This window comes from Drosophila guanche, unplaced genomic scaffold, assembly GCF_900245975.1.
Source record: "Drosophila guanche unplaced genomic scaffold, DGUA_6, whole genome shotgun sequence".
Lineage (NCBI taxonomy): Eukaryota > Metazoa > Arthropoda > Insecta > Diptera > Drosophilidae > Drosophila > Drosophila guanche.
The window spans coordinates 72,222-141,149 of NW_022995784.1; the positions used below are offsets into that span (position 1 = coordinate 72,222).

Genomic DNA, 68,928 nt, shown 5'->3' on the forward strand with positions numbered 1-68,928 from the left:
TTACCCTCACCCCCCCCCCCCCCCCCCCCCCCCCCCCCCTTCCCAAAGTCCTTCCTGTCTTGCAATTCTTCATTCTGATTTTAATTTCTTAAAGTAAACGACGTGCATATCAATTAGCATTCAACCACGCAATCAAAATTTTTAAATCCAATACTGATAATGACAATCGTACTCCCAATCTCTTTTCTTTGCTGACCCTGTCTTTCCGTGTCTGTTCCCGTCATACCTGACCATAATTTCTTTCGCTATCTCACTCTTCATCCAAGAGTTCTATCCAATTAAAGCATTGTTTCAACGAGGTAAAATTTGAGTGCATAAATGCAGGACTTCAATTCTATATGCATTCTATTTCAATTAAAAAACCACAGTACATCAAAATTAAAAAATATAAACGGTTAAAAAAGAGTTTTGATCTTTTTCAACAAAAATGTATTATCAACTTAAGGCATATGTATGTACATATGTAGATCGGGCCATGTCCATGTACATAAACCGGAAATGTGCATAATTCATACATACACATGTTCGCACCTTTTACGCACTTATTTAGGTACATACAAACACATCTACATGCATATGTACGAAAAAACACCCAGCAACACACAATTAATTGGCAATTCAACCCTTACAAGATTTAGCGTGTTGCATTTGTTTTTCTCTGTAAGAGTTTCTCGTTAGGAACACTTTCATATTTTTCTCTGCTCTTTTTTCCAAAAATTTCCGTTGATTCTAGGTGCGCTCCAACGGCTCCTCGCTGACTGAGAAAGCAGGTCCTATTTGTGTTATTACTTTTAAATGTTTTTTCCTTTGCCGTTAATTAATTTACATTTCTTCAGTTTGCTTTCATTCGAATATTCATTATGCAGCGTAATGCGAGGTGCGAGGAGATAATCACCCTTTAGTTCGGTTCAGTCTGGTTCATTTTGCATGTTACTCTTATTTATATATACTTATACATATGTACATATCTATACACGCATTTTTGTATTCATATATAATCTTCAAATGATATGTAAGAGCGAATTGCATGCAGATGTGTCAAAATGCTCCAAACGAATGGGAATTGCAGCCGTAGTTGACGCTGGGAAATTATTAAGGAGCGGCTGATTTATGTGTTTACTTTATGTTTACGACGTTTAATTATTAGTTTATGGGAGGACCCTTGTAGGGGCAAACGCACTAATCTAACTTTTGTCTGTATTCTCTATTTCCCCATCGCTCTATCGTTTTTTCGCAGGATATGATACTCTACCAATAGATTCGATGCAGGGTCTGGAGATCAGCAGCCCGGTGGGCGGTGGGGGCGCTGCTGGTAACAGCGGAGGTGTTAACAGTGCTAGCGCAAGCAGCGGTGCTGTCGTCCCACCCAGCGGGGCACCAACATCGCCCTATTCCATGGACATGGACGTCGGCGAGATCGATGCCGGTACATTGAGCTTCGACTTGGATGCCATGCCGACTCCACCCAACGACAACAATAACTTGGCTGCCTGGTACGATACCGACTGTTAGAAACACACATTTATTGCTCTCTTCCCCTGGCCGGAAGCATGGGCAGGCGTACGATCCCGAACGGCTCCGTGATGCGATGGCACCAGTGGAAGAGGCTATTACCACACACCCACACACATGCATAAACATAAACATATATATTAATTATAATACAACTACAACGGCATAAAGCATATTATATGATGCATTACATATTACCCACATAAATGAAATGAAAAATTAAACAAATGTTTGCAATAGAACTCGTACATTTCCCCAAATTCTTCCATATTCTTTCACTTCTTTCAAGTTAGTGGGGGATCGCAGCAGATCCAAGAGGGGCAAACGCTTACATATGGGCATTTCTCTGACGAAATTACGAATGAACGAGAAGGGACGTGTGAGACGCTTCTTACGCGTCATAACTTTTATACCCGGCACTCAGGACTACATCTAGATTTAGAAGATATCGCCAACCACTAGATATCGTTCATATTACAGAACACGTGGTAAAAAGACTACTAAATAAAATGCATCAAAAAAATTGGATCAGTTAATCGTATTTTCCAATTTATGAGATATTTAAAACAGAAATAAAATTGGTACTTTTTCCCTGCACGTTCTGTGCAATAATGACCGCTAGGTTTCACATCAGATTTTTCGAAAGTGGCGCCATCTATGAAAATTTCTTATACGCAACTTTGATGGTCACTCTTTTTCTAATAAAGAGCGTTAAAAACCGAGTCTTGGGTTTAACTTTTAAAAATTTGCTTTTGGCCACTGTTTCCGCAACTCCTCGCAACCAGTTCGGAATCAAAATCTCGAAATAAAAAGCCAAGTGCTGCTGTTCGACCGAGTCGGAATTCAAATCAATTTAATCTCTTCTTCTTTTCAATTTCGATATTCACCTATTAAATGCATGTTCTTCCCCTTTCTCTATCGTATTCACACATTACATGTATGTTCTATAACAACAAGCTTTTGTCAGTATGTCGTAAATGCAACAATTCAATAGCTTAATGCTACAAATTAATTTTACTTATACAAAATACTAATTGCTCGGGGCCATAATTTGGGTAACTGGCGTAAACAGCCACCAAAACTGGTCATTGGGACAATAGTGCATCTGCACATCAGCGGTGTTTTGTCACATTTAAAATTGTTTCTACATCTGTCATCTACATCTACAACACTTCTCACACCAACACGCTCGCCGCCCTTCCCAAGACCCACATACTGCAGACTCGCGGCAGAGGCAGAGGCAGCGATCGCACACAAAAAAAACGAAAAGGGACGTGTGAGACGCTTCTTACGTGTCACAACTTTTATACTACATCTAGATGTAGAAGACATCGCCAACCACTAGATATCGTTCACATTGTAGAACACGTGGTAAGAGCCTACTAAATAAAATTGGTACATTCTTGGACCGATAGGTTTCACAGCAAATTTTTCGAAAATGGCGGCATCTATGAAAATTTCTTGTACGCAACTTTGATGGTCCAATTGTCAGCACATTCTGTGCAATAATGACCGATAGGTTTCACAGCAAATTTTTCGAAAGTGGCGCCATCTATTACGCCATCTTGTACGCAACTTTGATGGTCACTCTTTTTCTAATACAGAGCGTTAAAACCGAGTCTTGGTTAAAAGTCGGAAGAGTCATCATCATTTTTGAAATACACTGAGCATACAGCAGTCCATAGCCAAAATTTGGTGGCTCTAGCTCTTATAGTCTCTGAGAACTAGCCGACAAACAAGACGGACAGACGGACAGACAGACATGGCTCTATCGACTCGGCTATTGATGCTGATCAAGAATATATATACTTTATGGGGTCGGAAACGCTTCCTTCTGTGCGTTACATACAACCGTTATTCGCACAAATACAATATACCCTATTTACTCTTTGAGTACCGGGTATAATTAGCCCTCTGCAGTGTGTGTCTCTAGGGGAGGGGGGCGAGCGAAAATAACGCCTTTTTTCGTGAGAAGTTATGTATGTAGATGTAGATGACAGATGTAGAAAAAATGTAAAATGTCAAATGTAAAATGGAAAAAAAACAATATGGGACAGGTACTTTGACTCAGTACCGGGTGTAAAAGTTGAGACGCGTAAGATGCGTCTCACACGTCCCTTCTCGTTTATAATAAATTCGACGTAAATGGGTTCCAGTTCGTATGAGGTTAGGAGGTAGGCGGGGTCCAAATGACTAAATTTTTTTTTCAGAAACTCTACTTTAGTCTAACGAACATTCATGCCAATTTGTAGAGCTCTAGCTCTATTTTTTTGATTAATGCCAAACACGGTCATTTTGCCCATAGTGCAAGGTACAGATATTCTACGGAGTACCGGGTATTATTCTCTGGACGTTGATATGCAATGACTGCACCATCAAGTGGCCCATGCGACACCAGGCCAAAGACTGTTAAGCGCGGAACACAGCAGAACGCAGCCCTAATCCCGCCCAACCGACCGAGGGGCCCTGCCGCATGACGCGTGGCGCGATTAACCGAACCGGTCGCAAGCATGCAGGAATGATAGATGTTAGGCTAATATTCGAGGAAAATTAGAGCTAAACACAACTAAACTAGAGCAACTATAGCTAACCACGCAAAAATTACCAAAATCAGAAACAAGACAAAACTAAAATGAAACTAACTACGGGAGAGGTAGGCTAGTATACGAGATTTAAGAAGAGGAAGGGAGTTAGTTGAGGATATAATGTGGTAGAGGGAATTATAATCCGAGCATAAAACCCTAAACGGTTCGTGTGAGGCATAATTCGATCTACATAGTGGAAGGAACAAAGGAATAAAGTTTCTAGTGGGTCTAATGGGAATCGTAAAGTTTATGCGACTCAGCAAGTCAGGGCTGTCTACACCAAGCTTTTTCTACGATTAACTAAGGATGGAAGGTTTATTAGAAAGATTATACTACGGTAGGATGGCAGTCTCACAGTTGCATCCCAGTTGAGGCCACGCAGGGTAAAACGTTTTTCTGAATTGATTCAATACGGTCCTGATGTATGTATGTTGTACTGAGGGCACCATACACATGAACCGTATTCTAAAATCGGACGAACAGTCGAGATATAGAGAGTCTTCGTTATATAGGGGTCATCAAATTCCTTTGACCACCTCTTTATAAACCAAAGCACACCCATGGCCTTATTTACCATGGTAGAAATGTGTTCAGAAAACTTTAACTTGGGGTCTAGTTTATCTATAAAAGTTGTGATGCGAAACAAGCGTCTTACACGTCCCTCCTAATTTGTTTTAAATTAATACTATTTTAATTTTTACATTATCTCCTACAAGAAAGGGGATTCTTGATAAAAGTTATTTAACAAAGAGTAGCTAACAAACTCAAATATCTAAAGAATTACGAAATAAATGGTTCAATCTACACAAACATGTATTTTTCTATTAACAAGTAATTTTGGTCCCAGTGTGATATGTCCCGTGTGTGTCCCGTCAGATTCGCTTAATTTGCATCTTATTGCCTACACTCTCGCTGAAATCAGAGTTTGAATCGGTCGCCTCGAAAACCACTTCCGTATTTTTCCCGTGCTTGTTTTTATGCAAAAATCTTCAAAACCAATAGTCCAGCGGTGTATAATAATGTTAAAATATTTTTGAAAACCCGTTTTCTTTTGAACGTTCTACCGCTTGCAATGAGTGCAAACGTGCTGTTCGACGTCAGAGAATTGCCCATATGTATGTACACATGCACATGTGTACAATGTGTTGAATGAAATAGTAGTGCCGCACCCCCATCACTTTCAAAACTATTTTTGAGACCCTTCCAGTCTTTCGAATTAATCAATTGATACCTTTTTGATAGATAAACGCAAGCATTATAAAACCGATGAAATCTTATTACATTTGCATTTCACCTTCTTTTTTTTCATGATTTTAGTCGAGTACCCACGAAATCTCCTCTTCAATAAAATAGTAGTGCTGGGGGCAAGTATTTAAAAAATATAATAAAAAAATCAAATCAATTCAAAAAGGACACCATCAGTAAGCTTTATTTATATAGTGAATAATTTGATGCAAGAAATTTTTGAACACGGCGGTACTTTTGTTTTTGGAGCGTAGAAGAAATCATTTCTCGGCCCAGTAGAGAAACCCTAAGAATTTGATTAAAAACTGAAGTCAGAAGGTATAATGGAATAGAAAACTAAGTTGAATGTTTTCTTACAATTGTAATTAACTATTTTAACTAGCAGAAGAACCCTAAAAATTTACCTTTTATGCGAAAAACGTATCTTTTATCGAATGAAAGGTAAAGGTCTTCAATATCCTCAAAAGTTATGAAAACAATTTAATATCGCTCTGTAAATGTTACGACAGTTCGACTTAGTACACATTATTTAAAGCTACGCGTTTGGTTCTGAAGGTATAGGGGTGTACGGCTAAAGTTCGCTACATGCGGCTGAGCTGTGCCACAGTGAAAAAAAAAAGTTTGACTGATGAGTGTAAAGTTGTAAAATATGTAAACTGAATGTCATCAAAATCTTATGGGGGAATGCCAAATGTATTATAATAAATGAAATTCCGGCAACCAGAGCAGAGAGCCAGTGTTTAAAAATGATTTGCTAGAGGCGTATTGAAGCTTGGACAAGACCTTATTGATTTATTCCAGGCGGGAGCAAGGAAGTAATTAAATCAAAATTGATAAAAAACTAAATATTAAACATCAAGAAACATGTAGAGCACAAAATATGGGTATTAACTTGAGTTTTGGTTTTTATTTTCGATTTTCAAAAACATTTTATTCATTGAACAGCACTTTTAATGGGTATTTTTGCAAAGTCATGTAAAACAAGAAGACGGGATGCAAATGTTCCAGGATTCTTTCTGGTTTCTAATGTGTACATTTTAGGCTTTCTTAAAAGGTTTAATTTGGATGCTTGGAAATGACTAAAAAATAGTTTTGAAAGTGGTGAGCCACAGCACTACTATTTCATTGAACACAGGTGTATATATATATATTTCGTCACAGGTCGGCCCGGCATGGCCATGCATTGGAAAAGCATATGCATTGGCATACATTGTACATTCATAGTATGAATTTCAACACATGGGTATGAGAACTTTACCATTCGTCTGTTTATTGCGGGTATGTAACGGGATAAGTGGTAATAAGGATTAAATCGATCTACAAGTGCTTGCCGAACCACTTGTGATCCACGGGAGAAAGCCACCGATGGCAGCCATTTAGATTGTTTTGTATGACGTACTTCATGGTATATTGGTTTTGGTTTCCTCGTGCGTGCTCCTCCTTTCCGTCTAGTACCTCGTAGAGCATTTCCTGGGAGACGACTGTCGCCTGGAAGGGCAGCTGGTTGGCGACTTGCTGCAGGAAAGCCTTTACCTCGACAAATTCGCATTTTCCAGCTATTTCGACGATGACACGACCTGCCCTAATGGGCGTTACGTAATGATCGATGGCACCCTTGCCGCCTCCCATGCGCTGACCCTGCCCTTTTTTTGTGATGGGTTGCCAGGGGGCGGGCACGCGCCATGTAGCAAACATTGTTTGGACGTTCATCTTACGACCGATGGTGAGACGCATCATCTCATAGTGGCCCCATCGCAGGCGACCGCCACCAGTGGCTATGATCGCGTACTGCTTGTGGAGGAGCGAGTTGTGGAAAAGTTCTGGGCCACGCATGTATCGCAACCGCTTCTGCATTTTGGGCGGACGTAGGTTAGGTGGCAGCTGCGGCATGCGCTCCATTATCCGCAGTTTCGGACGATCTGGCTGATCAACGTCTGTTAAAGAAAATGTTAAAGGTAAAAAAGCAGGCTTCTGTATCTACGAGTTTTGGTGCACTTACTGTCATATTTTATTGGAGGAGCAAAATACTTGAGGCCGGCTGTGAGGACGGCTGCGAACGTGCCTGCTGAAATTTCGAGAGATTGTATTCATAGGAGATTTCGGCTCTAAAGGAAGTCAACCTACTTGATAGACAGCTTTTGAATAGCTGTGTGGCTGGTTTCACGCTCCACATTGCTAATATAAAATTTGGGTAATCAATTTATCTAACAATTTATATTATAGGCAGTGTGACCTCGCATTTATGGATGAAAATATACGGTCTGATCCTTAGAAATATACCGAAGTAGACCTCATTTTCCAAATATACGGTAAGAAATCCGGTAAAGACACAGAGCTTAACCTAAATAGCCCCATAATATCTTTCTTCTGAATGGGACTAAAATTCTTAAGGTCTCTTTTCATGAAATATTTGGTCGACAATCGGCTAATTTTATTTTCTGTTGATCGGAAATCATAGGACACGATTCATATTTGTAGCCAGCTTAGACTTCATCACTTGTCATATCTTTTTATACGATCAATAAATTAATTCACTACAAGATTGGGTAAATTGAAAAACTCTTTTTTATTGGATTGTTCATAAAACAAGGTTTACACAAATAAGGTATATGCAAACGAAAGTGTATTCGGAATGTAATGTAATTTGATTACTTTTTTCTTCTCAACAGGTAATATGGAAATTTGCATCCCCTATTTACTTAAACAAATATTAATTCTAGGTTTCAAGCTGCGTTTAAACCAATTAATAATGACCTTTTTTCAGGCTGACTTTTTTTTTATCTATGTATTCATGCATCTGATTTTTTTTTCTGTATTTACATGTATCTCGATCAAGATACCAATTCATGCTCTTATAAGAAGATCATAAATTGCAAAAGCCATTAATTATTTAATGTTAATTGCTCATGTTACACATTCCCACTTGTTGTTGGAATATTTGCTACAAAAAGCAAATATTTCTAAGGGGAATAGAATGTTTAATAAACTTAACATTTTTAAGGAGTAAAAAAACCAAACAATGTATTTGCTAATGTCTGTGGCTAATACACATTCTGATGAATACCAGGAGGTTGGTAAATCTTTCTCGATTCTTTAAAAAAGCATCTACACATCTATACTTTGTACTCACTAGAAAAAAAAATGTTCTCTTCGAAGACTTACATATACATATGTACATATGTACCTCTTAATCTAATTATTCGATATTCTAAATCATTTTTTAAAATTTAATCTAAAGTAATTTAAAAAAATTCTTAATTACCACTTGAGAAATCCACTAACACATGATATAGAAGAGCAGCGTTTAGGTTCGATTTTTTATTATATACATATTCCGATGGGCGAGGATTCTCGCATGCTTTTAAAATACCATTTTTAAAGAGAACATAGTTTATGAAGTCGGAATTGATTTGTTTACACTGTCCGACAAACTTTTTTTCCTCAAGGAACAAAACCGAATTTTTCTGATAGACTTTGGCATATATTACTTTAAAAACTATTGAAAGTACAACAATTAGATTTTGAACGGCAATACCTATAACGACGTTAAAATACAAACATACACACAAAAAAATAAAGGTTAGAGAATATAATATTAGTAAGTTTTTAAAGTCAAAATTTCGTTAAAAATACCGCCAAAAAATCCAAATTTTTGCATTTGATAGCTTAAAATTTCTCAGATTATACGCCAAAACCACTAAGTGCTTGAGTGCCCAAAATATATATATTTATCGGGTTTTTAGAATGACAAATATTATTAAAACCAGATGTAAGATACTTAAATTATGTAAAAAAAGAAGAGCTTCTGCTAAAAAAAAATTACAAAAACAATACAAGTTTTGAAAAACTCCCTGGAAAAAAAGTCTTCTATAGAAAAAAAATATCTTCAGACCATTTCTAGGCCCCATACCTCAGAAAAAGTGATTAAATTGGGTTGTGTAGATTACGGTCCTTGACCAGAATATATCCTCCAAATTTATTTTACTAATTGTATTTTCCTTTTCATTATATGTAGGTCATATTCCTTTGCATGAACTTTCGTTCAGTAAATGGTAACAAAATTCTGTAGCATTTCCCAAACATAAATTTGCGAAATTACAGTAGGTGCAGTTGATCCAATTGAAAATATTGCAGATATTGCGATGGGACCCATTGATATTGGACAATTTCCAATAGTTGATCCACAATCCACAGTTGATCCAATTTTTGCAATTGGATCAACAGCTATTATTAATATTGAAACAGATCCATTGTTAAATATTAATAGAGATTTTGAAAATAAATCTCAGAATATTGACTGTAATATTTGTTATTCTCAAGAACAAATACAAAATTTGCTAGAACAAGTTCAATTGCTTACGATCCGCGATCAAGAGAGAGACAGAAATTCGGTCGGAAAAAAAGATCGCTGATGATGGAGGAGTGGTATACTTTACAAATTTTGCAGAATATAGAGACCGCATTCAATTGAGGAAAGATGTATCATAAGTATGATTTGAGTAAAATTACATTTTTAAAGCTGAGAGTCATAACCAGCTGTTAATATTAAATTGAACATCAAAATCGAGGAAAATGATTTTAGATTCACGGTATATTTTACGGTATATTTTGAAACTGAAAAGTATATTTTGGTATATTTTCGAGGCCCTCAAGGTATATTTTATCGATAAATCCGCGGTCACACTGGATACATTGCTACTGCATACACGAAAATAATTTGTCCAAATAGTGCATGTTTTGAAACATTTTCTGTATGTGTTTAGCACGAAATTCCAGTTGATCCAGCATTTATTGCTAGCGACTGACTCTGTCCAGTGTCCACTTGTTTGTTATGAATATATCGAAAGTGACAACATCGCTTGCTGCTGCGGCTGCTGCCGCCGAAAAGGCAAAACCCGAACGTGTAATATCCGCAACCGCAGCGCTAAATTTTAATGCAATCAATATACAGAAGCGCACCAGCATCGACGATACCGAAGATCCTAATCGCAAGAAACTGAAAACCGAATTTCTGCTTTGCCCGCCATCCACTAGTTTGCCCGCCAAACAACAACAGCTAATACAGCAACAGAAACACCACCAGCACCACCGAGAACAGCAGCGTGCTGTCGTCGCAGGAGGGTCCGTGAAAGCAACGTCACTGGCATTCCAAGTAACAGCTGCGGCTGCAGCCTCAAAACAAACATCCACTGTCTCCGAGAAGTCTACAGTTGACCAATACCAGCAGCAACACCAGCAAGTGGAGCAAGGTGACACCGAGGATGTCTGGGATCCGCGCGAGGATCAGATTATAGTATGTAACTTTGCTGCTAACGCTGAAATGAGTGCCTTAATCAAGCCTGAAGAAGTGCTCGAGGGTGGCCAAAAGCAAAGTGAGTATGAGCTTGTCTAGCCTACTATATTTAATTCCATCACGTACCTGTGACAGTATCTGTTGGCGTCGATGATTAACCAATTGTTCAAACATTTTCAGGTTTCACAAGCTTTACCAAAAAGGAGGCCGTCTGTCCGTCGTCTGCATCTTCTTCTTCATCGATGGCCTCCACTATTTCGATCGAGCCGAGTGGAGGAGCCGAGCATGTCGAGCAAGCCAACAAGACAGTGTTGTCATCTGCTGCTGTTGAGGAGCTGGACTACGCCCTGTTGCCATCCTCGGCACCTGAGCAAAAGGTGGTGCCCGAAAACTCAACCATCGTGTCGGTCTCAGCCGTTAGCGCGGTGACCACATCTTCAGTCTCCCCTGTCACTGTCACCTCATCCACAACATCTACAATAATACTGAATGCGAGCACTACGAACAATGGAGGCGGATCGGGACCAGGCGTGGCTGGTAGCACTATAATGAACCAGAAGTCCTCACCGGCTAACTACAATATATTCAGTGCGACGACTGCAAGTGGCCAGCAGCAAGTAAGCCACCAGCCCACGTTGCTAAACCGCGTCAATATCCAATCCAAGATGAAGGGCACCCAGCTGGTGGTTAACACGAAAAAACTGTCCGAGGTCACCCAGACAACGGCCAAGGTCTCCATAGGTAACAAGACGATCTCCGTGCCGCTGCTAATGAGTGCTAGTGGGGCGGCTACAGCTGGTGGCGCCACCATCGTCGAGAGCAAGCAAATTATGCAACCCGGCGGTCAGGTGACCGCCGTGGCTAGCGTTGCCCCCTCCGGGCAACAGAGTTCGGCGCATCAGCACCATCCCCAGCACCAGCACCTCAATTACACAAAGCTGATCAAGCGCGTGCCTAAAAACCCCACCACGATCGTTTCGTTCTCGGGCCTTCAGATCAAGCCGGCCAACACCAAAATAGTCACCGCCAAGGTGGTCAGCAAGAAAATGTCCCTGCAGATCCAGCAGCAACACCAGCTACAGCAGGTCCAGCATCAGCAGGCGCAACAGCTGGTGAACAGCGCGAGTATGGCCCCCGCCACGGCTAGCATTGTGTCGATAACCACCACGAATCCCAACCAAACATTCGCCATGGTTAAGGAAAAGCTGCACGAAGCCACCGAGATTATCGACACGACGCACGAGTCGGGAGTCGGGGTCAACGTCAACTCTAGTCGCAATCCAACCACCAGACTGGCTGGCCACAAGATAGCCTACAGTGACAACATCTTCAACAAGTCGAAATCGCAGGACTCTGGAGTCGGCGACGAGTTTGGAAACAGCGTCGTGATAAAGCCCCTGGACAAAGTCAGTCACAACTGCTCGCCCAGCCTTAATACCTTCAAGCAGCAGCCTGTGCCAGGGGGAGCGGGGGTGGCAGCCGTCGCCCTAAATCAGACAACTGGTACGGTTCCTGTCACGGTGACTATGACATCATCCGCCTCCGGCAGCGCCCCTGACCAGATGACCAACAGCACCTCCTCCGTCTCAGTGTCGTCCATACTCAATGAGGCTGTAGCCAAGTCGACGGCGGGGACAATCTGCATCAACACTCCGGGGATGGGGGCCCGGCCCATCATCTCCATACAGAACAAAAACATATCCCTGGTGCTCTCTAAGACGACGATGGCCCAGCAGAAGCCCAAGATGATCACCACCACCGTCAGCAGCTCCGCGCTGCAGATGCACCACGCCCTCAACCAGGACCCGTATTCGGCAAAACAATCCCCCTCGTCGTCATCATCGACATCACCGTCGGCATCAGTAGTTTCAGTGTCAGTGTCCACGCCAGCTCCAATGCAGCTAAAGCTCACGTCGGTTCCCTCTGTGGTAGGATTGGGACTGGGCGTGGTCACCACACCAGCCACCACGCCAACCAAATTGGGTGTAAGCCTAGCGGCGGCAGAGGCACTGCCCTTCTCGATTATAGTCCCAAAGCTAGATGAGTTGTGCAACGAACCCAAGACCAATCTGCTGGCCAAGCAGAAGGCAATAGTCAAGGATGCCCCCGTCGCTCCGCCTACGGCTCCGCTGGCTGAACAGGCCGGCGAAGTCCTAGTCGCGCCGGAGAAGCGTCTGAATGCCACAACCACCCTGACAGCCAACACAGCCGCAGCTTCAGCTCCCGACCCACCTACAACCACGCAAACGGTGACGAGCGCAACCATACCTACGCCTACACCCACAGCCACACCCACAAACGCAGGCACTGAAGCAAGCGGCGGTGCATCTGCGGCAGCTACAGGTAACAGTAGCCAGCGTCTCAACTCTGATGACTCGAACAACGCACTGCTGAAGCAGCTGCTTCAGAACAGCAGCAGCAGCCACAGCCACAATCTCAATCAAATCAGCATCAACTCCGCCCACGTCGCCGCCAGCACAGCGCCACTGTCTGCCCGCAAGGTGATCAACGTGCGGGCCCCGAGCATGGGCCTAGTCAGCTCCCTGGAGGCGCAGTTGGCCCGTCCCGTCATTCCGCCGGTGCCAGCGGCGGTAAGCAGTAGTGGCGGATCCGTGGCCACGCCCACAACCACCACCACAGTGGCAAACGGGAATGGGAACTTCAGCCAGCAGTCGACTGCTGCCGGACCATCTGCTCCGCCTGTCGCTCCATCTGTTGCCGCTTCTGCCAGCGCCCCAAATTCTGCGACTACTGAAGCTCCCGTTCCTCCAATGAATGCCGTTGCGGAGCTAGAGCAGCAGATTTCGGTGGTGCAGCAATCCTCGATGGCCCAGCAGGCACTAGCACAACCACAACCAACACCCCCGCCACCAGCAGCCCAGCAACAGATACAGCATCAACCCCAACACCAAGTGAAGCAAACCGTTCAGATTGTGTCCAAGGAGACTTCGTTCATATCCACACCTCCGACACAGCACGCAGCTCTATCAATAGGAGATAGGAAGCTGACGGAGTCTTCGGGATGCACATCGTCAAGCAAGCCGGCAGAGTTCTTGCCACCGCCGCCGTATGAGCTGGCCACCGCTCCAGTTTCCAATGTGACAATCTCTATATCCACCAAGCCCTCGAAGGATTTGAATCTACATATAAAGCACAAGTCCGCTTCCGCGTCCATGTCCATGCCAATGGCAATGGAGCAAGAGTCCCTGGGTGTACCCTTATCAGAGCAGGCTGAGCAGCCGCCAACCACCTCGGACAACTTAAAGACAGCAGCAACATCAGCAGCAGTACACGCTACAGCATTAGCCGGAGCAGGAGCGGGTGCGGCATCAATAACAAACAGCTGGAGCAGACAGATCCAGAACAACAACAGCAACATTCACATTGAGGCGGGAATAGGACAAATCCTGGCCCCCCATAAAATAACCTTTAAGTCGGGTGAGGCGCAGAAGAGGAAACTGCCCATGCAGTCGCATCCCCTGCTTGGGGAGAAGGACCAGCTACAGCACATCCACCCTGATGCCTCGCACAGCAATGATATGATGCATATGCAAATGCAACTGCCTGGGGCGGTAGGTATGAAGCCGCTGCCACCCGGTACCAATTCCGCCGTACCCCCAGGATCGGAGTCAAACAAGTTGCAGCTTATTTCAGCTATAACCAGCTACGTGAAGAAAACTGGGCAGCCAGGAGAGGCGCCCCACCAGGCACAGATGCAGTCTCATATCCAGGGCCAGATGCACGTACACCAGCAGCAGCAACATCAGCAGCAAGTGCAGCTGCAGGTTTCTCATTCCCATGCTCAGGCGCATCCCCAATCCCATCCGCAGCCCAATCCTCAGAGCGGGCCAATGGTTATGGAACCCAAGGCAGGGGACCAGCGCAAGCGACGGAAACGCGACGTGCAGAAACCACGGAGGGGCAATCACAGCGCTGGGCAGTCGGCCAACAGTCCCAAGGATCTGTCCGGGACGCTGCCAGCAGGTGCGATGGTGCAGCTGGCCCGCATGCCCCCAGGAACCCAGTACATACAGGGATCACCCGGCACCGGACATGTCGCCTCGGGAGTCGTCGGAGTTGGTTGCGGAAGCGGAGGAGGAAGCAGTGCCGCCGCCTCACACATGTTGAAGAAGAGAGTGCGAAAGTTCTCCAAAGTTGAGGAGGACCACGATGCATTTACCGAGAAGCTATTGACGCACATCCGCCAGATGCAACCGCTTCAGGTACTCGAGCCTCACCTCAACCGCAACTTTCACTTCCTTGTTGGGAACAGCGAGATGGCGGGCGCAGGAACAGGCTCAGGATCGGGAAGATGCAACTCTGGCAACGGCAAGCTAAAGTCAATCGGATCCCAACCCAGGGGTTGGCCGCTGGAGGAGTGTGACGGAGCGCAGCTGGGGCACTTCGGTCGGGTGCGGCATCCCAGTATTCCCTCGCTGTATGACAGCGAACGCTTCGGCGGAAGCGGTGGCCCTGCAGGAGGATCTGCATCCCCATCGGGGACTCTGGGGGGAGTAGAGGGAAAGTCGCAGCCCATGTCCAACATCCAAAACGACTTCTACGACCAGGAGTTCTCCACCCACATCGATCGGAATCCCAGCGAGCGGCTGCTTCGGCACATCGGTGCCGTGAAGGACTCCAATCTGGAGACCATTGAGCTGGTGGAGGGCGAATCAGTGACCGCTTGGACGGCCCTTCCTCGACTCACCCGCTTTCCGGGCCTAATTCTGCTGAACAACAACAGTCGTTGCCACGGCCGGATGTCACCAGTGGCTCTGGCCGAGGATCCCCTTTCCATGCGGATGCCCACTTCTCCCCTGCTTCGAAACTGCGCCGAGGAATTGCGAAAGGGCCAGCAAATGGAAATGGGATTGGGAGGCGGATACACCCACAGTCAAGGCAGCCTCAACAGCAACAGCAATAGCAATAGCAACAACAACAACAACAACTATCAGCAGAAAAACCAAAATGTGATACTCTCGCTGCACTCATCGACGACGGACAACATAGCCGGCGTGCTACGGGATCTGGCCAATCTGCTACATCTGACGCCCGCTCTCACATGCAAGCTCATCGAGGAGAAGGCGGACCCAAAGACTGGCGCCGAGCCTAGCCTCGAGCAGTCAAAGGGCAAGGGAGCCAGCGACGAGGATGAGGAGCAGGCGGAAAAGGAGCCATTCAAGCGGCCGCACTCCGTGAGCAACGGCCACCTGAGAAAGATACTCAATGGGCGGCGAAAGTTGTGTCGGAGCTGTGCCAACGTCGTCCCATCGAGCGGGCTGCAAGTGCCCAACCAGAGCATGCCTCCGCTGGAGGAACAGCTGCCCCGGCTGGCCCAACTAATGGCGCTACTGCCCCGGAAGACGCCACCTCCTCCGTTCTTTTACTTCTGCAATCGCGCCTGCCTGACTATGTTTAAGTGGAGCGAGAAGGAGACTCAGGCGAAAGCCGAGGCGGCCAGCATCTCTCTGCTCACGGCCAGCGGGTCCTCGAAAAGCATCTTTGCATCAGGCTCGAGTCCGCCCGTTCCCCAAGATAATGTGGTGAAGACGGAGCCGCCGGAGGAGGAGATGGATGCGAAGCAGAACCAGCATACCAGCGACACCCCTGCGACCCCACTACAGCGTAAATGTATCGTAAAATGTTTTAGCAGCGACTGTTTCGCCACGGAATCTTCCACGGGCGCGAACATCAATCAGGAGTGGAACGAGGCGGTGACTTCATTCGCCGCTCCGAGCTACACAGTGTGGGAAACGGATGTGGTCAGCCACTTGGAGGACACGCGCCAGTGCGTCTTCTGCAATCAACGCGGCGATGGCCAGGCTGACGGACCCTCACGTCTGCTTAACTTCGATGTGGACAAATGGGTGAGGATGCAAAATTTGCAACCCCGCCCCTATCCCCACCCCAACCCCAACCCCCCTTAAATAACCCTACCTATTCTCGACACGACTCCTTTTATCTTTGAATCTCTCCCATTCAGGTGCATCTCAACTGTGCCCTGTGGTCGAACGGTGTGTACGAAACGGTGTCCGGGGCCCTGATGAACTTCCAGACTGCGCTGCAGGCAGGGCTAAATCAGGTGTGCAGCGCCTGCCACCAGCTGGGAGCGACAATTAAATGCTTCAAGTCGCGCTGCAACAACCTCTACCACCTGCCCTGCGCCATCCGGGAGGAGTGCGTCTTCTATAAGAACAAGTCCGTTCACTGCAGTGCCCATGGCCATTGCCACACCCAAAACCATGCAAGCAGTGGAAGCGCCAATGCCAGTATCGCGGCTGGGTCTGGCTCTGGCTCTGGAGCCGCTATCGGGACAATAGAGAACGAGCTAAGCTCTTTCATTGTGCACCGTCGGGTGTTCGTGGACCGCGACGAAAATCGTCAGGTTGCCACCGTCATGCACTACACGGAGCTGAGCAACCTGCTCCGGGTGGGCAACATGACGTTTCTCAACGTGGGCCAACTGCTGCCCCACCAACTGGAGGCCTTCCACACGCCCCATTTTATATATCCAATTGGCTATAAGGTGGTAAGTACATGTTGTAAGTGAGAAGCGCCGTGCACCATGCACCATGCACAATGTCGGCTCAATTGTGATTACATTCCTGATTCGCAGAGTCGCTACTATTGGTGCGTGCGGCGTCCGAATCGACGTTGCCGGTACATCTGCTCCATAGCTGAGGCCGGCTGCAAGCCTGAATTCCGGATCGTGATTCAGGACGGCAGCGACAAGGAGCCGGAGCGCGAGTTCCAGGCCAGCACGCCATCGGGGGTGTGGCAACAGATCCTGCAACCCATCACCCGCCTGCGGAAGATGCACAAGTGGTTGCAGCTCTTCCCGCAACATATCAGCGGCGAGGACCTGTTCGGGCTAACGGAGCCAGCCATTGTGCGCATACTGGAGAGTCTGCCCGGGATCGAGACGCTCACTGACTACCGATTCAAGTACGGTCGTAATCCGCTGCTGGAGTTCCCGCTGGCCATCAATCCGTCCGGTGCCGCCCGAACTGAGCCCAAGCAACGTCAGCTGCTCGTCTGGCGCAAACCGCACACGCAGCGGACTGCAGGCAGCTGCAGCACCCAGCGCATGGCCAACTCGGCGTCGATTGCCGGGGAGGTTGCCTGCCCTTACAGCAAGCAATTCGTCCACTCCAAGAGCTCCCAGTACAAAAAGATGAAGCAGGAATGGCGCAACAATGTATACTTGGCCAGGTGTGTTACACTGGCTCTCCATGTTTATATACTTTCATTCTAAGATCAGGAATAGGCCCTAACAAATGAACCTTTCTTTCCCTTGGCCCCATTTAGGTCAAAGATTCAGGGCCTGGGGTTGTATGCGGCCCGGGATATCGAGAAGCACACCATGATCATCGAGTATATTGGGGAGGTCATTCGCACCGAGGTCTCCGAGATACGAGAGAAGCAGTACGAATCTAAGGTACGAATCAGTGGAAAGCAATCAATTTGAATTTAAACTAAATCGTCTGGTCATCAAATGACATCGAACTTTAACCTTTGTTTGCCCCTGCAGAATAGGGGCATTTACATGTTCCGTCTTGACGAGGATCGCGTCGTAGACGCCACTCTGAGCGGCGGCCTGGCTCGCTACATTAACCACTCGTGCAATCCCAACTGTGTGACGGAAATTGTTGAGGTCGATCGCGATGTGCGAATTATAATATTCGCCAAGCGTAAAATATATCGGGGCGAGGAGGTAAGTCAAACATCCGATCCATATGCAGATGCGGATCTGTTTTGCAGTGTTTTCGTATTGCGTATTATATTGTATGGTTTCGTATGCTCCCGCAGCTCTCTTATGACTACAAGTTTGACATTGAGGACGATGCACACAAGATACCGTGCGCCTGTGGCGCTCCCAACTGTCGCAAGTGGATGAACTAATCACAGAAGAAACTGCAACAGCGAGCACCAGCACAAACCAACCCACATGGGAGTTCCCCCCGTGAACCGGAACTTCTCAGCAAATATAAATTCATTCTCTGAACATTTTAGATCATGTAAATATATATATTTATATATAGTTATATGTATGAATACGTGCTTTTGTAGATCATTGGACCCTGTAAGCTATGTATTTTACATGTGCCTCCGCCCACTGTAGCTAATTTGTAATCCTTAATCATTTATCACCCATAAGCAATGAGACAGGGCACAAGAAAGTGAAAGAAGGGGAAAATGGACAGCGTTGTCATAGTTTGAAGTGCTCAACTGTAAACATTATTGCACCACATCCCACCCCCAGCACCACGACCACAAAGAGCACAGAGAGATAGGCCCTAGCCCTGGCTAGTGCCCCCACTTGACGTTATGCGTGGTGTGCCTTCCTTTTTGTTTACCATTATTATATTATCATAACAATTATTACTTTTCGCAATCTTAAAATGGCCATTAGAAGGTGGACACATAAAAGCGGGACATGTTTCTTAACAGGTGTAGTAGTAAATGTAATGTTCACAACCTTCATTGAATACGTAGAAACACGAATATATATATTGTATTTTATTTCATTTAACTATTTCGCCTTTACATTAAGCTTATTAAGAAAGCGTTTTTTTCATCTCCATAAGTGTTAAGTAAATTTTATGCAACAATTATAAAATCACTCGAGATGTTTTATTTGGCTCTTTAAATACGCAAAAGTCTTCACATACTAGACCGCAGTTTAACAGAGGCACAGAACAAAATCAGCCAAATGAACCAAACAAATCTACCAAATATACTCCTATCTGAGTACTTAATCTCCAGTTCGTTTCTTTGCACGCTCTAGAAGATTTTGGACATGCACCATAAATGCCAATGTGAGCATGTCAAAGTTTTTCATATACCACGATAGGTTGTACATTAAGTGGATGCGCCTGTTCTTGTCCAGGAAAGTCTTGTAAAACACGCTCATGCGATCGGCTGAGATGTCGTCGTTGCCAGCCTCTTTGTGCAGGCGTATAAAGTCCTCTTTCTCCTAAAAGCGAAACTTTTTGTAAGTCTTCGTCATCGTCAAAGCGAAAGAGATGACTAGTAGGATAGACAGAAAAGAAAGAGATGGGGCTTACTAACCTCATAGAATCGTTTGTTGTGCCTACTCCAGAAACTTGCGTTCCAAGCCTCTACTTCGATACGCATCAGTCGCAATTTCTTAGAAAAAGTAGTTTCGTTGTCGTCGTAGTGCCTCACGTAGGGACGCAGGTTTGAGTGCGGATCTGGTGGACCTATGTAGTCGCAGCTGACGGTCTTCGGATCTGGCGGATGGGCCAAACCCACAGGACGTCTTTCTTTTGGAGGGGTTGTCTGCTTTGTGGCATAGCATCGTGGCAGCTAAGAAATATACAACTCCCGAATCTTTTAATAATTCAGCTATAAACCATTCAGACTCACTTTCAATTGTGTAAGCAATATTCTCGTTTGGTATTTAAAGTACATTTCGATTTGTACATAGATGTTATGTCAGGTGTCAGGCGGCAGAGGTACAAAACCATCGTAAAAATATGTTTCCATTGCCGGAGAATAACTATCGATATCCATAACGGCGGGATTTTTTTCCCGCATACAACCAACGCTTACTACTTAAGAACCAACAAAGCTAATATACAAATTATACAAGAACAGATTGTAATCATACCGAGGCATATGTATACATCTGTATGTACATAATGTTATTAATTAGATCTGCACTCTCAAGGGCTTCCCTGGAACTGATGTTAAATACCACCACTAGTCGATACTGTATCGATATATTTGTCTAGACTATCTACTCAGTGTTGAAAGTCGAGAGAAAACTGCCTTCAAGCTGATGTCCCGTGACATTAGATCTCCATCGCAGAAATTAAATCAAATTGTATTGAGGAAAGGGAAAAGGAAGGGCTGTTAAGGGATATGTCGCCCAAGAACAACCACGATCCCACAATGTCCAGCGACTCGGGCAATGCAAATGTGCAGGAGGCCGACCTACGAGGTAAGTTGGGTGCGATTTCAGAGCATTGATAACCACAATGGCCATTAACAGAAATGGAAGATGTTAACCAGAGCCTGGATGCCCTCAGCTGCGCCCTGGACGCCGTGGAGCAGCGCACCGATGACATCATGTCGCAGCTACGGGAGCTGCTCAACTCAAACAGGGAGATCCGTCGACAGCTCGCAGAGCAGAAGGACCAATCTGGAGATCAGGGAAATGTCGATGATGACAAGAATGGACAGCAGAATAATGATAATGTCTTAAAGTAAAGCTGATTCCCAGCGTTTTGTTTTATCTCTTCATTTGTTTTTTGTAAGATTGCTTAGTGTTTTTTTGATTGTTTTGTGTACATAAACCTTTATTAATATGTGTGTATAAATATTTGCAGGAGTAATGATGCAAGTTGTGCCGTCGTTGTGGATTATCGGGATAGTTGTTGCGATCCTTCAGTTCGACGCAGTGACTTCTTATCCGGAAATTTGAGAATTTTATTTTTTTAAGTTTAAGTTCAGTTAGGGATGAAATCGCTGCCCATCCATATTAAGCTCTCATGGATTCACATTTTGGTGACAAAAACATTTGGGGACTTGGGAAGCGGATTCTAATATGCCGAGGAAATGGCCACTACGATATTCCTCATTATAATGAATTATATTTCTTAAACTTCTGATCTAGTCTTATGATGTATTTGTCCAATGACCCAAGCAAACAGGGTACAAGAAGTCGATTTCAGTCCCGGAGAAAATATGTTCAAGACGTCCGATTTGTTCTTGGTCTATTGGACTTTCCGCAATGAACCATTCGAGTTTGCCATGTGTGTGAGTTCTGTGCGTCGCCAAAGAATATTTGTTGCTAAAAATTTTCGCACCGAAAATTACGTTTTTTCTGCGCCTTTGCAAAACTAGCAGGATTCTGCTCTACTTTTATGGTCTCAGGGAAATAGGCGTAAAGGGACGAACAAATTGTTGTATGTATATACATGGCTTTATTGACTCGGATGTTGATGCTGATCAATAATATATGTATGCAAATATGTACTTAATTGGGCGCGGAACGCTTCTTTTTGTCCGTTACAAAAATGTACGATAATTTAATAATAACATGAAGGCACGTGTGAGACGCTTCTTACGCGTCAAAACTTTTATACCCGGCACTCAGTACTACTTCTGCACCTTAGCGGTGTTTGGTCAAATTTAACATTTTTTCTTCATCTGTCATACATCTACAACACTTCTCCCACCAACACGCTCCTTTAGCTCGCTCCCCTTCCCTAGACCCACACACTGCAGACTCGCGGCAGAGGCAGAGGCAGCGCCCGCACACAAAAATAAACAAATATAAGCTGCGGGACGGGGTGGGTTAAAAGTCTGCAGAGGCAGAGGCCGAGTGAAGCAGAAGCAGAGTGTGAATGAGAGAATGTGAAAAGAACAACAAAAGCTGCGGGACAGGGTGGGTTTCGCCACTGGAAATTAATTTCATCATTCATCTTCATTGTGGCTATAATAATGATCTAATCGGAACCCAATTTGGTGATCTGATATATAGGGCCATTCCCTACGGAATGGCGTTTTTAGTTTTCTTCAAATCTTATCTTCAAAATTGTAGGTTTGGGAGGTTTTCGCCCTTTTGTGGTGGCGGAAGGGGGCGGGGCTAATTTTTGAAATAAACTGGTTTCAGTGCGAACATTCAGCAGTCTGGAGGCAAAATTTGGTGGCTCTAGCTTTTATAGTCTCTGAGAACTAGCCGACAAAAAAGACGGACGGACAGACAGACATGGCTCTATCGACTTGGCTATTGATGCTGATCAAGAATATATATACTTTATGAGGTCGGAAACGTTTCCTTCTGTGCGTTACATACATCCGTTATTCACACAAATACAATATACCCTATTTACTCTTCGAGTACCGGGTATAAAAAAGGCGTATTTAGATAGATCTCTCATTCCATTACAATTCATCGTAGCCCGAAAGTTAACAGCGGATAAATGAAAAGGCACAATCTACATTCTAAGAGCCGCCCAAAGACAAATTATATTGTTTGGATAACCTCTTTGCTTTCTGTAAGTTTTAATTTCGTATTTTATATATTACCGAGAAAAGTAGAGAAAAGGCATGGGTGATGCCAACGACTAGTTTTTGCGAGCTTTTTTGCGGTTTCTCTCTGGCGGAGCCTTGACGTTTTTCGATTGGTTGGCCAGATACTTCGACATGATTTCAGCCACTTTTTCGTTTTCCATTTTAAGGCGTCGGTTTTCGGCGATAAGCTTCTGTACAGAAGGTGAATTAGTATCGGCTTCACCATAATCTTCCTCTTCAATATTATCACAATCAAAATCGCCAACGTCCGAAGGCACATCTTCTTCTTTAGGAGATTGCTCAGATGACTCCAACGTCTTCTCGCTAAAGTTAATAGCATCGTCATCTTCGCCAAGATTTATGTGGTGAATTTTTTGCAATATTCTGCTATTTTCCGGATCCAAGTTACATTTGTTGAAGTTCCTCTTTGGTTTGCCGCGTCCTTTGGGGTACTCCGTGGTGATGAGCAAATCTATGTAATCATTGGGATCCGGAGGGCTGATCATACGTTTCAGACTGTCTGCGAATAATTGTGGCTGCTTGTGCTGAGGTTGGAAAACGGCAGGACTGAGAAGACGGATTCTCAGATTGGTGATCACTCCATTCTGGGAAATACTCTTCATGAGCTGCCGACTCACAACATCCCAAACGCAGACTTGCTTATCGTCTCCGGCCGAGACCATCTGTTGGGCATTCATTGTCAGAGCCAAGGAGGTTATGGGTTTTCCAACCGTATGGCCAATAAATGCCTGAGCTTTCTCCTCCTCCAGATGGTATTCCTGAAATAAACCATGATAAACCATGTAATTATTATTGAAGTTACTCACCTTCATCCGTGGCGCTCGCCAATTGTGAAACACAAACGCCTTTCCTTCGGCAGAGCCAACATAAATACTAGTCTCCATCCTATTGACAACCACGCTGTGCAGCGCTACTGGGAACACAATGCTAAGGAGCATAATGCCACCGTTTAGGTCATAGACTTTGCAGCAGCGGTCTAAGGACACTGTGTATAGGTAGGAGCGAATGCCGCCAATTCCAGTGTGCAGGTCCGTCACAGCCAGTCCATGATCGTTAAAGCTGTACAGGGGCTCACTGCCCTCCTGGCTGCCATTGTCCAGCGGTGCAATTGAGAAGGTAAGGTCCCAGACCAGTACGGCCCCATCTTTGCCGGCGCTGATGAAATGCTCGCCATTGTCGGTGAAGCGCAGGCATGTGATGGCTTGGTAGTGTTTCGAAAGGGTGTTCAGCATGCGGCCGGTGTTCATGTGCCAGATGTATATGCTCTCCTGTATTCCAACTAACAAGTACGCGCCATCTGGAGTAAGGGCCATAGCGTTGGCCTTGCCGGGCAACACAAATCGCAAGCTCAACATCTGCTCCTGCTTATTAATGGGCCAGACGTGGAGCAGAGGCTTCATTGTGTTGGCTGCCAGAACATAATTCAGCCCAAGCATAGCCAGACTGTGGTGTTGGGCATTCCCGCCACCCTTGTACTTCATTAGGTCGGTGCCTGTGCGCAGATCCTGGACACTGCAAGTTGTGTTTTCCTCGCTGCAGGCGCTGACAAATAATACTTCTACAGCATCTCCCATTTTCAGCACGTGTGAAGAATAAGCAGTGTGGCCGCGGATTTATCGATAAAATATACCGTCTTAAGCCTATTACTCAGATCCAAAAACACGTTTGCTAGCTAAAGCCCGACATAAAAACTTGCTAGCAAAATGTGCAATAAATTTTTCTGGCGGCAGCGTGTGACCAAAAGTGAAAACCGCATTCCGTACGGTTGCACTTCTCAGGCAGCTGTGTTGTTTTGTTTACTTTGTGAACATTTTTAAAAACAGAATACCAAGTTAATAGAACATTGAATAAAAAATGGATCCAAGCAGGATACTTATTTTGGTGGGATTAAAGGCACTTGTCATAGCGGAGGAGGAGGAACGACAATTTGAATTAACCCGTATCTGCGGGAAAAAAACATGAAGGGCCGTTTTTCTAAAGATGTGAATATTATAATTCATAAATAAAAAGCATATGTATGGAAACACATCTTACAATACCCTTTGCACATTCCGCAGTTCAACGAGGAGGGAATTGTGAGACGCTTTTTACGCGTAATTTTTATACCCGGTACTCGGTAGGACATGTGGACCTTAGTGGTTTTTTTTTACATATTTAAAATTTTTTTTACATTTGTCATCTAAATCTACATCTACATCATTTGTCACGCCAATACGCTCTTTTAGCTAAGCCCCCTCCCCTAGACCCACACACTTCAGAAGCAGAGTGTGGTATGAGAGAATATGCAAAATGAATATGCCACTGAAAATTAATTTCTTCATTCTGACTGTAATAATGATTCAATCGAATTCCATCTTATAGAAATGGTTATTCAAAATTGCGAACGCAGCAGATTTTCGCACTTTGCGGGGGCGGAAGGGGGCTGGGCTCATTTTTGCTATACACTTGTAACAGTGTGAGCACACAGCCATCTGGATGCAATATTTGGTGGCTCTATTTTGTATATCGACTCGGCTATTGATGCTGCTCAAGAATATATACATGTACATTTGTATATACTTTGCGTTACATATATTCAATTTTTTGCACAAATACAATGGTATATTGTATTTACTATATGGTATTTACTATTCGAGTTAAGGGTATAAAAATATGACTCAAAGGCCATGAGTATTGGAGAATATGATTATGTCTGAGAACAACATCTGCAGCCTTCTTGCATTGGTGGAGCAGTATGGCGTTGCCAAGAATTTTTGGGCCCGTGTCGAAGTTGTAAAACGTCGCCACCAATCATAAAAAAGAACGGTGGTCATATATCTTCCCACTTCAGCGGCATTTTTGTCTCCATTAAAGCTTAGTACTCAGATCGAAAAAAGAGAGAAATCAGGGATGATGCCCGGATGTACGCCAGGCAGTATTCAGATCAACAAAAACACTGGCCGAATAAATCCAGAAAGTCAGCCGATAGTATTTTGTGGTAATGATAGTATTTGTGCGGTATTCGTTAGTACGTTGCTAGCAGCTCGACAAATATAGATCTGTTCTTTATTCCGAGAGGGTACCTAGCAAACAGAAGGTAAAGTCTCAATCAAATGGAGGCAACAATGCCGCTGAAGTTGAAAGATATATGACCACCGTGCTTCTAAAAGAGCTTAAGGCCATCAAACGGAAAAAAAAGGAAACAATTATTATAGATTTTTTTTTTTTTTTCTCTCTTCATATTTAGAATCTGTTTTTTTAAACAATAAGTAAATTGTATAATTAATATTAAATTAACAGAAATAGCAGATTATAGATTAATGAGATTATATTGAATTTATTTGCATTTTTTATTTGTTTAACTTTTTTGAACGCCACTATCTTCATGTTGCAAAGACACAGACCGGGCTGGTCTGTTAACAAAATGTTTTAAGTTGTTTTCCTTTTGGAACAACGTACTTCTCCACAGGGTCGTGCCAATTTTGAATAGGAAGGGTGATTGGAGGCGCCGTTTTACAAATTTTCTAAGGGCGCAAATATTCCTTGGCACGACCTTGCTGCTCCACCAATCAAATAAGTCTGCAGATGTTATTCCTAGACATATGCAAATTCTCTGTCATATTTTCAAACTGCGGAATATGCAAAGGGTATCGTTTCATGGGTTTCAATAACTGTACAGATATTTATATGATTTATAATACCCAAATGTATAGGCAGACGATCGTCCTGGTTTCTTTCTGTCGGCGCTTATTTCGCTGATTGTCCTCCTCCTCCTCTGCTGCAAGCAAAATTTATTGCACAGTTTGCAAGCAAACATGTTTTTCGATCTGAATACTTGGCTTAAGACTTTACTCTCTTTACTTTACTTTCCTAGCTAGCCTCTCGGAACATATACAAAATGTAACTTCTACGAGCTGCTCAAAACCTACCGTCGAAACCACAAGATACAATCGGCTGATTTTCTAGATATATTCGGAAAATTTTTTTTTCAATCTGAGTACCGCTAGAAAGTAGATGTTCGGTAGTAGAATCGGTTTCATACAAATATCATCCCTGATTTTCTAGCGACCCCTATTTTCGATCTGAGTACTTCTGAAATGCAAACGATAAGAAATCATCTCTGTTTTTTGTTCGACAGACATTTTCGCAGCTAGCTCTACCCAGATCGAATGAATACCGACTATATGTAAGATATTAATTTTAAATTGTATACTCGGTACTTCTTATATAAATTATAATGAGACTTGTTGATGGCATATAATACAACAAACACAACACAAATGAATATTTCTTTTTTGTGGGTTTCAGACTAGTTGGGTATTGCAGTATAGTGGAAAACGACTATTAGAGATGGTGCAAATGGTCTGGCTAGACTGACTCACGTTATTCATAATACTGTAAGTTAACACGGAGCGTGAGCTAGTGCATGAAGTAACTATATAAGGAGGTCTCGTCGGCAAAGGTAAGCAGAACGTGCGAGTGAAAAGTGCTAGTGAAGGGGCACTCGCTTTAAGAGTGACGGTAACGACAATGGAGTGTGGCAAATAATCATTTGAATGGCAAAGGCATTTATCTTGAAAAAACTTAATATTTGTTTCATAATTAAATTTTTAATAGTTTGCCACACGATAGTTGTCCTTGTTTAAAAAAAAAAAAAATTTTGCGTCGACAAGCAAACGAGCACTGAAAATAAGCAGAAGCAACTAGTAATTCTGCCACCGACGAGACCTCCTTATAGTTATTTCATGAGCTAGTGCGCCGCTGCAGAAGCACTGTTTAGCTAACAGTGAACTCAGGAAGCCTGGCAACCCTGCCGACGTAGTTAAATTTTTTCTTGGGGCAGACATTGATAAAAACTCACACTTGTAATATATTTTATATATATAAACATTGCAAAGCTTATTTACTACTACGTGTCTGAATTGACGCCTTATCCGAGCTCTGAACGCTGCGCTCGTCGCAAAAGACGCAAAAGACACCTGAACTGACTCAAGTGGAAGAGAAGGGCAATGGCTGGATCTGCACTGCGTCGCCTGATGGCGGAATATAAACGTAAGTGTGGTGGATGATGGTGCGTGAGTAGACGCGGGCGCGGGTGCGGGTGTTGGGTTGGCATTGAGTATGTTGTCGATGTTGTCCGCCAAAGTCCAAATACTGCATAAGCCCTTCGTCTGCGACAAACATTTTACAATTTTTGTTGATCAGCTGAATGGCATGATTCTCACAGAGTTAACGCTTGATCCACCGGAAGGAATTGTAGCTGGTCCCGTTAGTGAAGACAACTTCTTCGAATGGGAGGCGCTAATTGCGTGAGTACTGGTTCTAACGATCGTACTGCCTTGTCATTTATAGTTGTATCCATTCTTTGTACTTTGCAGTGGACCCGAGGGCACTTGCTTCGAGGGAGGCGTATTTCCCGCCCGACTCGTTTTTCCACCCGACTACCCACTGAGTCCGCCAAAAATGAAATTCACTTGTGATATGTTCCATCCAAACATCTTTTCTGATGGCCGCGTTTGCATATCAATATTACATGCGCCCGGGGACGATCCCTTGGGCTACGAGCTGTCGGCTGAACGCTGGAGTCCTGTCCAAAGCGTGGAAAAGATCTTGCTAAGTGTGGTCAGCATGCTGGCGGGTGAGTAAAGCTTCGTCGGCACACGCCGAATTGCCGCTGATCTTATGACTGGCTCTTACTGTTAGAACCCAACGACGAGAGTGGCGCCAATGTCGATGCGGCCATTATGTGGCGCGAACGAAGGGAGGAGTTTAATAGTATCGCTCGACGTCTGGTGCGAAAAACACTCGGATTGCCAACATAAGCCAGAGTTCAGTCGCTGTCCAACTAGATTCATCCTACCCAACTGAAATTCAACTATGATCCGGGCGGATTGTCGTGGAATAGCCTCGTAAGTCCTACTGTACCCTCAACCGATGACATCCTTTCACATTAGCAAGATTCAAGAAACATAGCAATAAAATCGGCTGTTAGCTACAAGCGGGCAACAGTTTATCCCGACTTAAGTATTCTACACACTATTCATGTTGATATAAGTATTTCGGACAACATCTGTCAATGTCCCCCCGATTTGAAGGAGCTGCAATGAATATTTGTTCATCGTTACACTCTGGAGGCGTATATATACATACATATGTATGTATATATTGGGTCCTGTGCACAACAGTTTAGTGGACTTGTGTGCACTATCACGTATTGTTCTATGATCGAAATAATAATTAATAAGAGAATGGACAGTAATTAAAACCTCTTTTCAGTTTGTCTGTTGATGGGAACACCTGGTGTGGCATCTGGCAATGACACACCACTAAAATGGTTAAATAGTTAAAGGAAAAGTAAATTAAAGCAGCAGACGAGTTTGATGTCAATTATACCCGGTACTCGAAGAGTCAATAGGGTATATTGTATTTGTGCACAAAGTGAATGTATGTAACACACAGAAGGAAACGTTTCCGACCCCATAAAGTATATATATTCTTGATCAGCATCAATAGCCGAGTCGATTGTCTGTCATGTCTGTCTGTCCGTCCGTCCGTCTTGTTGAGCACCTGGATCTCAGAGACCATAAATGCTAGAGCCACCAAATTTTGCATCCAGACTTCTGTATCCTCACACTGTTACAAGAGTATTTAAAGAATGAGCCGAGCCCCCTACCGCCCCCTCAAAAGGGCGAAAACCTCGCAAACCTACAATTTTGAAGATAAAACCATTCCGTAGGGAATGACCATATCTATCAGATCACCAAATTGGGATCCGATTGGACCATTATTATAGCCAGAATGAAGAAATTAGTAAGAAGTGGCTAAACCCACCCCACCCCGCAGCTTATATTTTTTTTTTCACATTCTCTCATTCACACTCTGCTTCTGCTGTGTGCGGCCACTGCCTCTGCCGCGAGTCTGCAGTGTGTGGGTCTAGGGATGGGGGGCTAGCTAAAGGAGCGTGTTGGTGTGAGAAGTGTTGTAGATGTAGATGAAAGATAAGGGAAAAATGTAAAATTTGACAAAAAACCGCTAAGGTACAGATGTAGTACTACCGGGTATAAAATTGTGACGCGTAAGAGCCGTCTCACACGTCCCTTCTCGTTTTTATGTTTATTTATATATGTACATAAAAACAAATACATACTTAGTATATGTATGTACACGTTTATACTGCGATCTGCAAAAGCTAACTTACGAATTTAGTGCAACTTTTGCAGAAATGTTTTAGTTTGAAAGCCTTTGCCTTTTTATATAATAATTTCAAATATGTAAATTTATATTGCAATAAATGTTGCTGTAAATAACTATATATTTAAAAAAGCAGTTAGGGAATGTTATGATAAATATACATAAATTTGTATGCATACATATGTACATACATATGCATGTATTCACCAATCCATCGCAAATATATAAGCTCCACTGGAAATATTTCTTTACTCATTAAGAACACACAAATTTCGTATGCCAGTTACTTCTTAAGCTAAAACAGGATATGTTTACGGCACTTAGTATTTATTAATTGTTCTTTTTATACCCGGTACTCGAAGAGTAAATAGGGTATACTGTATTTGTGCGAATAACGGTTGTATGTAACGCACAGAAGGAAGAGTTTCCGACCCCATAAAGTATATATATTCTTGATCAGCATCAATAGCCGAGTCGATAGAGCCATGTCTGTCTGTCCGTCTTGTTTGTCGGCTAGTTCTCAGAGACTATAAGAGCTAGAGCCACCAAATTTTGCATCCAGACTGCTATATGCTCACACTAAAACCAGTGTTTTTCTAAAATGAGCCACGCCTCCTTCCGCCCCCGCAAAAGGGCGAAAACCTACCAAACCTACAATTTTGAAGATAAAAGAAAACTAAAAACGCCATTCCGTAGGGAATGGCCATATCTATCAGATCACCAAATTGTAGCCATACATGTACATATATACATATACATATATATATACATTGTAGAACATACATGTAATGTGTGAATACGATAGAGAAAGGGGAAGAACATGCATTTAATAGGTGAATATCGAAATTGAAAAGAAGAAGAGATTAAATTGATTTGAATTCCGACTCGGTCGAACAGCAGCACTTGGCTTTTTATTTCGAGATTTTGATTCCGAACTGGTTGCGAGGAGTTGCGGAAACAGTGGCCAAAAGCAAATTTTTAAAAGTTAAACCCAAGACTCGGTTTTTAACGCTCTGTATTAGAAAAAAAAATGACCAAAGTTGCGTATAAGAAATTTTCATAGATGGCGCCACTTATGAAAAATCTGCTGTGAAACCTAGCGGTCATTATTGCACAGAATGTGCAGGGAAAAAGTACCAATTTTATTGCTGTTTTAAATATCTCATATATTGGAAAATACTTGGAAAATTAACTGATCCAATTTTTTTGATGCATTTTATTTAGTAGGCTTTTTACTACGTGTTCTGTAATGTGAACGATATCTAGTAGTTGGCGATGTCTTCTACATCTAGATGTAGTCCTGAGTGCCGAGTATAAAAGTTGTGACGCGTAAGAAGCGTCTCACACGTCCCTTCCCGTTATATTTTGTACGAGTTAAAAGTGGAGTCATCTGGGGTCACATAACATTGCCTATTTTGTAGCACATAGTGGGATGAGTCACAGCAGCACATGCTTGCCAGTACCTAAAATTATTCGCTTCGAAATAGACAAACCGGTTCAATTATTTGAAACCCGTGACACAGCAATATCAATAGCGAAATTATTTGTTCAACTTTTGTATAATTCTATGAAAATATATGTACATATGTATATGTATGTATAACTAAAAGAATGTCCACATATATGTACATATAAACATATAAGTATGTACAAGTCCTCTGTGGACATTTAGACATATTGCACATATCATATCGGGGTCTTTGTAATGAAAATTACAATTATACACAAGAATGGATACAGTTGATTGGGGAAAACAAACGCAGGTTGGTCTACATTATACTGACGTCCAGCTATTCGGCTAGCTAGTCAACATTGTACTCGGTCCGATAAGGAGAACCGCTTCGTTTTTCAGCCACAAACACGTTGCTGATCCCCGACAAGCTGGTGACACCCCTCAATCCTGTGCTGCGAAAGTAGATGAGCAGGTACTGCTCACCATGCCGTAGCTCCACATCGTCGGCAAAATCGATGCGCACGTGCTCTCCGTTAGACTCCTGTTGGCGACGCAGACGCTGGCGATTCTGGTGATGGTGGCGGCCATGCCGATGCCGGGCAGGCGTATCAAAGTAATCTCGCTCGTCGTTATAGTCCGATGAGGTGGGCGACTCGGCCTGGTTAACGTACTCATATGCAGAATATTGCGCCAGACTAGAATAGTCAATTGGGTATATGCCTATCCAGTCATGGGGTCCTTCTTCGAACTCCACCTGCTTGCGGTACTCCACGGTGTTCTCGTCACCAATGCGCCACAACGCAATCGTGGAGAACGTCACACCTTGAGCTCGAACATTCGGATAGAGCTTAATTGTAAATTCACTTGTAACCGGCTTGTGGTCGCTGATGGTGTAGACTGGGTGGGATTTGTACGAGGACTGTTCAATGGACAGCTGCATACCACGTTGACGATTTGACGGCTGCACTGCGTACATGATCCGATCCGTCCAGGCGGGACGACGCTTCATATCGTACTCGGAGGTTCCCTCCTTGAACTTAAACGTGGGTGGAAATGCAGGCGTTCGTTCGTGCATAACTTGGAAAGCCTGCCGTGTGTGTTCTCGAACATGTAACAGCTGATCTCGCTTTATAAGAGCTTCGTGCTGGCTTTCATCTCGCAACGCCTCCCTGACCTCTGTCGAGGAGTCGTTGCCATGCAGACGAAAGTTGAGATCACCAAACCAAAATACATAGTCGTGGTCGTAGATCTCACGATAGTGTTTCACATGATAATGATGGCTCTCCAGTATTTGTTTATAGTCGTCGATCCGTTCATCTAGTTGATGGTCGTGCGCAGCCAAGTGGGCCACCACAAAGGCCAGTCCACAGCCATACATTGTGAAACGAACGCTAACCGCGCCCTTGTTACCCCAAATGCCACCAAAGCCGGTACGCGTGAACTCCGACTCGATGTCATGCAGGTGCTCCACGTGAGGGCGACGAACAAACATGGTCAGAAGCAGGCCCTGCATTTGCTCCGACTTTACGGCTACATAGTTGTAGCTGCGCAGAAGCTCCTTTGCCTTGTGCGTCCACGGGTCCTCCTTAAACAAGCTTAAAACCTGTTGCTGCGGCTGGGCGTTTACCTCCTGCAGTCCAATGGCATATATATCTGGCAAGTGTTCTTCCGAGACCGCAGCATCGCTTGTATCATGCAAGCTGAGCAGTTGGCGCAGTGATACATTGTCCGGAAAGCGACTGCCTACATTCCAGGTGACAACATAGACTCGATAGGTTTCCAGCTGTTGGTGTGGATTGCCAACAGCAGCCTCCTTGTCATCGTTTGTTCTCTCTGGGCTTGAGCTGTGGTCTTTCTTGTGGCTCATTGTGTGCACAGATGATAAAAACTTATAAAAATACCTACACTATATGTTTTAGCTCGGTGGGGCTACCTGTGGACGTTTAATAGCGGAGAACTGATTTGCCTTGCTGCAATATAAAGACCAGCAAGACCAGACCAGTTATGTGTGCAATCTGATTTCGCTTGTAATTGGTTAGATTACGACAGAACAGCTTTTTTGACTTATATGTTTACTGAGTATTTGGTAGCTGTTAGTTCGCTGTTATGGGTGTGAATATATTTTGTAACACGGGGACACGATATATATCGGTTCAATTTAGTTTCCCGTTTAAAGCCTAGTAGCTTTAAAGCGTATGGAACCGATAAGACTAGCGGCTGTACGCCAGGCAGTACTCAGATCGACAAAAAAACGCCGAAATAATCCAGAAAGTCAGACGATAGTATTTTGTGGTATCGATAGTATTTTTGTGGTACTGATGGTATTTGTGTGGTATTCGTTGGTATGTTGCTAGCAGCACGAAAAATTGTTGCATCGAAGGAAATCGATGGCAAAATACTAGATGTACTTGGAAGTATTTTGTTGGTGGTTGGCCGGTCGAATGGTGAAGGGGCAAGGCCATAAAGCAACTATATAAGGAGGCCTCGTCGGTGGCAGAGTTACTCGCTGCGTTACCCAATTCTTAGTGCACGTTTGCTTGTCGACGCGGAAGGTTGGTTGCGGACAAATTTTTTTTTAAATTTTTTTTTAAATGTTTATTTTTTCAGAACACAGGCTACTATTATGTAGCAAACTATTAAAAATTAAACTATGATACAATTATTATGTTTTTTCACATTGCCTTCAAATGATTAATCAGCACACTCCATTGTCGTTGCCCTCACACTTACATCGAGAGCCCTTTCACTCGCACTTTTCACTCGCACTAGTCCATAATTTTTTTCGACGAGACCTCCTTATATAGTTACTTTATGGGCAAGGCCATGAAGAAACTATAAGGAGGCCTCGTCGGTGGCAGAGTTACTCGCTGGTTCTGCCCTAGGTTCAGTGCTCGTTTGCTTGTCGACGCGGAAGGTTGGTTGCGGACGAATGTTTTCTTCATGATCAGCACACTCCACTGTCGTTGCCCTCGCACTTGCAGCGAGAGCCCTCTCACTCGCACTTTTCACTCGCACGTTCTGCTTCGTTTCTCCGACGAGACCTCCTTATAGTTTCTTCATGGGTAAGGCGATCAACGGTGCCGTTGAGAGAGAGGAGAGTTGAAGAGAGTCTCGAACATGAAGAAACCATGAAGAAACTATAAGGCATAAAGAAACTATAAGGTATGAAGAAACTATAAGGAGGCCTCGTCGGTGGCAGTTACTCGCTGGTTCTGCCTATGGTCGACATAACCATATCTGTCTGTCCGTTTGTCCGTCCGTCTTGTTGAGCGCATGGATCTCAGAGAGTATAAAAGCTCTAGAAAATGCAAACATCGAGGACAATTTGAGTTCAAAATTTTCAGTGACTTTTTTCTAATATTCCACATAAACTGAAGTACCTGGCCAATGCGGACTCGTCGTCTGCGGTCAACCAATTTCGCTATGGCGATTAAATAACAAAAAACAATATTGGGCCGTAAATATTTTACGGTATATTTACAGTATATTTGGAAAATGAAAGGTTATATTTTGGTATATTTCCGAGGGTCTGTCGGTATATTTGATCGATAATTCCGCGGTCGCTCTTGTGGTCATACTCCGAATTTTCGACAAGGCGTGTTGCTAATATTAATTTTTCAAGTTCTGAACCAAAATTAAATAGAATACCATTAAACTCTGAAATATAATGGCTTCGATTAGTTTGCTGAATCCGAAGGCTGAGTTTGCCCGTGCCGCTCAGGCTCTGTCCATCAACATAAGCGCCGCCAAGGGTCTGCAGGATGTGATGCGTACCAACTTAGGTCCCAAAGGAACAGTAAAAATGTAAGAAAAAGGCTTTGTTATTAAGACTTATCCTACCCACCAGAGTTTAAGTGAAGTTAGCGATAGCCCGCAATTATAAAGCATGTATTCAGACACAGCTGCGTCGCTTCATGATGTTTAAGGTTAGAAATGAATTGTAATAGCGGCATGCGTCATCGTCCAGCAGACGTTACTGTAAAACCGAATTCAGCTCCAAACTCAGCGATTCCAGTGAATGTTAGAACAAATAATACTAACAAAGAAACTAAATTGTATGGTCTATGTCATGGCAAGTGAAATTATCTCACAAAATGTTTGCCTTGCTGTTAGCCGGGATAGCTCAACCGTAAAAAATGACTCACGAGCTTGAAGCATGCGCACTAACACAAATGTATCGAACATTCTAGGTTGGTCTCTGGAGCCGGGGATATTAAGATAACCAAGGATGGCAATGTCCTACTGCATGAAATGCAGATCCAGCATCCAACTGCTTCTATGATTGCCAGGGCCAGCACGGCCCAAGATGATTCCACTGGGGATGGTACCACCACCACAGTGATGCTGATCGGAGAACTTCTCAAGCAGGCCGATATTTATTTATCTGAGGGTCTGCATCCCCGCATCATGGCCGAAGGATTTGAGAAGGCCCGCGACAAGGCGCTAGAGGTCCTAGACAAGGTAAAAGTTCCTGTTGAAATTAACAAGAAGAATTTAGTTGAGATCGCAAACACCAGTCTGAAGACCAAAGTGCATCCAGCCTTGGCCGACCTGCTCACCGAGGTGTGTGTGGACGCTGTTCTGACCATAGCTAATGACAAGAAGCCCGTTGATCTGCACATGGTTGAGCTGATGGAAATGCAGCACAAGACTGACACAGACACCCAGCTTGTGCGTGGTCTGGTCATGGACCACGGCGCTCGCCATCCGGATATGCCCAAGCGGCTGGAAAATGTCTACATTCTCACTGCCAATGTTTCCCTGGAGTACGAGAAAGCTGAGGTCAACTCTGGATTCTTCTACAAGACGGCCGAAGAACGCGAAGCTTTCGTCCGCGCTGAGCGTGAGTTTATAGATCAGCGTGTGAAAAAGGTGATTGAACTGAAACGTTCGGTGTGCGATGGCACAGACAAGACTTTCGCGTTGATCAACCAGAAGGGAATAGATCCTATTTCTTTAGATGCCCTTGCTAAGGAGGGAATTCTGGCTCTGCGTCGCGCCAAACGACGCAATATGGAGCGTTTGGCTCTTGCTTGCGGCGGTACCGCCATGAACTCCTTTGATGATCTTCAAGAGGAGCATTTAGGCTACGCGGGTGTCGTTTACGAGCATGTCCTCGGTGAGAACAAGTACACATTTGTGGAGGACTGCAAAAATCCACTTTCGGTCACCATTTTGATTAAGGGACCTAACAGGCACACCATTACCCAGATCAAGGATGCCATCCGAGATGGCCTGAGAGCTATCAACAATACAATTGCAGATAAGGTTCTCATACCTGGTGCTGGCGCTTTCGAAGTGCGTGCCTATAACGAGCTGGTAGCGTACAAAGACACCATCAAGGGTAAGGCGCGTCTATCAGTACAAGCCTTTGCCGATGCTCTGCTGGTGATACCCAAATCGCTAGCTGTTAACAGTGGATACGATGCCCAGGACACTATCGTGAAGCTTACCGTTGAAGATCGCTTGCACTCAGACCTAGTTGGACTTGATCTGGCCACCGGTGAGCCCATGAAGCCTGTCGATATGGGTGTCTACGACAACTACATCGTCAAAAAGCAGATCCTCAACTCGTGCTCCATAATTGCCAGCAACCTCCTGCTCGTCGACGAGGTCATGCGTGCGGGAATGACCAGCCTCAAGGGCTAGTCTCAGAACCCCATAGTCACTCAGTTAATCAAGTAAATGCGCAACTTATACCCGCGACTAAAACCACAGTTCAGAACTACACGAAATTGAAGTTGTACGCGGTTGAAAGTATTCACATATACACACACCATCAAGATAATACATTTCTAGTTTTTCTATTAAGAATACTGCTTATTAATACATCAAATTGGCTTAAAATCAAAAGCTAATATTGAATAAAGTTTTTTTGTCTATTATTTTTTTCTTTAATGTTTAATTAATACAAACCATTTGTTTAAAATTAAATGCTAAAATTATAATTGAATACAGTTGTTTTTAATTTCATCTGTTGCTGAAACCGCAATCGTAATGGTAAATTACATATGAATTTAGAAAATGTTATAGGTGATATAGTGGTAATGGTTATAACACAATTACTTAATGCCATGGATATTTTCATTGAATCAGCTTGTTATGGATGACTCCAATCTGGTTGGATGAAGTTGTAGTTGACTGGTGTTTAGCTTGTTTGTTTCAACATTTGGCAGCGTTTTTTCTGTGTTTCAGCTGTTTAACTATCTTTTATACATATGCAGGTGCATAGATATGTATGTATATATTTATGTATGTACACATGTATGTATGTTTGTGATTTCGAATTCAGATTAGATCACATTTTCTGATAGTGTTCGGGTTTTCCTAAAAACCTTTATATGTTTCTTCTGGAATAAGACTCTGTCTCAAAAAGTTAACGAGGTATACTCGATTTGTGACATGCGTATCGCACAGATGAAAACATTTCCGACTCAATATAGTATATTTAGTCTTGATCGGCATTAATAGCCGATTTGATATATCAATTTCTGTTTGTGCGAAAATCTGCTGTGTCCACAATTTTAATGATGACCATATCTATCAGATCACCGAATTGGGATCAGATAGGTTCATTATTATAGCCAGAATGAAGAAATTAATTTGCAGTGGCCAAACCCACCCCGTCTAGCAGCTTTTGTTGTTTTGTTCACATTCTCTCATACACTCTCTGCTTCTGCAGTGTGCGGCCTCTGCCTCTGCCGCGCCTCTGCCTCTGCAGTGACTGCCGTGTGCGGCTCTAGGGGAGGGGGGGGCGAGCGAAAAGAGCGTGTTGGCGTGAAAACTTATGTAGATGACAGATGTATACAAAATGTAAAGTGTCAAACACAACAAGGACAAGGACTGAGTACCGTGTATAAAAGTTTTGACGCGTAAGAAACGTCTCACACGTCAACTCTCGTTTTTTTTTTTGCGTGCAGCGTGCGGCTCTAAGGGTGGCGGCGATCTAAAAGAGCGTGTTGGCGTGAGAAGTGATCTAGGTGTAGATGACAGACGTGGAAAAAAAGTATAATGTCAAATGCCCAACTGCCAGCTACATACATACAATGCTTCTCTTTGCATATTGGAGGAAGTGTGGACGTCAACTTTGCTTTATGTAGCTCCCTGACTTTTATGAATAGTTATAGATTCTGCAGCTACAACCGGAAACTGTTTACGGTCAACAGTACCTTGTTCGTTTCGGTGATATTGAAAACTATTGTACTTTTCTAAATTGGTTTCCATGAAGTTGAGTTGGAAGGATGAGTTGAGATCTATTTGCATTAAAACACTAGTGTCTCCGTTAACAAGGCCATCTGATGTATCTACATTGACTGTCATCATATACTTAGCCGTGCTTTTAAGAATCAATGAAGTACACAAACCTTGTGTACTAGAAGCTTTAAAATTCTTGACAGCCTCAAGATATTTACATTTAATGTCTGAGCTAATATGTTCGTCTCTGATGCAGCCTAAAGTCTATGAACTATGTTCTGCAGTCTTAATCGATGATAGCCTTTTCCTATTGTACCTAGCTGTCTCGTTATTGCCATACAAAAAGGTGGATCGAATCTCTTGGTGCTTGACTGCCATCAACTAATCTGTTCGTAAGCAACTGAATGTCTTCCGTCGACATTTCGGCCGATGGTTGGTCATCTCGCTGTCGCATAATCTCTGTAAGTTCGAAAAACTTGAAACTATCCCAAAGACTACAGCCAACTATAGCACTGTATGGATTAAGCGCTCCTGATGAGGATTTGAATAACCATCGATCACCTACTGGACATAGCTGCCTTATATTTCCGAACACGATAACAGAAATGCCACCAATAAGACTATCGTACTTTTAAAAAATTTGCATATCCAAATATGAAAATATTTTTCCACCGAACTTTCTTCAATTATAAGAGTTTTAAGATCAATAAATCTTGAACGCCAGGTATTTAACAAATCTGGACCCAATTGCTTAAAAGCATGATTGGATTGATTTAGAGGTAATGGAAACATTGAGTGAATTGTGGCAAATGCAGCTTTTCCTGTGGGAGCACACATAATTACTTTAACAGTTTTTGGGTTAGAGTCTGGCCTACGATTAATCTCCCAGGATGTGGTCTGAAAGATGGTAGAAGTTCTACTCTTGCCGACGCCTACAAATTCATTAAAAATTGACTTATTCCTCACAATATGAAAAATATGGGTGAGGTAAGGTTTTTTCTTCAAATTAAGCGATCGAATTAAATTGGCTTAACATGATAGGGAAACAATCCAAGGAAGCTTAATTAGTCGAATAATTCTGTCTGGATCCGTTTTCTGGTCATTCAAGTTCAGAACATTTATTTGAGAACTTATTTAAGGAATCGCTAGCACCCCAAACTCCTCGTCGATTTCCTGATCAACTGCCTCTTAACTAACCTCTTAACTGGCGCTCCTAAGCACGTCTTCTAAGTCTGCTAATGCATTGAACTTCTGGAAGTTCAACCTTACTAATTCCTGATGGTCCCTGATGTCCCAGCTCTGACTCTTTATCTCTCCACGGAAAAAACAGCATATCTAATGCTATAAAATAATTAGACCTATCTGTGTTTTTTTTAATATTAAATAATGGAAGGTCCCCTCATAAAACCTCATGCTACGTCCCCACATAAAACCACTACCATCCCGGAGAGGGATAAAAACTTCTACTAGGCCTCATTTTCTTCGCCCCCCTCATCATCATATTGCTCCAGCAATCCATTGAAGAATTCGTCAGTGGAGTCCTGATTCATATTTTATAGGATGCTTGTGGAATTGAGTATTCAAACTCGTTGCTATGGAGGTAAAGTATTTATCTGAACACATTTGTTGCTAGTTCCGTACAATGCAATGCCTGGGCATTGCTTCTGTTCCTGAGCAGATATCTCAGTGCCTGAAATAAATCTATGACCAATGTGGTGAAGTTTTTCTCTGATCGTATAATTTCCCCCTTGAACTTCGCTTCTGAAATACCCCTTTGGGATTTATTTATTTAATTAATTATCCCTATTGGCCCTTTGCATTGAAAGAATGTGTTTATTATAAGCATTAATGGAAATATCAGCAATGACCTCTTTAGAAAAATGGTTGGTTTCTTTAAACCAGAACATATTGCATATTTGTAGTCCTCGTAATTAGGGCTCACGGGATAAATGTTGAGTCTGTTTAATCTACTGTAATGTATTTATTAGTGAAGGCTACAACTGTTGAAATTGACTCAGTGCTACTTAAGTCCACTGCTGGGGCATCTTTCAGCCAAAACATGCCGTGTATATGGGGATGGCCTCTTTGTTGCCATTCAACACGCCAACAGACTGTGATGACGAAGTTTTCGAAAATGCCCCCTGGACTCTTTCAAAATCTTGTAGTTTGCAGCGTTTAGTCGCTGTTGAGCTGGTGGAAGGTGATGAGCTTCTGCGGGGCACGCGCTTGTTCCGGTCTTGTTTTCAGTTGGGAGATATAGTGGGTTAAGAGAAGGATCCGTTGCTCCATCTGCTCGTCTAGGTACATACAGTTTTTAATATTCGCGTGCGATAAAAAAGAGGGTATATTCAACACAAATGAAAAGGAACAGACAGAACATAGACTAAACTCCTATCATCCAGACTTATATCTTGTGGGGCAAGATGGAAACGCGGCCACGAATACCCTCCCTTCCATGAAAGCTATAATCCAACAAAGTTACAAATCCCCTTAAAAGTCAATATCGCAATACCTAAACCTACGTTCCCTGCATGACGCATGACTCCCTCAAGTTAGGCGCACTCAGCAGGTGTTCATTTTAAAGTTTATAGCTAGATTTATTCAACATCGCAAATCACATCCGAAACTCTAGATTCATACTAATTCTTGAAATCAATTTATGTTGATTTTCCAATGGCGATACCCAAAATATAAAATTAAACGAGAAGGAACGTGTGAGACGCTTCTTACGCGTCACAACTTTTGTACCCGGCGCTCAGTAGGAAATCTGTACCTAAGCGGTTTTTTGTCAAATTTTTCATTTACATTGCCGAAAAGGGAGAAAGCAAAAGAATAATCTGTTCAGTACGGTCACAGCTGTGGCCACACCAAAACTTTCCCCGGAAGTTGTCCAATAAAAAAAGGTAAAATATACTTGTGCATGCAAAATGCATCTGGTCTAGAAAGTGCGTTGTCTGTTTCGCTTTTCAACCATCTCAAGAAATTCAACTGATGAATATTACACATAGCAACGTCATTGATAACGAATTTTTTTGAACAGTTTGAAGACGGTGTCATTGAATACGACGTCTTTGAGGACGACGACTTTGAAGGCGAGCCAGTGACGACGAGCCAGTTACGACGCCATTGAAAACATTAGCCTCCTTCTACTGAGAGCCGGATAAGAGCAGAGGAGATGTTGCACTGTCTCCTCCTCGTCCTCGTCTCTACAGCTGCCACAGAAGTCGTTATGGGGGCACCAAGCCTATTTGCGTGGTTGCCTATCAGCCAATGCCCTGTGAGGGAGCGAATCTATTCATGGTGAGTTTTGCACAGCTCAGCGGTGCGCTTGGGACATCTTGGGACCATTTGCCATCTGTTGTTTGTTTGCAGGGTATAATATATTTGTATAATGAGCTTGAATGTGGCCATTGGCATACGTATTTCCTTCTTATCATGGTTAAGGGGGAGTGTAGTGTCGGATCTGGCAAATTCATCTGCAATGCAGTTGCTTTCAATGTCCTGGTGGCACGGGACCCATATTAGGCTAATAACATATTTTTCTGCCATCTCATTCGGAAATTTGTCACTGTGGTCTAGTTCGAAGAAATCGCGTTTAGTGATTTGAGTGCCGCCTGGCTGTCACTGTAAATTACGGTCCATCTGTTAAGATGTTTATGGCCCCCTTGGACCAGCTGTGCCCTCGAGCCATTCCTCCTCCAGGGGATAATGGTCTCGACGGGGGGTTTCTGCGTACTCCCTGGGAACGCAATAGTCCGTTCTGTGAGGTACTTTGTTGCTGTTCCTAAGGATCGCCGAGTGACCATGGTGATGTTACGTCCATTGGTCTGAGCTTCGCAATCGTATGCTGCCTTTACTGCCTGTTCCTTTCCTGCAAGCTCAATGCCCTGCATGCATAGGATGGCATTTAGTGCATCATTTGAGGTGGTGCGGAGAGCGCCCTGATGCGGTGATCGTCTTTTTTTACAGAGCCGGCCACCATACTGTGACTCCGTAGAGCAGTACTGGTTTAGCTACCGCTTGGTATATCCATTGAACTACACGTGGATTCATGCCCCACTTTAGTCCGATGGCTTTTTTGTAAGTTTATAGGGCCATTGTAGCCTTCTTCACTCTTTCTTTCGTGTTTAGGTTCTAATTTAACTTCTTGTTTTTTACCAACCCAAGGTTACTGGCATTTTCGCTAAAGGGTAACCTAAATTTGTTTAGTGTTGGGGGGGTTGAGACTCTCATCTTGAGAGGCGGAGTTTTGTACTTGTTAGTGAATAGTACAAGTTCCGTTTTCGACGGACTACACCCAGTCCGACCGATCTTGTCCATTCTGACAATCCCGCGAGTTTTGTGTTCATAAGATCACAGAGTGTTTGGGGATCTTTTCCCGNAAGCAAAATGTCAACAACTTAAACTTAAAACACTAAAAATGTCCTGGTTGATAAGTCGAAAATCAGAAACCACTTTGGAAAACAAAATTCGCCTCTACAAATCCATACTGAAGCCTGTTTGGACCTACGCTATACAGCTCTGGGGGACTGCTAACAACTCAAATATTGAGATACTTCAGCGTTACCAATCAAAAACTTTGCGACACATTGTCAATGCTCCTTTTTACGTATCTAATGCAAATATCCACAAAGATCTTAATATTCCAACCATTAAAGAAGAAATAAAGAAAACTAGTAAGAAATACGTCGACAGACTCCACAACCATGAAAATAATTTAGCCTTAAGTCTATTACTATAGTCCTTACCATACTGTGACTCCGTAGAGCAGTACTGGTTTAGCTACCGCTTTCATATAGGTAACTTGATGTGCACCTAAGTACGGGGTGAAATCAGGCTACCGAAAAAACATTCAAATATCCCGGTAACATCGGAAGAAGTGAGAAAGAAAGCACAAATCCAAGATTAAATTGAAGAACAAAAAATGGTTGGGTTCCAATGACCGTAAAAGCGATTTCCCATTGGATTTAAACAAATCACAACCCCCCCAAGAGACTCTCATCTTGAGAGGCGGAGTTTTGTACTTGTTAGTGAATAGTACAAGTTCCGTTTTCGACGGACTACACCCAGTCCGACCGATCTTGTCCATTCTGACAATCCCGCGAGTTTTGTGTTCATAAGATCACAGAGTGTTTGGGGATCTTTTCCCGTGAATGCCACTACTTGCCTTGAGCCATGCTTTAAGAATCTTCCCCACTATCAGTATCTTCTTGAAGATGCGTTGTAGCCAGTTGATTGGCCGGTCCCCAGCCTTCTAAAGGGGAGTTGGGATGACCTTGTCAGGACCTGCCGATTTGAACGGTTTGAAGCTGTTCACCGCCCAGCAGATGTTCCGTTTTGTGAGGAGGTGTCATCACATCTACATCACTTCTCACTCCAACACGCTCTTGTAGCTAGAGTGTGAATGAGAGAATGTGAAAAAACAGATATAAGCTGTGGGACGGGGTGGGTTTAGCCACTGCAAATGAATTTCTTCATTCTGGCTTAATAATGGTCCAATCGGATCCCAATTTGGTGATCTGAGATATGGTCCTTCCCAACGGAATGGCATTTTTAGTTTTTTTTTATCCTCAAAATTTTAGCCTGGAGGTTTTTGCCCTTTTCCGGGGGAGGAAGGGGGCGTGGCTCATTTTTGATATACACTTGTAACAGTGTGAGCATACAAAAGTCTGGATGCAAAATTTGGTGGCTCTAGCTTTTATAGTCTCTGAGATCCAGGCGCTCATAAGGACGGACTGACGGACGGACTTACAGACAGACATGGCTCAATCGACTCGGCGATTGATTCTGATCAAGAATATATATACTTTATGGTCAGCATTTTCCGTTTATGAGCATCCGGCTCGCCGGGTATGTTTCGGTTAAGTTAATAATTAAGTGTCAGATAAAGTTTTGACGCATAAATGAATGGATAGTTCGGAGCAACTCCGACGAAAGTCGTAAACAATTGATTAACCTAATTATATTGATGAGACTTAAGTGCCAACAAGATAGAGGACAGTCACTCTCTCACCAAAATCTTCAGATTTTTCTTCTTCATCTTAGTTGCCCAAACGGCAACCACCTTCCCCCTCAGCGGGGCCAGGTGTACCCGATCGCCGCCTCTGGAGCTTGCGCCACGGAGACCGCGGCGCAGGACAGCCATTTAGACATAATTGGCGCCCAACGGGATGTAGGATTCACGGAAAAAATAGACGAGAGCCTAGACTTAGGGTACCAGCCCTCAGTCAGACGGAACAGTCAGTACAGAATCAATGAAAAATTAATCCAGCAATGATAAAAGCGTTAATATAAGGAGCTATCAACAACGCCCTCGTCGAACAGGAACGATAACTGAGTGCAGAATTAGACAGGGAACTCGAAAAAGTGATAAATATTGAGAGCGCCCTAACTGTAGGAACCCCTCAGGTGGAAACATATAAGAGGGTGACCTTAATATATAATGTGAAGTGAAGCTAGTTATCGTGAAGTCAGTACCAACTTTCAACGCGAATAATGAGGAGTGTGTCTTAGAGACAATCTGCTCTAGATTCGTTCGTTCGTTCTCTTTCGTAGTGACCTGACGTGTTTTTATTTTGCGCTCCGTATTTTTCTTTCTATTTTGAATAAACGACCGGGTTTTTCAAAATAAATCTTCTAATAATAACTGATTAACTTGCCACTTTTCTTACCTATCCTAATGCGTGAGTCCTAAACAACCTATTCCCAGGAAAGCTACCCAGGTCATGTGTATCCATATAGTTTACCAAGGCATTTTCTGCCCTTTGTTTAATGAAAGCTCCTTACTTCATGAACTTCATGAACTCCGGCTGTGTACTCAGGTACTGTGCAGAGTCTCTGTGCGGACCTTAAACTATTCACTTTATTCATCCATTATTCTAGCTTTCCCCCCATCTGGAAGGAATCCTTTATAATTCCTCTCCATAAGAAAGGCAGCAAGTCTGACGCTAAAAACTATAAAGGTATATCCAAGTTATCCTCTATTCCTAAAATGTTCGAGAAAATTTTAACTCCGCTCTTGCAACATCTCTGCAAATCACCTATATCTCCAGCTCAGCACGGATTTTTAAGGCGACGATCAACAACCACTAATCTTTTAAAGTTCACCTCCTTTGTCATTAAAGGGTTCCAAAGTAACTTGCAGACGGATGTTATTTACACTGACTTAAGTAAGGCATTCGATTCTGTTAACCATTCTCTTCTTGCACAAAAGCACGACCTTCTAGGGTTTCCTCCAAATCTTTTGAGATGGATTTCTAGCTACCTATGTTCTAGGTCTCAAAGAGTCCTCTTCAAAAACGCCTTATCTTTACTTTTATGGTTACTTCTGGACTACCACCGGGTAGTCATTTAGGCCCCTTACTTGTCACACTCTTTATTAATGACCTGCCTCCTGTATTGACAAATTCTCGAGTACTTATGTATGCGGATGATGTTAAGCTCTGCGCCCAGTATAAGGACATTTCATCTCACTCTCGCTTGCAATCAGATCTCAATAGCTTTCAGTTATGGTGTAGTGCAAATATGTTACACCTTAATGCCTCGAAGTCCAATGTAATGACTTTTTATCGCTCCAGCCTTTATGAGCCTTTCCGAGCCTTTATGGCTCCTTACACCCTCTGCGGTAGTTCTCTTGAGAGAATTACATTGGTTGATGATCTAGGTGTTAAGCTGGACCCCAAGTTAAAGTTTTCTGAACACATTTCTACCAGGGTAAATAAAGCCATGGGTGTGCTTGGGTTTATAAAAAGGTGGTCAAAGGAATTTGAACACCTATATATATCGAAGACTCTCTATATCTCGCTTGTTCGTCCGATTTAAGAATACGGCTCATGTGTATGGTGCCCTCAGTACAACATACATCAGGACCGTATTGAATCAGTACAGAAAAACTTTTTATTATTTGCCCTACGGGGCCTCAACTGGGATGCAACTGTAAGACTGCCATCCTACCCTAGTAGACTCCTTTTAATAAACCTTCCATCCTAAGTTAATCGTAAAAAAATTCTTTGTGTAATTTTTATGCACAACTTGATCAAGGCGGATGTAGCCAGCCCTGACTTGTTGAGCCACATAAACTTTACGATTCCCATAAGACCCACTAGAAACTACATTCCTTTGTTCCTTCCCCTGTGTATATCAAACTATGCCTTGCACGAACCCTTTAGGGTCTTATGCTCGGATTATAATTTCCTCTATCACATTATATCCTCGACTAACTCCCCTCCTCTTCTTAAATCTCTTATACTAGCGTACCTCTCCCGTAGTTAGTTTCATTTTAGTTTTGTCTTGTTTCTGATTTCGGTAATTTTGCTTGCTTAGCTATAGTTGCTCTAGTTTAGTTGTGTTAAGTTCTAATTTTCCTAGAATGTTCGCCTAACATCTATCTTTCCTGCATGCTCGCGACCGGTTCGGTTAATCGCGCCGCGCGTCATGCGGCAGCGCCCCTCAGTCGTTTGGGCGGGAGGAGGGCTGCGTTCTGCTGGGTTCCGCGCGTAACAGGCTTTGGCTTGGTGTCGCATGGGCCACTTGATGCGTATGAACCACACTGGTAGTCAAACACGCTACGAGGCTGTGGCCATCATAAAAAAAAATCTGTGGAACAGCTCGAGCATTGCTCACGTCACACAACACGGTGCGTCGTAAAGAATGGCTCCGGCTTTAATAACGTCGTCAATGCCGTCGCCTTCAATTGCGTCGTCAATGACGTCATCCTTAACGACGTCGCCTTCCATGACACCGTCAATGGCGTCGTCTTCAATAACGTCGTCACAGGCTTGTCTTCAATGTCGTCAATGGCGTCGTCTTCAATGACGTCGTGAATGGCGTCGGCTTGAATGACGTCGTCAATGGGGTCGCCGTGATTGTCGTAGCAGGGTAGGGTGGGGGGAGCAGGCAGGGATGGGTGTAGAGATGCCAACCTTGTTAATGCATTGTCAATGGTTATTTTGCCTTTGGCCTACGGGCGGAGTTTTTGAGAATGGCCTCTGGAATCGTTAAATAAAGGTGAACGCCATTTTTATGCTAATGAGCTCTGTTTGCTTTCACTTGTGTTAAGTGTTCCAAATAAATTCATTAAAAATTCAAAATTCATGTTTCAATTTTAATGAACGCTCCCCAAAAAACAATTAGCACGAATTATGGTTGAATTAACAAATGAGTTTAAGCTTATTTATTATAGTCTTAATTTATCCCAGCGATTATCGTTGTCTTCCCGCTCTCGTTATCGTTATCAGGCTGCAAAGTAGCATGCTCTATGAGAATTGTGTATTATTACTCCATAAATGATGCACTGACTCCACTGAGTTGCTGTTGCTGTTTCCCTCGCCCATTTTATCTGAATTTGGTTTGTATAAATCGATAAGTGATTGTTCATATGTACATACTCGAATGTAAAATGTAAATGGCATCATTATCATTATCATATCGATAAAGTCTTAATTGCTTCAATTAATTTTTGTAAACTTTTTGATGTTGCAGTGATTTCCCTAGTAGATATTTAATTTAAGTTTACACACACTTAGAAATATTCTTTGTAATTTGTGGAATGTTTATTTGTGAATTCCGTGAGATATGCAACTGCTGCTCTGTTAAGATGCATCTTCATCAATTCGATGTGAATGCCATAAAATGCGCTTGGGAGTTTGTGGCAGCTGAGAAGAATAGAGATAGTAAGTACAATTGTAATTCATTTGAACTATTTGTTTATGCATATGTATCATTTTAGTTGATACGTGTAGAAATGGATGGAAGTCTATAAGGGACAGCTACCGGTATGTCGAGAGAGTCGCCAAGAGTGGAAGTGCTGGAGGAGTTCCCATTGAAGGTCCAGTTTCGAGTGATAGCGTTCATTGGAGATTCGCTCCACACATGGAGTTCCAACCCTACCTTTCCTCGCAAAGACTGTAAGTACTATATATACTTCTTATACTTGAACGTTCACAGAACGTTCTACTCGTCTATGAGTTGGAAGGAGTTTAGCGACTTAAGTTGCGATCAATTGTACACATATTTACATGTGTAGAATACCTAATATGATGTATATTTTTATCTAAACTATTGTTCACAGGAGACGAACAAGAAGAAAAAAGAGAGCAGCGTCTTTGCAACTGAACATGTCGTGGGAATACTGGAAAAGCTCGCCCATAATGAGGAGCCTGCACAGATAAGGCCCGCCTTTTTGTACTGGGAAACGTACTTGGGGAAACTGACAGCGAAGAAAGTCAACGAAGTGAAAAAAAATGACCATCGTATTATTTAAAAATATTGAGTTCATGCAAATAGAGAAATATAAAGAAGAGAATAAATATATTAATTATGAAATTTTTATTTTTTAAATTATTTTTAACGCCAGCTGCTTCATTTTGCCATGACACAGACCCGGCTAGGCTGTTAACAAACATTTTTATGTTGTTTCTAATGGCCTTGCAATAGTCCTGAGGGTAACAGCGGCAACAGGGGCGGATATCGTTCAATATAGGGTTAGTCTGAATTAACGAAACTAGATTTATGTTATACGTATTGAGACTCGTGCGCATTAAGAAGTTGTGCAACGAACAACAAGCAGCAACCCTTTTTAGAGACTTATCGGGTCGGCTTAATAGAGTCCGTTGCACAGCCATCCACTTGGCGAAAAGAATGCCGAACGCATTCTCAATACAACGTCGAGCTCGACTCAATCTATAATTGAAAATGCGTTCGTCCGCAGCCAGGTGTCGGGAGTCAAATGGCTTCATAATCCGTTTAGCCATCGGGAATGCATCGTCCCCCACAATGAAGTATAGGGTTCTCTCTTCGTTTATCATATTGTCTTCAGGAAACTGCATCGTTTCCGACAAAAGCGCTTTTTCAAGCGAACAATGTGAAAAGGCATTCATGTCTCCCTCACTTCCATACGCTCCTACATCTATATCGGTGAACCTAGACTTGGCGTCGCAGATCGCCATGAGCACAATCGAGTGGAAGTCCTGTATATGAAGGGGGAATTTACATTACATGTATTACATGCTTGTCAACTGATGGTCGAAAAATTCCAGATTTAATTGATTTCGTAGTATTCTCTGGAATCCCACAATCACACATGCGAGTAATGGAGAGCTTTGACCTTAACTCAGATCATTCTCCAATAATAGCAACTTACAGCACAATAGCCCATATGTTGGAAAAGCCCTATAAAGTAATAACAGCCTCTACAGACATTAACGCATTTAAAAGCCATTTAGATTCAGCTATAAGCCTGGACATTCCGTTAAAAACAGGAGAGGAGATAGACTATGCTGTGGAGCTTTTCACAAATACAATTCATAATGCGAGCTACAGAAACACGAATCATGCTCTTAATCATCAACAACCAAACCAATTGAACCTTTCATCCGATCTTCGACAAAAAATACAAAATAAAAGGAATCTGCGAAAACGCTGGCAAGAAACTCACTACCCTGCTGACAAAAGATTATACAACAAGGCTGCATCTGAGCTTAGACAACTGCTGTCGAACTTACGCAATGAATCTCTAGCTGCGTATCTGAGAAACTTAGACCCTAATTCCAGCAACAATGAATACAACCTATGGAGGGCGACTAAATACCTAAAGAAACCAGCTAAAAGAAACATAAATATTCGCAAAAACAACGGAACTTNATCAATAACAGCGATTTATCTCCCACCAAGATTCACAATAAAAGAACTCGATTTTAAAAACTTTTTCCAAGGACTGGGAACAAAGTTTATCGTGGGAGGCGACTTCAATGCCAAACATCCATGGTGGGGATCCAGATTAACTAACCCGAAGGGATCGGAGTTATACAAATGCATACGAAACAATAACATAACGACTTTGTCAACTGGTGTGCCCACATACTGGCCAACTGATAGTCGAAAAATTCCAGATTTAATTGATTTCGTAGTATTCTCTGGAATCCCACAATCACACATGCGAGTAATGGAGAGCTTTGACCTTAACTCAGATCATTCTCCAATAATAGCAACTTACAGCACAATAGCCCATATGTTGGAAAAGCCCTATAAAGTAATAACAGCCTCTACAGACATTAACGCATTTAAAAGCCATTTAGATTCAGCTATAAGCCTGGACATTCCGTTAAAAACAGGAGAGGAGATAGACTATGCTGTGGAGCTTTTCACAAATACAATTCATAATGCGAGCTACAGAAACACGAATCATGCTCTTAATCATCAACAACCAAACCAATTGAACCTTTCATCCGAACTTCGACAAAAAATACAAAATAAAAGGAACCTGCGAAAACGCTGGCTTGAAACTCACTACCCTGCTGACAAAAGATTGTACAACAAGGCTGCATTTGAGCTTGGACAACTGCTGTCGAACTTACGCAATGAATCTCTAGCTGCGTATCTGAGAAACGTAGACCCTAATTCCAGCAACAATGAATACAACCTATGGAGGGCGACTAAATACCTAAAAAAACCAGCTAGAAGAAACATAAATATTCGCAAAAGCAACGGAGTAGGTGTAGGTCTAATAATGAACAAGCGGAAGCATTTGCACAACATCTGCACTTTGTGTTTCAGCCAAACGATATAAATAATTATATAACAGAAGTAACAGACTGAAGTAGAAAAATTCCTTGAGTCACCCTGCCAAAGAGCTTGCCTATTAAAAGCATCAAATATGAAGAAGTTATTACAGAAATCAAATGCTTTAACAATAAAAAAGACTAGACCACTTTCCAAGTCAATGGAAATGTGCAGAGATCGTTATGATCCTAAAGCCAAACAAAATAGAAACGGAATTGACATCATACCGTCCCATTACTCTGTTGACAATTTTCTCGAAAGTGTTTGAAAAAATACTATTGAAGAGAATGTTGCCAATTTTGGACGAACTTTCCATCATTCCTGAATACCAATTCGGATTCAGGAGGGGTCACGGGACCCCTGAGCAATGTCACAGGGTTATTAATGATATAGTTTCGGCATTTGAAAACAAAAAATACTGCACTGCTGCATTTCTTGGTGTTCAACAAGCGTTCGAACTGGCACAAAGGTTTGTTGTACAAGATAAAGAAATGGCTACCTGCTCCGTACTATTTATTAATCAAATCATATCTGGCAAAAATATGCTTTTACGTGCAGCAGAAAACCGATACTTCATCACTACTTCTCATCAACGCAGGAGTCCCACAAGGAAGCGTATTGGGACCAATTCTCTAAACCCTATATACGGCCGACATGCCAGTTACAAACAAATACACTGTTGCAACATATGCTGATGATACAGCCGTTTTAGCCACAAGCACATCTATAAATGAAGCTTCCGAACTCCTGCAGAGTGAGCTAAGGCTAATTGAAGACTGGTTCCTTCGATGGAAAATTAGAATCAACTCCCTGAAATCCGTCCAAATAACGTTTTCATTAAGACCAGGTAACTGCCCAAGTGTTACAATTAACGGCTCACCAATTCCACAAAGTACCTGTGTGAAGTATCTCGGCTTGCATCTCGACCGCAGATTAACATGGAAAAACCACATTAAAGCAAAATGTCAACAACTTAAACTTAAAACACTAAAAATGTCCTGGTTGATAAGTCGAAAATCAGAAACCACTTTGGAAAACAAAATTCGCCTCTACAAATCCATACTGAAGCCTGTTTGGACCTACGCTATACAGCTCTGGGGGACTGCTAACAACTCAAATATTGAGATACTTCAGCGTTACCAATCAAAAACTTTGCGACACATTGTCAATGCTCCTTTTTACGTATCTAATGCAAATATCCACAAAGATCTTAATATTCCAACCATTAAAGAAGAAATAAAGAAAACTAGTAAGAAATACGTCGACAGACTCCACAACCATGAAAATAATTTAGCCTTAAGTCTATTACTATAGTCCTTACCATACTGTGACTCCGTAGAGCAGTACTGGTTTAGCTACCGCTTTGTATATCCATTGAACTACACGTGGATTCATGCCCCACTTTAGTCCGATGGCTTTTTTGTAAGTTTATAGGGCCATTGTAGCCTTCTTCACTCTTTCTTTCGTGTTTAGGTTCTAATTTAACTTCTTGTTTTTTACCAACCCAAGGTTACTGGCATTTTCGCTAAAGGGTAACCTAAATTTGTTTAGTGTTGGGGGGGTTGAGACTCTCATCTTGAGAGGCGGAGTTTTGTACTTGTTAGTGAATAGTACAAGTTCCGTTTTCGACGGACTACACCCAGTCCGACCGATCTTGTCCATTCTGACAATCCCGCGAGTTTTGTGTTCATAAGATCACNTCTATAAATGAAGCTTCTGAACTCCTGCAGAGTGAGCTAAGCCTAATTGAAGACTGGTTCCTTCGATGGAAAATTAGAATAAACTCCCTGAAATCCGTCCAAATAACGTTTTCATTAAGACCAGGTAACTGCCCAAATGTTACACTTAACGGCTCACCAATTCCACAAAGTACCTGTGTGAAGTATCTCGGCTTGCATCTCGACCGCAGATTAACATGGAAAAACCACATTAAAGCAAAATGTCAACAACTTAGACTTAAAACACTAAAAATGTCCTGGTTGATAAGTCGAAAATCAGAAACCACTTTGGAAAACAAAATTCGCCTCTACAAATCCATACTGAAGCCTGTTTGGACCTACGCTATACAGCTCTGGGGGACTGCTAACAACTCAAATATTGAGATACTTCAGCGTTACCAATCAAAAACTTTGCGACACATTGTCAATGCTCCTTTTTACGTATCTAATGCAAATATCCACAAAGATCTTAATATTCCAACCATTAAAGAAGAAATAAAGAAAACTAGTAAGAAATACGTCGACAGACTCCACAACCATGAAAATAATTTAGCCTTAAGTCTATTAGACAACAGCTTAACAAGAAGACTGAAAAGATACCACATTTTCGATCTCCCCGATAGATAAATCCAACAAACTGAAAATATGTTATATATAATAGCAGGGCTCATTGGGAAACGGCTATTTCTGTTAATTTAATATTAATTATACAATTTACTTATTGTTTAAACAAACAGATTGTGAATATAAAGAGAGAGAGAGAGAAAAAAAAATGAAACAAAACTTGCTTGGTGTAATTATTATTTTTTGGTTTGTTCCTCTCCAGGGGAATCTTTAGTAAAAGGCGAAAGATTTATTCGACACAATTGAAGAGAACGCCGAGTGATGATTTTATGCACAACTTGATCAAGGGATGTAGACATTCCTGACTTGTTGAGCCGCATAAGCTTTACGATTCCCATTAGACACACTTTGAACATTCCGTGGTTTAAAAATTGAAAATTGAATTTTTTATATGTCTGAGAAGAACTTCTGCACCCTTTTTGGATTGGTAAATATTTTATATATCCATGCATTTATAGTTAGTAAACCATTTGTTTTAATAGATTTCGCGCTTCGGGCGCTTTCAGCGTCAAAAAATGTATGAATAACGGTTGTATGTAACGCACAGAAGGAAAAGTTTTCGACCCCATGAAGTATATATATTCTTGATCAGCATCAATAGACGAGTCGATTGAGCCATTTCTGTCTGTCCGTCTGTCCGTCCGTCCGTCCGTCCGTCCGTCCGCCCGTCCTTATAAGCGCCTGGATCTCAGAGACTATAAGAGCTAGAGCCACCAAATTTTGGCTCCAGACTGCTGTATGCTTACACTGAAACTAGTGTATTTAAAAAATGAGCCACGCCCCCTTCCGCCCCCGGAAATGGGCAAAAACCTCAAAAATCTACAATTTTAAAGATAAAAGAAACTAAAGACCATATCTATCAGATCACCAAATTGGGATCCGATTGGATCATTATTATAGCCACAATGAAGAAATTAATTTGCCGTGGCTAATCCCACCCCGTCCCGCAGCTTATATTTGTTTTTTTCACATTCTCTCGTTCTCACTCTGCTTCTGCAGTGTGCGGACTCTGCCTCTCGTGTTTCTCCGCCTCTGCCTCTGCCGGGACTCTGCAGTGTGTGTCTCTTGGAAAGGGGGGGCGAGCTAAAGGAGCGTGTTGGCGTGAGAATTATTGTAGATGTCATGTAGATGACAGATGAAGAAAAAATGTAAAATTTGACAAAAAACCGCTAAGGTACAGATGTAGTACTGAGTACCGGGTATAAAAGTTGTGACGCGTAAGAAGCGTCTCACACGTCCCTTCTCATTTCTTTTTAATTTCCTCCCTGTTTGTAGGAGGGTGGCTTCCTTTCGCTACAAAATAATTCCTTGGTCCCGAAATGAAATAGGCGACACAGTACGCGGCGCGGGTGTAGAATTGTATGGGTTTGGATGGATGGATGTATGTATGTGTGTATGTAGAAGACGACAGTATTAACTCGCGTGTACCGAAATGTACGGGGGTGGGTAGAATACTCAACCTAGCTTAGCGACCCGCCAGCTCGCGAGCGCCAGGAAAGAGGAAGAGCGCGAGAGCGCAGGGAGTGAGAGCGCGAGCGAGCTCCGGCTGTTAACAACAGCCCGCTGCTAACTCGCTGCTGCTACTTTCAACATCGTCCCCCCCCCCCCCCCCCCCCCCCCCCCCCCTTGCAGTACTGCAAAAGGAGATACTGGTTCTCGAAGGCGGTGTCCGGCCTGAGACGCAGAAGCTGCAGATGGCACTGGAAGTGGTGCGAGGGCTGGACGTCGAGAAGAGGGCGGCAGGTGCGCACCGTCCATGTGCAGCAACGTGTGGTGGCTCCGGTCACACACCTTACACCGGTCGCCGCTTCGGCAATCCTGTCCGGAGTGCTGTTGAGCCAGGCAATCGGTGCAATATCTTGTTTCGACGTTGATATACAATGACTGCACAATCAAGTGGCCCATGCGACACCAAGCCAAAGCCTGTTACGCGCGGAACCCAGTAGTATAAGAGATTTAAGAAGAGGTGGAGAGGGGGAGTTAAGGGGAGTTTGTCGAGGATATAATGTGATATAGGAAATTATAATCCGAGCATAAGACCCTAAAGGGTTCGTGCAAGGCATAGTTTGATATACACAGTGAGGAACAAAGGAATGTAGTTTCTAGTGGGTCTTATGGGAATCGTGAAGTTTATGCGGCTCAACAAGTCAGGGCTGGCTACATCCGCCTTGATCAAGTTGTGCATACAAATTACACAAAGAATTTTTTTACGATTAACTTAGGATGGAAGGTTTATTAAAAGGAGTATACTAGGGTAGGATGGCAGTCTCACAGTTGCATCCCAGTTGAGGCCCCGTAGGGCAAATAATAAAAAGTGTTTCTGTACTGATTCAATACGGTCCTGATGTATGTTGTACTGAGGGCACCATAAACATGAGCCGTATTCTAAAACCGGACGAACAAGCGAGATATAGAGAGTCTTCGTTATATAGAGGTCATCAAATTCCTTTGACCACTTTTTTATAAACCCAAGCACACCCATGGCTTTATTTACCATGGTAGAAATGTGTTCAGAAAACTTTAACTTGGGGTCCAGCTTAACACCTAGATCATCAACCAATGTAATTTTCTCAAGAGAACTACCGCAGAGGGTGTAAGGAGCTAGGAAGGGGCTGGTAAAAGTCATTACATTGCACTTCGAGGCATTAAGTAGTAATATATTTGCACAGCACCATGACTGAAAGCTATTGAGATCAGATTGCAAGCGAGAGATTGCATACTGGACACAGAGTTTAACATCATCCGCATACATAAGTACTCGAGAATTTGTTAATACAGAAGGCAGGTCATTAATAAAGATTTTGAAAAGTAAGGGCCCTAAATGGCTACCCTGTGGTACTGCAGAAGTAACCACAACAGGTGTAGTATGCACACATAGTCAATACCCACTGTACCAAGAGTACTTAAGGGACAACACACTGTAACACTCTGTTGCAGTGTTTACTGGGCACAGAGTTTAACATCATCCGCATACATAGGTACTCGAGAATTTGTTAATACAGAAGGCAGGTCATTAATAAAGATTGTGAAAAGTAAGGGGCCTAAATGGCTACCCTGTGGTACTCCAGAAGTAACCATAACAGGTGTAGTATGCACACATAGTCAATACCCACTGTACCAAGGTACTTAAGGGACAACACACTGTAACACTTTGTTGCAGTGTTTATTTCTTCTGGACGTTGATATGCAATGACTGCACCATCAAGTGGCCCATGCGACACCAAGCCAAAGCCTGTTACGCGCGGAACCCAGCAGAACGCAGCCCTCCTCCCGCCCAACCGACCGAGGGGCGCTGGCGCATGACGCGCGGCGCGATTAACCGAACCGGTCGCCAGCATGCAGGAAAGATAGATGTTAGGCTAATATTCGAGGAAAATTAGAGCTAAACATAACTAGACTAGAGCTACTATAGCTAAGCAAGCAAAAATTACCAAAATCACAAACAAGACAAAACTAAAATGAAACTAACTACGGGAGAGGTAGGCTAGTATACCTCTAAATTCTTCTCCTCCCCTCAATCAACTCCTATATTACACCATCTCCCTTAATATTAGGCTCGTATTTTGGGATTTCCCAAGCACACTCCGTATTAAGCTAGATGTATCACCTTCCTTGTTTCCTTATTTCAAAGATCACCCAGATTACCCTTAGCATTTCAAATACGCCGAGTCGTTCAGTCCCGACAGATGTAGCCCCTTGATCAAGTTGTGCCTAAAAATTACACCAAGCATTTTTCTACGACTAACTAAGGATGGAAGATTTATTAAAAGAAGTCTACTACGGTAGGATGGCAGTCTCACAGTTGCATCCCAGTTGAGGCCCCGTAGGGCAAATAATAAAAAGTGTTTCTGTACTGATTCAATACGGTCCTGATGTATGTAATCATAAATATCTTGAGTGCGACGTCGGCGTCTTTCACGTAACCGACGGCACCCAAACGTGATCCATGTTTGTCCCCTAACATAGAGCGTACCTCGATGACCTGTGCGTTGACCGGCACCGGCACCGCCGGAGCCCATAGGCCCATAGGACAACAGAGTACAAATATAAACGTGAGAGGCCTGACGCCCCTTACGCCATCGTTGGAAAGAAGCTGGAGACGGCTCTCCATAACGCTGCTCCTATCGAGAAAAGGGAAAAGCCGAGTCTAAAGGAGGCTTTAGAGGCTTTTCCATCCGATGGACCGCGTCCACTCACAATAGCTGAGTACCGGGCACGCCAGCAGACGCAACAGCCCATTAATAGTCACTAAAAGACAGACAAGTACACAAAAACCCTGCGCAGGAAAAGATTAAATATAATTGCCTAGGCAATCTCTAGAAAAAGCTTCAAATCCCAACTTATATGAAGTCATCAACAATGACGAAGTACGGAAAGTAGTGACCTTGCATGTACAAAATAATTTATGTTTTTTTAAACACGGAACAAAATTACAGCAAGATATGAAGTTAGCGATTTGTATACTAATGGAAGCCTTGACTTAGGTCAGTTCTTCCAAAGGCTTGAAATGCAAGCCGGTAAACAAAGAATCAGCCAACTCAAAGTGGCACCGTGGGAAAATATCTTTGAAATCGTTTCAATATATTATTTTTAAAAAATGGGCAATAAAACATTACGAACATTAAGAGTGGCGTACTCAACCACGCATAAAAAAACCTTGGCCAAGGTCAAAAGGTATTATTTTTGGAAAGGCATGACCAAAGAGATTACTGATTACATACGTAAATGTCAAAAATGCCAAAAGTCGAAAACGACTAAACATACAAAAACTGCTTTAACAATTACGGAAACCCCCCCACTGGCTTTCGAAATACACTTTTTGAAATACACTGGTTTCAGTGTGAGTATACAGCTATCCGGCGCCAAAAATTTGGTGGCACTAGCTTTTATAGTCTCTGAGAACTAGCCGACAAACAAGACGGACAGACAGACATGGCTCTATCCACTCGGCTATTGATGCTGATCAAGAATATATATACTTTATGGGGTCGGAAACGCTTCCATCTGTGCGTTACATACAACCGTTATTCACACAAATACAATAAACCCTATTTACTCTTCGAGTACCGGGTATAAAAATAGAAAATATAACGTCAACAGCGCACCACCACCAGACAGTAGAAACAGTAGAAAGAAGTCATAGAACTTTTAATGAGTACATACGTTCATATATATCAGTCGATAAAACTGATTGGGACGTATGGCGTAAATACTTTGTCTTCTGTTTCAACACAACACCATCCATGGCACATTATTATTGTCCATATGAATTAGTATTTGGTAGATCGTCAAATCTACCAACTCAGTTTTATAGTATAGACTAGCTGACCCGGCGAACTTCGCACGTCAGTCAATGAATGTCGTGTTACTTTTCAGCTGAACTAATTTAGGCTTTGATGAACGTGAAACAATGATTCAAAATAATATGTTTATATAGATAGAAACAAAAAAGTACCAACTTGATAGCGCGTGATTTCATCGTTGGTATTGGATGTTTGGATACCAAAAACCGCCATGTCGCTCCCTTCGTGACATATTTGCAAATGTATTTAATTGACTTGACCGAATTGCAATTACTTGGCATGCGCTCTAAAGCAGTCTTGAAAAGCCTGACCAATGCATGATGTTCATGAAGCATTTGCTGTAGATCTTGGAGAATTGCTCTCTTTGTAGCTGTGTTGATGCCTTGACGCCTGTCAAGTTGATCTTCCATATTGCCCATATTGCAAGAATTTATGCTGTGCATGTTCTATAGGTTGCAATGATCCAATGCAATGGTAATAGGATTTTCATTCAAGCACTTTGTGGTAAACGACATTCTTTGTGTTTTGGTCAGGCGCAACAACAAATAAAGCGGATGGTTTGCCGACACGTGAGCATGCCACGTACAATTGACCATGAGAAAAACATTAATTTTCTAGATTGAGGTCAAAACTAGTCAAGGATTGGCCCTGTGATTTGTTGATCGACATGGCGAAGGAAAGACGAATCGGGAATTGAATTCGTTTAAACTCAAAGGGCATATCCGTTGGGATCATCGGAATCCTTGGAATAAGAACTTCCTCATCTTAAAATTTTCCTTTAAGTATCGACGCGTGAATCGTTCCATTACACAGTTTTGGTTGGTTTAAATTTCTAAGCATGTTGACTACCGAGCCAACTTTAAGTTTTAAATTGTGCGGTGGTAAACCAGGCACATCCAAGGAGTTTAAAAATTCAGTTGGATAATTAGTGGCTTCTTCTTTGTTTGTTACACAGTCGATAGATTTGAATGAATATAGAGTACCTACGATTTGATTTTGAAGTATAAGATTGAGGTCATCTACATCTTTATTTTTAGCGGCCAAAATTGCTCGCTAACTTAACCATTTAGTATTTTTGTGGTTAGCAATGATATCCGGGAATACGTTGTTGATAAGCTCGTCTTTTGATGATACGAAATTAAATCAAACCGCTCGATTTGTCAACAGGAAGACGGCCATTACCGATAGTCAGCAATTGCTTCGAGAAATCATCAGCAGATAGATCGTTCAACAATGCAACTCTCATATTTACAGACAGTTGAAGTTTTTTCACATATCGCCACAGATTTGATGCTTTGAGGCAAGCGTTTATTTCGTCTGCAGCAGTAGATCTTGGAATGACTTGTAGTGTTTGTCGGAAAACATCTCGAGTCATTGCGCAGATCTTTTAATGTTCGGTCTAGTTTTTCAAAATGTTACATGTCGGTTGTTCAGTAGTTTGAAGGTTTAATAACAATTTTAACGCTGAGTGAGCCGTACGGCATCCGTCTAACAATGTGGCCGCTATTCCAGAAGAAGCAATTGCTACCGCAATTTCGGATCTCGCACGTGCAGTGGCCAAAATCAACGACATGAGGATTGTCTTCCCAGTTCCACCGGGGGCATCCAAAAAAAATAAGCCGCCATTTCCATCATCAATTGCATTAATCAGTGTATCATAGAGTTCCCTCTGCTTTGGATTCAACAGAGGTACATTCGTTTGAACTGATTGGATTAGTTCATGTGGATCATATTCATGTTTACGTTCCAATTCTCTATTAAATGCGTCATTCATTCCGCGATCTGGCGATGGCATTCTTAACCTAACTAACAAACTGCCGCACATGAGGTAACACATATCTTCGATCAAGAACAAAGAACCTCAAGATCGTAATTTCTTGAGCTGACGCGAATTCGATGTAAAATATCTTCGGACATGTTATCTTTGTATTTGTTCCACAGGTCAAGTGGGTTCGATGGGAAGCATGTTGCGTATCTGACTTGGAGATGCAGAAATAATTGCTTCAGCGATTGTCGTGTCCCAATGAGTATCGTTTTCAAGCAAATTTAGCTCTTGACAGTTCGCAGTGATTCAAATGATGTTGGCCCTCGAACATGTACCAGCAACAACCGCAAATAGAAACATTCATAATTTTTCGGATGAACTGTGTAAATACGACCAAGAGCATCAGTAGAACGCATATCTGGATGACCAGGAACTGCATCGCCTTGCTTCCGATGTTGACATTTCTTCGATGTAGCATTCCAAGTGTAATAACGTGGCATTTCTGAGTAAAGCAAAGTTCGTGCGAACGGATCGCTTTGACAAATCGCAAGGAAACTGGTCAGTGTTGTCGCTGGAGGTGTTTCGGCACGTTGAGCAGCATTCGACGCTGTGAAATATAATCTCTGACCGTTCTCTAGATGCACCCCCAAATGTAAAACAGTGGGATGACGTTCGTGAATAGGGAATGAAAATATACGCCAAATTGCTTCATTTCAGTTCACATATCTACCAACTTGATAGCGCGTTATTTCATCGTTGGTATTGGGTGTAACAAATAAATAAAACAAATATTAAATATGATTAAACAAATACAAGTGAACACCAAATGAACAAATGAACTTTTTAGACAAATTTCTGAACACACATGATGTCTTCAGAAAAACATAAAGTTTTGGCTTTAAGGGCGCAACAAACAGGCCATAAGTTGTTTTTAAGATGTATTCTGCTACTCGCGACGGAAACAAATCCAACTAATCAAAAACCATGGCAATCGGTCCAGCCGTTCTCGAGTTATAAGTGCTTTACAAAATACGACTTTCTTTTATATATATAGATAACATAGCCACCCATATATAATATAGAAGATTACTCTAAAGATAGTAAATATAGATTAGAAAGAGCATATAAAAGAGCAAGGATTATGCTCGAGGAGCATAAGGCGAAAAACAAACAGCTATATGATTTAAAAATTAACAATTTAGAAATAGCAGTAGGAGCAGTAGGTTTATACAGTAGAAAACATCGAAGAAAGAGATAACATCATAATCTCTGATGATAGGAAAAAAACAAAAAGTGCATAAGGATATCATAAAGATTTTTAACCCTTAATCATTTGTAGCATGGCCATGCATAGGAAAAAATACTTCGAAATTTTATACATTTGAAATTTCATTACCCATTCATGAGCGTATCAATTTTAAACTTAGCAATATTAATTCAAAATTCAATAATTCAATTCATGAACAAAGAAAAATGTAAAGAAGAAAGAAAAAGGAAGAAAAAGAGGAAGAATATATTTTCACAAAAGCAAAATATACTATTAATTTCAATACATTTGAAAAATACATAATAATAAATAATTTAAATAAATTTTTACCTTTTCTCAACCTAACCTAACCCAACATACATCTACTTTGTGCAAAAATATAATATATGTACCCTGTTTACTCTTCGAGTCCCAGGTGAAAAAGGATCCCTTCATAAACTCCGCATCGTCTTCAATGACGTAGTCAATGGCCCCTCTACAATGACTTCGTTTTATATGACGTCGTCATGAGTGACGTCCGCTTGAATGACGTCGCCGTCAAGGATGTCGTCAATGCCGTCGTCTTCAAAGACGTCGTCAATGGCTCGTCTTCAATGACGTCGTCAATGGCTTCTCTTCAATGGCGTCGTCTTCAATGGCGTTATCAATGGCTCCTCTTCAATGGCTTCCTCATGAATGGCATCGTCGGGAATGGTGTCGGCTTTAATGACGTCCTCAATGTCGTGTTTTCAATGGCGTCCTCACTGGCTCGTCTTCAATGGCGTCGTCTTCAAAGACGTCGTCTTCAACGATGGCTCGCCTTCAATGGCGTCGTCAAAAGCTTCTCTTCAATGGCATCCTCATGTATGGCCTCGTCGGTAATGGTGTCGGCTTTTATGACGTCGTCAATGTCGCGTTTTCAATGCCATCGTCTTCAGTGACGTCGTGAATGGCATCGTCCTCAATGACGTCGTCAATGTCTCGCCTTCAATGGCGTCGTCAATGGCGTCGGCAATGGCTCCTCTTCAAGCTCGTCTTCAATGTCGTCGTCCTCAAAGACGTCGTCTTCAATGACACCGTCTTCAATGACGTCGTGAATGAGGTCGTCAATAGCGTCATCTTTAATGAAGTCATCTTCAATGACGTCGTCAATGGCTCCTCTTTAACGTCGTCGTCTTCAATGACGTCGTTAAGACCCAACATCTGCGGGATGCCGCAATCAAGTTATTATAAAGCTTTTCTATTTATCCAACATAATTCATAATTTGTTTACAAAGCGTATGATAATATTAACGTCTCATCCTGGCTTCCATTTTGCCTTCTTCAGGGCCTGTCTCCTGTACTCTCTGTATATCTCTTGCTACCGTCACTAACCAAATAGTATAGTATACTATTATAGTATATATAATAGTATATACTATTTGGTTGTATATATAGTATACTATTATAGTATATATAATAGTATATACTATTTGGTTAGTGCTACCGTCTAAGAAAGTCTTTGCCATGAGCAGCTGGCTGCTTCCTCACCCGGTTTTTGTTTTGTAGAACAACATGGAAATCACACTAGGTGGTGAGACTCGTGGTGGCGAGGGCGTGTTGGACAACTGAGACGACACATTAGATATGCTCCGAGATTTTTGCGCGCTTTCAAAGTCGTCTGATTTTGAGATGCTTTCACTTGTGAAAAAGTGCGGGAAACATTAAGCAACTTGCAGCTTTAATTGTAACTCAATTACAAAATTTAAATAATAGTAAAAACAGAAATAGGTCGAGATATTTAAATTCATTGCTAAAACATTTTTTTTTATAGTTATGTGTAGTTTTTTATTTGTCCAATTTGTTTGTAGTAGGGCGGCTTCCTTTCGCTGCAGATAAGTCCTCGGTCCCGAAATGAGTCGACACAATATACGTATGATATATAAAGATGATTTATTAAGCACTCGAACGGCGCGGGTGTAGATTGTATGTGATTATGTATGTATGTATGTATGTATGAAGAGTGTAATGTATCGACTCGCGTGTACCGGAATGTACGGGGGTGAGTAGGGAACTGAGCTTAGCTTAGCGGCTGGCTGCCCGCCAGCTCGCGAGCGCCAGGAAAGAGGACAAGCGCGAGAGCGTAGGGAGTGAGAGCGCGAGCGAGCTCCGGATGTTAACAACAGCCCGCTGCTAACTCGCTTCTGCTACTTTCAACACAATTTTTTTGTCGTGTATATTTTTTGTTTGGGACTAACAATTGTAATGGTCCAATCAAATAATGATATGGTCGTTCCCTACGGAATGACGTTTTTAGTTGTCTTTTATCTTCAAAATTGTAGCTTTGGGAGGTTTTCGCCCTTCTGCGGGGGCGTGGCTAATTATACCCGGTACTCGAAGAGTAAATAGGGTATATTGTATTTGTATGAATAACGGTTGTATGTAACGCACAGAAGGAAAGGTTTCCGACTCCATAAAGTGTATATATTCTTGATCAGCATCAATAGCCGAGTGGATAGAGCCATGTCTGTCTGTCCGTCTTGTTTGTCGGCTAGTTCTCAGAGACTATAAGAGCTAGAGCCACCAAATTTTGGCTCCGGACTGCTGTATGCTCACACTGAAACCAGTGTATTTCAAAAATGAGCTACGCCCCCTTTCGCCCCCGCAAAAGGGCGAAAACTACAGTTTTGAAGATAAAAGAAAACTAACGCCATTCCGTAGGGAATGACCATATCTATCAGATCACCAAATTGGGATCCGATTGGATCATTATTATAGCCATAATGAAGAAATCAATTTGCAGTGGCTGTTTTTTTCACATTCTCTCATTCACACTCAGCTTCGTGTAGTCAGCGGCCTCTGCCTCTGCCGCGAGTCTGCAGTGTGTGGGTCTAGGGAAGGGGAGCGAGCTAAAGGAGCGTGTTGGTGTGAGAAGTTTTGTAGATGTATATGACAGATGAAGAAAAAATTTAAAATTTTACAAAACACCGCTAAGGTTGAGATGTAGTACTGAGTGCCGGGTATAAAAGTTGTGACGCGTAAGAAGCGTCTCACATGTCCCTTCTCGTTTTGGTTAAATATTTGACTGCGACATTACTTTTCTGATTCCTGAATATCAAGATAGAATAAAACTGGTGTAGAAGATTTTTACGGAGTACCATACATTTTTTGCGCGCTTTCAAAGTCGTCTGATTTTGAGATGCTTTGACTTGTGAAAAAGTGCGGTAAACATTAAGCAACTTGCAGCTTTAAGTGTAACTCAAATATAGGTCGAGATATTTCAATTCATTGCTAAAACATGTCTTTTGATAGTTATGTGTAGTTTTTTAATTGTCCAATGTTTTGTTCGTGTATATTTTTGGCTTGGTATTAATAATTGCACGTGTGTTCTGTGGAATATTACTTTTGCACAGCACATCCCTGCACAGAGGTTCAAGTAACATGTTATTAAACAATTATTATAGAATCATGTGGTGTAATTTATTTTTGCCCGTTTTTCCCCCTTTTCGGAAAATTTTAAATTTTGCAGATGCCTTTGTTCGCTCATGCAGCGCTGCTAGAGGTCTGGACCAACTCCAATCATGAAGCAACAAGTACTAAGCGAAATGCAATTGTACGTTGGAACGATTCCTATCATATTAATTTTAACCAAGCAATCATTCGCTGAGTCAATCAAATATATTTTTTTTAAGTTATAAAATATTTTAAAGGATCTTTTATCATAATTAATCTTTTGAATACCTTTTTTTATAATAAAAACGGCGTAAATAGATCAAAATGACTAAATTTTTCTTCCGAAATTCTACTTTAGTCTACCGAACATTCATGCCATTTTGTAAAGTTCTAACTCTATTTTTTTGATTAATTCCAAAACAAGGGGCTTTTTACCCATAGTGCGCTGTTGTCATTCTCTTTTTATACCTGGTACTCGAAGAGTAAATAGGGTATATTATATTTGTGTGGAATAACGGATGTATGGAACAAACAGAAGGAAACGTTTCCGACCCCATAAAGTCTATATATTCTTGATCAGCATCAATAGACAAGTCGATTGAGCCATGTCTGTCTGTCCGTCCGACCGTCCGCTTGTCCTTCCATCCTTATGAGCGCGTGGATCTCAGAGAGTATAAGAGCTAGAGCCACCAAATTTTGGCTTTGACTGAAAAAACGAGAAGGAACGTGTGGGACGCTTCTCACGCGTCACAACTTTTATTTCCGGCACTCAGTATATACATTTACAAAACTACTCACACCAACACGTTCCTTTAGCTCGCCCCCCTCCCCTAGAGCCACACACTACAGAGACGCGGCAGAGGCAGAGGCAGAGGCAGAGACGTGTCAGAGGCAGAGGGCGCACACTGCTCGAAGCAGAGTGTGAATGAGAGAATTATACATTTTTTCTACACCTCTCATCTACATCTACATACAAAATATCTCACGCCAACACGCTATTTTCGCTCGCCCCCCTCCCCCAGAGCCATACACTGCAAATCCACGGCAGAGGCAGAGACGCGCCAGAGGCAGAGGCCGCACACTGCAGAAGCAGAGTGTGAATGAGAGAATGTGAAAAAAACAACAAAAGCTGCGGGACAGGGTGGGTTTAGCCAATGCAAATGAATTTCTTCATTGTGGCTATAATAATGATCCAATCGTATACTAATTCGGTGATCTGATAGACATTGTGATTCCCTACGGATAACCTAGTTTCTTTTATCTTCAAAGTTGTAGATTTGGGAGGTTTTCGCCCTTTTGCGGGGGCCGAAGAGGGCGGGGCGAAAATTTGAAATACAGTTGTAACAGTGTGAGCATACAGAAGTCTGGATGCAAAATTTGGAGCCACTAGTTTATATAGTCTCTGGACAGACATACATGGCTCAATCGACTGATGCTGATCAAGAATATATATACTTTATGGGGTCGGAAACGTTTCCTTCTGTGCGTTACATACTTTGTGCACAAATCCAATATACCCTATTTACTCTTTGAGTACCGGGTATAAAAACGAATAGAAAAGAAAATGCAAACAAACAGAACAAGCTTGTAGGCAATAGTGGTGCAGCAAATGTATAAATAAATATTTTATTTTATTTATTAATGAAGAGGAGAAAAACCAAAACCCGTCGCAACGACGATGGCTTTCGGCGTACATGAAGGGTGAGTGAAAGATCCACAGATCAAACAATCCAGAATACAATTGTGTATTTATATGTTATATCACCCGAAAATATTGTGAAAGCTTAGAGTACAGTTAAAAATCGAAGTAATGCGTTGAAGAGAAAGAGAAGAGATCGTATAAGAAAATGTGCAACCAGAAGAATAAATATGAATTGAGCGAGCCCAGCAGTGCCCGAAAGTGTATGCAAATTTCTTTTGTTCGCATATTCGTATGAACGAGCCTACACCTTCTGTTTAATGACAGCCACTAGCAAGAAACAAGCATGTAATTTCGTTTCTTTTGATAATCGTTTTTATATTAAAATTATGTAGATTACTAATATGGAGAAATGGAAAAATTATGATGTAGGTTAGGTTAGGTTGAGGCGGTTGTCGGGATTGCAAAATCCCGACAAACTAAGGGGGCCGGGTTCGGCCCGTTGTGACTCCGCTTGGATCTTTTCCTCTTCTCCTCCCGTTTGTCAGGGTGTCAACAGTGCTCCCATCCAGATGCTCTCATAAAGTTTGCTATCTTCCTGGGGCCTATAGTAGCCATTTCTAAAATATCGTTAAGAAAAGGTGAGCCCAGATATTTCAGACTCCTTCTACTGAGAGCCAGGCAGGAGCAGACCAGATGTTCCTGTCTCCTCGTCGTCCTCGTCTCTACAGCTACGACAGAAGTCGTTATAGGGGGCACCCAGCCTATTTGCATTGTTGCCTATTAGCCAGTGCCCTGTAACGAGGATGACTGCGCTGCACCTATGTCTGCTGAGTTTGCATAGTTTAGCGGTGCGTTTTTTCGAGTCTGGCCACGTTTCTCGGGTGATGCGACAGCCCGTGACCATTTGCCATCTGTTGGTTGTTTGCAGGGTATAGTACTCTTTTATTTTGAGCTTGCAAGTGGCTATTGGCATACGTATTTCCTACTTATCTTGATTAAGTGTGAGTTTAGTGCCAGATCTGGCCAATTCGTCCGCTATGCAGTTGCCTTCAATTTTCTGGTGTAGCGGGACCCATATTAGGCTAATAACATATTGCCTTGCCATCTCATGTAGAGATTTGCGACAATTTTCCATTGTTGTCGAACTCGAAGAAATCGCGTTTAGTGATTTCAGTGCCGCCTGGCTGTCACTATAGATGTTGAGGTGAGTAGCCGCGACTAGGATCTCTTGAAGGCACATCAGCGCCTCATCTATCGCAATGACTTCTGCTTGGATGACACTGCAGTCATCTAGAAGGCGGAATGAATGCCTTATATTTAGTTGCCCGTAGTAGATTCCTCCGCCAACTTTGTTGTCTAGTTTGGATCCATCTGTAAAGATGTTTATGGCCTCCTTTGGGCCAGGTGCCAGGGCCATTCCTCTCTGGGGGGGATTATAGCCTCGAACGGGGTGGCTGTGTACTCTCTGGGAACGCAATACTCAGTTCTATGAGGTACTATATTAGACCATATTGCGTGACCATATTGTCGTGACGTCCATAGGTCCGAATCTCGCAGACGTATTGCTGCCCTTGCTGCCTGTTCCTTCCCTGCAAGGTCTATGCCCTGCAGACATAGGATGGCATTTAGTGCATAATTTGGTGTGGTGCGGAGAGCGCCACTGATGCAAAGAGTGGCCGTTCGTCGGACTTTTACCAGTTGAGCGGTGAGCCTTCTTCACTTTTTCTTTCGTGTTTAGGTTCAAATTTAACTTCCTGTCTATTAACTCCCCAATGTAACTGGCACTGTCGCTAAAGGGTAACCTACATTTTTTTTAGAGTTGGGGGGTTGAGCGGCGGAGTTTTGTACTTGTTAGTGAATAGTACAAGTTCCGTTTTCAAGGCATTTACACCCAGTCCGCACGATCTTGTCCATTCTGACAGTCGCGCAAGTTTTGTGGTCATGAGATCACAGAGTGTCTGGGGAATTTTCCATTGAACATTATAACAACGTCGTCTGCATATGCCCCTACATTGCGGTCTGAAGTCCTTTGCCGCCGAGAAGGAGGCTTTCCCTCCTTCCCGCTTTCGGGATGGGCCTTCACCGGGGCGTTCAGGTGGTTCGGTAGTTATGCACCCTGGGA

The 68,928-nt window shown here is 42.7% G+C and overlaps 10 protein-coding genes and 1 non-coding gene across 17 annotated transcripts in view; 6 read left to right on the forward strand and 5 right to left on the reverse strand.

Annotated features, from left to right (window-relative positions):
- Positions 1-1,760, forward strand: part of LOC117591481 (armadillo segment polarity protein) — a 14,557-nt gene extending 12,797 nt beyond the window's left edge. For 2 of the 3 annotated variants that reach the window (XM_034284767.1, XM_034284766.1), the window contains exon 7: positions 1,238-1,760. In XM_034284767.1, coding sequence (XP_034140658.1) covers positions 1,238-1,512 — 275 coding nt within the window. In that variant the 3' untranslated portion in view covers positions 1,513-1,760. The remainder of the gene's footprint in view (positions 1-1,237) is intronic. The other variant, XM_034284768.1, reaches the window with a different exon arrangement.
- A 4,828-nt stretch (positions 1,761-6,588) lies between these two features.
- LOC117591497 (39S ribosomal protein L16, mitochondrial) lies at positions 6,589-7,614 on the reverse strand. 2 transcript variants are annotated; one of them, XM_034284789.1, is made up of 3 exons: positions 7,467-7,614; positions 7,342-7,407; positions 6,589-7,276 (listed from the first exon to the last, which is right to left on the reverse strand). In XM_034284789.1, exons 1-3 carry the CDS (start codon positions 7,513-7,515, stop codon positions 6,660-6,662), a joined length of 732 nt encoding a protein of 243 aa, XP_034140680.1. In that variant the 5' UTR covers positions 7,516-7,614; the 3' UTR covers positions 6,589-6,659. The 2 variants fall into 2 exon arrangements, with proteins under 2 accessions (XP_034140680.1, XP_034140681.1); XM_034284790.1 differs by having other exon boundaries at positions 7,342-7,404; positions 7,467-7,586.
- Positions 7,615-10,015: 2,401 nt separating this feature from the next.
- Positions 10,016-19,258, forward strand: LOC117591485 (histone-lysine N-methyltransferase trr). Its single transcript, XM_034284773.1, has 7 exons — positions 10,016-10,714; positions 10,816-16,502; positions 16,619-17,164; positions 17,252-17,847; positions 17,944-18,073; positions 18,167-18,349; positions 18,445-19,258. Exons 1-7 carry the CDS (start codon positions 10,174-10,176, stop codon positions 18,535-18,537), a joined length of 7,776 nt encoding a protein of 2,591 aa, XP_034140664.1. The 5' UTR covers positions 10,016-10,173; the 3' UTR covers positions 18,538-19,258.
- LOC117591486 (COA8 family protein CG14806, mitochondrial) lies at positions 19,243-20,148 on the reverse strand. The gene is made up of 3 exons (XM_034284774.1): positions 20,026-20,148; positions 19,708-19,965; positions 19,243-19,612 (listed from the first exon to the last, which is right to left on the reverse strand). Exons 1-3 carry the CDS (start codon positions 20,068-20,070, stop codon positions 19,391-19,393), a joined length of 525 nt encoding a protein of 174 aa, XP_034140665.1. The 5' UTR covers positions 20,071-20,148; the 3' UTR covers positions 19,243-19,390.
- A 267-nt stretch (positions 20,149-20,415) lies between these two features.
- LOC117591487 (UPF0184 protein CG14818) lies at positions 20,416-20,877 on the forward strand. The gene is made up of 2 exons (XM_034284775.1): positions 20,416-20,602; positions 20,654-20,877. Exons 1-2 carry the CDS (start codon positions 20,524-20,526, stop codon positions 20,869-20,871), a joined length of 297 nt encoding a protein of 98 aa, XP_034140666.1. The 5' UTR covers positions 20,416-20,523; the 3' UTR covers positions 20,872-20,877.
- A 1,764-nt stretch (positions 20,878-22,641) lies between these two features.
- On the reverse strand, positions 22,642-24,300 carry LOC117591492 (WD repeat-containing protein 18). Of its 4 annotated transcripts, none has more exons than XM_034284780.1 (3): positions 23,508-24,300; positions 22,856-23,459; positions 22,642-22,789 (listed from the first exon to the last, which is right to left on the reverse strand). In XM_034284780.1, the coding sequence occupies exons 1-3, from the start codon at positions 24,273-24,275 to the stop codon at positions 22,734-22,736; spliced, it is 1,428 nt and encodes a 475-aa protein (XP_034140671.1). In that variant the 5' UTR covers positions 24,276-24,300; the 3' UTR covers positions 22,642-22,733. The 4 variants fall into 4 exon arrangements, with proteins under 4 accessions (XP_034140671.1, XP_034140673.1, XP_034140670.1 ...); XM_034284782.1 differs by having other exon boundaries at positions 22,642-23,459; positions 23,508-23,704; positions 23,772-23,827; XM_034284781.1 differs by lacking the exon at positions 22,642-22,789 and having other exon boundaries at positions 23,016-23,048; positions 23,116-23,459; positions 23,508-24,299.
- A 3,207-nt stretch (positions 24,301-27,507) lies between these two features.
- LOC117591494 (ubiquitin-conjugating enzyme E2 G2) lies at positions 27,508-28,719 on the forward strand. Its single transcript, XM_034284785.1, has 4 exons — positions 27,508-27,732; positions 27,908-27,989; positions 28,059-28,318; positions 28,384-28,719. The coding sequence occupies exons 1-4, from the start codon at positions 27,690-27,692 to the stop codon at positions 28,500-28,502; spliced, it is 504 nt and encodes a 167-aa protein (XP_034140676.1). The 5' UTR covers positions 27,508-27,689; the 3' UTR covers positions 28,503-28,719.
- Positions 28,720-31,229: 2,510 nt separating this feature from the next.
- Positions 31,230-33,441, reverse strand: LOC117591493 (phosphatidylinositol 4,5-bisphosphate 5-phosphatase A). The gene has a single exon (XM_034284784.1). The coding sequence runs from the start codon at positions 33,189-33,191 to the stop codon at positions 31,674-31,676; it is 1,518 nt and encodes a 505-aa protein (XP_034140675.1). The 5' UTR covers positions 33,192-33,441; the 3' UTR covers positions 31,230-31,673.
- A 1,453-nt stretch (positions 33,442-34,894) lies between these two features.
- Positions 34,895-37,041, forward strand: LOC117591490 (T-complex protein 1 subunit zeta-like). The gene is made up of 2 exons (XM_034284778.1): positions 34,895-35,128; positions 35,515-37,041. Exons 1-2 carry the CDS (start codon positions 34,992-34,994, stop codon positions 36,971-36,973), a joined length of 1,596 nt encoding a protein of 531 aa, XP_034140669.1. The 5' UTR covers positions 34,895-34,991; the 3' UTR covers positions 36,974-37,041.
- Positions 37,042-48,091: 11,050 nt separating this feature from the next.
- On the forward strand, positions 48,092-48,813 carry LOC117591488. The gene is made up of 3 exons (XM_034284776.1): positions 48,092-48,189; positions 48,246-48,423; positions 48,588-48,813. Exons 1-3 carry the CDS (start codon positions 48,114-48,116, stop codon positions 48,685-48,687), a joined length of 354 nt encoding a protein of 117 aa, XP_034140667.1. The 5' UTR covers positions 48,092-48,113; the 3' UTR covers positions 48,688-48,813.
- Positions 48,814-53,561: 4,748 nt separating this feature from the next.
- Positions 53,562-53,678, reverse strand: LOC117591505. The gene has a single exon (XR_004574402.1). It is a non-coding gene; the product is annotated as a U5 spliceosomal RNA (small nuclear RNA).
- Positions 53,679-68,928: the final 15,250 nt, after the last annotated feature.

Bases quoted from the DNA above. Each gene is read 5' to 3' on its own strand.
- LOC117591497 (XM_034284789.1), bottom strand. From the start codon at position 7,515: ATGTGGAGCGTGAAACCAGCCACACAGCTATTCAAAAGCTGTCTATCA. The intron at 7,408-7,466 runs GTAGGTTGACTT...TCGAAATTTCAG, and splicing joins ATTCAAAAGCTGTCTATCAA to CAGGCACGTTCGCAGCCGTC. The intron at 7,277-7,341 runs GTAAGTGCACCA...TTTCTTTAACAG, and splicing joins TCCTCCAATAAAATATGACA to ACGTTGATCAGCCAGATCGT.
- LOC117591485 (XM_034284773.1), top strand. From the start codon at position 10,174: ATGAATATATCGAAAGTGACAACATCGCTTGCTGCTGCGGCTGCTGCC. The intron at 10,715-10,815 runs GTGAGTATGAGC...AAACATTTTCAG, and splicing joins CGAGGGTGGCCAAAAGCAAA to GTTTCACAAGCTTTACCAAA. The intron at 16,503-16,618 runs GTGAGGATGCAA...TCTCCCATTCAG, and splicing joins ACTTCGATGTGGACAAATGG to GTGCATCTCAACTGTGCCCT.
- LOC117591486 (XM_034284774.1), bottom strand. From the start codon at position 20,070: ATGTACTTTAAATACCAAACGAGAATATTGCTTACACAATTGAAA. The intron at 19,966-20,025 runs GTGAGTCTGAAT...TATATTTCTTAG, and splicing joins TATTGCTTACACAATTGAAA to CTGCCACGATGCTATGCCAC. The intron at 19,613-19,707 runs GTTAGTAAGCCC...TTTCGCTTTTAG, and splicing joins ACAACAAACGATTCTATGAG to GAGAAAGAGGACTTTATACG.
- LOC117591487 (XM_034284775.1), top strand. From the start codon at position 20,524: ATGTCGCCCAAGAACAACCACGATCCCACAATGTCCAGCGACTCGGGC. The intron at 20,603-20,653 runs GTAAGTTGGGTG...GGCCATTAACAG, and splicing joins GCAGGAGGCCGACCTACGAG to AAATGGAAGATGTTAACCAG.
- LOC117591492 (XM_034284779.1), bottom strand. From the start codon at position 24,275: ATGGGAGATGCTGTAGAAGTATTATTTGTCAGCGCCTGCAGCGAGGAA. The intron at 23,460-23,507 runs GTGAGTAACTTC...GGTTTATTTCAG, and splicing joins GGCGAGCGCCACGGATGAAG to GAATACCATCTGGAGGAGGA.
- LOC117591494 (XM_034284785.1), top strand. From the start codon at position 27,690: ATGGCTGGATCTGCACTGCGTCGCCTGATGGCGGAATATAAAC. The intron at 27,733-27,907 runs GTAAGTGTGGTG...TGATTCTCACAG, and splicing joins CCTGATGGCGGAATATAAAC to AGTTAACGCTTGATCCACCG. The intron at 27,990-28,058 runs GTGAGTACTGGT...TGTACTTTGCAG, and splicing joins GAATGGGAGGCGCTAATTGC to TGGACCCGAGGGCACTTGCT.
- LOC117591493 (XM_034284784.1), bottom strand. From the start codon at position 33,191: ATGAGCCACAAGAAAGACCACAGCTCAAGCCCAGAGAGAACAAACGAT.
- LOC117591490 (XM_034284778.1), top strand. From the start codon at position 34,992: ATGGCTTCGATTAGTTTGCTGAATCCGAAGGCTGAGTTTGCCCGTGCC. The intron at 35,129-35,514 runs GTAAGAAAAAGG...CGAACATTCTAG, and splicing joins CCCAAAGGAACAGTAAAAAT to GTTGGTCTCTGGAGCCGGGG.
- LOC117591488 (XM_034284776.1), top strand. From the start codon at position 48,114: ATGCATCTTCATCAATTCGATGTGAATGCCATAAAATGCGCTTGGGAG. The intron at 48,190-48,245 runs GTAAGTACAATT...GTATCATTTTAG, and splicing joins AGCTGAGAAGAATAGAGATA to TTGATACGTGTAGAAATGGA. The intron at 48,424-48,587 runs GTAAGTACTATA...TATTGTTCACAG, and splicing joins TACCTTTCCTCGCAAAGACT to GAGACGAACAAGAAGAAAAA.